The sequence below is a fragment of the Pongo abelii genome, chromosome 13, assembly GCF_028885655.2.
Source record: "Pongo abelii isolate AG06213 chromosome 13, NHGRI_mPonAbe1-v2.0_pri, whole genome shotgun sequence".
NCBI lineage: Eukaryota > Metazoa > Chordata > Mammalia > Primates > Hominidae > Pongo > Pongo abelii.
In genome coordinates, this window is record NC_071998.2 from 93,022,099 (window position 1) to 93,094,187 (window position 72,089).

Here is a 72,089-nt window from a genome sequence, read left to right on the forward strand (position 1 = left end):
TTTTGTGTCATTTGTTACAAACTGTTCTCAATACTTGGCTTTTCAGACAAATAAAAAACACAGCCCAGAGCCAACACATTTCATCATTTAGATTACATTATAAAAAATGACAAAAACTTACTGGCTTGGAAATATCAAAGGCAACAAGATGGGATGTAGGATTCTGTTAATAGTTGTCAAATCTAGAGAAATTTCAAGCAAGATAGGAGGAGAGGTGGCAAATAAGAAATTTCTGAGGCTCTTAAAAATAAAGTCTTTACAAAGCTGTTTCCCAAGTGGTTCTCTCTGGGATGAAACCTATTCTACATTTGGAACATCTTCCCACTTACCTTGTGAGGCTGTGCAATTATTACACTTTAAGCCAGGCTTGCTGTGCTAATAATGGCAGTTAGACAGGGTCCAGTTGCTGAGGAAGACTTAGAGCCCCAAATGACAATGCTTATAAATTTACAATTTGTTTCCAAAAATGATACAATATAGCAACATTATTAAAATAAGGATATGCGTGACAGCCAAAGGCTATCTCCCAGCAAGGGGTCCAGGAAAGCCAGATGCAAACTCCAGTTGCCCTTCCTCTGTAAGTTCTGTATCAGGAACACATTTTCCCTCAGATCAGGAAGCAGACCTGAGCATAGAACACCTTGCAATCAGGGAGCCCAAAATAGTGTCTCAGCCAGGGTTTCTTACAGCCACTTGGTTAAGTACTTAACCAGCTTGTTACTTGTTACTTAACCAGCTCTTACATCAAAGTACCATTCCTGTCCACCCTTGTCGCCAAGGGTTTCTCCAAGATCAGTATTATAGTATAATACTGAGATCAGATCTCACTATTACCAATAAACAATGCTGACAAAATAGTATGAATGACACTGAAACTCCATAAACTCATGGTTAAAAAGCAATACTGTTAATTGGTATGTTTCATGGCCAAAGATCAGTGCCTTGCAGGTGCTTTGTTGAAACAGTCCTGGTGAATTCCAGACTTGCTGGAGTTAATCCTCATTGCACACTTGTAAATAGCTGTAGACTTACTGGCCCACAAAAACTGTTCAGAAGATGCTGATTTTTTTGCCATATAATTAGAATATTGTTTTTTGGGTAGATATATATAGTGATGCTTTAGGATGTCTAATATGCTTATTGTATAAAACAACAAATGTTTGAAGAGTTGTGTTGTGAAAAGAACATTATTTTCATCTTTTACTTTTATCTAATGGTAAATTAAATGTCATGGTTCTTCCAGAAAATGGTCTCATTTAAATGCTGTGAAAGGTATACATTATTATTCTCTAGGAGGTTTATATTCTTTCAGACAGTACATAGTTGAATCTTGACACCGTAAGTGAAGGTGAATGTATTACTAGTTTGTTCATTTGGGTACTGGTGTATGAAATTGTCCCAGTTATAAATTTATTGCCTCTTAGCTCCAAATCTACTCTTCATTGCCCTGTTTGTGATAGTGGAACATTTCTTCCTTGTCAGCTGGCATGGTGCTAACCTTGTCAGTGAAGGGCTCTAGAGGGACATATTAAGAGGAAGCGGCTTCTCTTCCTGTGTCTTGTGTGCTGTGCTGCTTGTTGCTTGTGTGGGTCTAGGGTGGCATGCAGGACATACAGTGGACCTCATCTTTGATGAATTCAGGAGATAGTTTTGGTTTTATTAGTTTTACAAATACTACCCATGGCTTTCTAGAAGCAAGTTAAGTGGCATGCCACCTGCTGGTTGAATTCGTGTGGGCAGCATAGCTGTCTTCTACAGGGCAAATTCCAAGGGCACTCCATCTACCTTCCTGGAGCCTTCCCAGTGATGGCCTTTTGTTGACTTTCCCATGGGCAGCTCTCGGGTAGCTTCCTGGTAAGACTTGCTAGTGCCTAACCTAGCTAGAAGTTCAACAGCAACCCTAGTGTATAGTTCTGTGGTAAATTTTGTGGGTACCCCAGCAGATGAGTTTCTGTTTTTATCCTTAACCTGATAACTTTGAACAAACTCTGGCCTAGGAAAACCCAGAAATCTCTGTCATCCAGTGGGCTGCAATATTACCTTCTCCAGTGAGGTCTGAATCACTACCCTGGGGGGGAAGCCCCTCCCTCCACTTCTAAGTTTGTTCCTTCCTTGGGTATACAGCCTAGAATATTTGGGGGTTTTCTTTTATCCCTTCTTAGTTAATTTATTATATAAAGTTAATAATTCTTTATATTCAGTCTTCCCTGTTCAAATTACTTTGTGACGTTTAGTGCACAAATGTATCCACAACTGACACATGGACACAAAGAGGGAAACAACAGACACTGGAGCCTACCAGAGAGTAAAGGGTGGGAGGAGGGAGAGGGGCAGAAAAAATAACTATTTGGTACTAGGTTTAGTGCCTGGGTGATGAAATAATCTGTACATGAAACCCTGGTGACTCAAGTTTACCTATATAACAAATCTGCAGGAGAATAGATTTGTTAGACTAACCTAAACCTAAAATAAAAATTTAGAAAAAGTTTCCATTTGGTTCTTCTTTAAAAATAACAAACAAAATAAATAAAGAAAAAGACTAATATGACTGCTAGTAGGTTACGAGATTTTATTGTTCTCATGAGGACAAGGAGTCCCATTAAAACTAGCCATGAGATACTTCTGTTAAACTCATCTCAAAGAGACATATGTATGTATATATTCAGAGATTACCTTCTACGTTGTCCTATTTGTGAAGCCTTAAAATTCCTTAAATCTTAAAGTCCCTCATAAGAATTTTACCAGACATTAAACTTCCAGGAATATGAAGCCTTGTTCATCTTTTATTTCCAACATCACTAGATCAGGTATGTATCAAAATTATAGAGAACTTTAATATAATCTAAAGGAAAGGTGAGCAGCCTTATAAGAAAATAAAGGAAACCAGATTATCATTGGGTAATCCAGTTTGAAAAGGAAACAGAGCTGGCTATAACATTACTTAGTACAAACTAATGGAGATTGAAAACTTTTTCCTGAATAGCAATAGTAGATAAAATTTTAATAAGATCAGTTTGACAGTTTTGATCCAATTGATGAGTCCCCCTTCAAAGTTCCATGCACCATAATGAAATGTAATTATGAGAAAGGTAGAAATAGAGACAAATACTTGATCATTGTTCCAAATGGTCAGAAATGAAGCAACAACCTGAAAGTATGAGACTGACTGATACCTAATAGCCTCTCTGGTGAGGAGAGCCGTTATAGTGATGCTTCATCACTATGATTATAGTAACACTTCCTTCTGCAGGTGAAACATGTATTCTTTACCTAGAAGTTCTCTGTGACTTGCACTACAGAACAGTGTAAGTAACACTCAGGTTGCAGCCTCTGACAACCAGAAGGGCAGGATTCTCAGGACAAAACTATGCAGATGTAATTACTGCTAACTACTGGAATGTTAAAGTTTAGTTCTGATGCATCATTAATGTTTTCCCAAGAGCCTAATTTTACTCATTTTTTTTTCTCTCTGGAGAAAGGGCAATCAGGGAGTGAACCATCAGCAAACCATTAAGTACATGTAGTCCCCAAAGAAACTGGACTGGAGCAGAGAAAAATGATTTTGTTCTGTACTCCTCACAAAATGAGACATCTATTTTCAGGATAGGTTGCTTCCCTCCTTTCTTCCTCTTTTATTCCTTCCTTCATTTCACAGACTGAGATGAAATGCCATCTTTCTCTTCTCTGAGGAATCCTGGACCTTGGATTTTACCATTCCCCAGTTCTATGATTATTTGGTGGTTATGCTTTTCTTTATTGCCTTCATTATTTTCACATTGCCCAGTTTTAAAATGTGTATGTTTATCTTTATATGGGCTCCATATTTAAGAAAATAGTTTCTTTGATCTTGCAGTTTCCTCTCTTGTCTTCCATGAGTAGAATTTTCCAATGAGAGGCTATATCCATTGTTTCCATGTTCACACTCCATGTTCTGCCTTCCTCAACCATTATCATAATGAAACTTCCTCTTTCAGGTTTTCCAGTGACACATTTCTTGGTAATTCAGTGGCCACTTTACTTACTTTTTCAGTTTGGTTGTCTTTATTAGCTAAGGAAGCCAAGATTCAGAAAGGCAAAAGTACCCAAGTAATACAGGAAATAAATGACAAAGGTAGGAATTAAATTCAGGAATCTCTCGGCTAGAATACCTTTGCCTACTCTCCTATCATATCTCAGTATGTGATCTTTCTATTTTGCACTTTTCCTGTTGCTTCTTTCTCCTGTCTCTAAATATAAACATTTGATGAATTCTCAATTCTTAGCTCTCTACATTTCATGGTTGTAACCAACATTTATTGAGCGCTGACTATGAACAGGTTTATGTGCTATACCATGTGATATGGTTTGGCTGTGTTTCCACCAAATCTCATCTTGAATTGTAGCTCCCATAATCCCCACATGTCAGGGGAAAGATCCGGTGGGAGGTAATTAAATCATGAAGGCAAGTTTTTCCCTTGCTGTTCTTGTGTTAGTGAATAAGCCTCATGACAACTGATGGTTTTATAAAAGGGCATTTCTCCTGCACACACTCTCTTGCCTGCCACCATGTAAGATGTGCTTTTGCTCTTTCTTCACCTTTGCCATGATTGTGAGGCCTCCCCAGCCATGTGTAACTGTGAGTCCATTAAACCTCTTTTACATTATAAATTACCCAGTTGTGGGTATTTCTTTGTAGCAGTATGAAAATTGACTAATACACCATGTTATTTCATTAAATTTCCTCAACAATCTAATGGAATATTTTTTTTCCCAGTTGTACAGATGAGCAAGTTAAGCCTAAAGAAATTAAGTGACAACTTAAAGTTATCCCAAAGTCCTTTCTTAAATGCTTGTTTATTGGATTTAACTTAATGTTTGTGATTATAAAATAGTTTGTGCTCTTTGTGACAAGTAAAACAGTTCAAGATTCCCAAGTTAATGGCCTGATGTATTTTCTTTCCATATCTTCCTCCATGCAAGCAAACATATACATGCATATACCCACATATTTAGGTTGTTTATATTTAATTTTATAAAAATATGTGTAATAATGTTGAATACAGTACCTGTAACTTGCCTACCCAACTTAAAAATAAATTACACACTTCATTTCTGATTGTCTTAACTCTCTCTGTTTTTTAATAGTTGGGTATTAGTGCACAACGTGACTATGAAAAATTTATCTCCATTAGCATTCAAGTAGTTTCTAGATTTTTCTACTTTAGGCTGCCTCCAATAACCTTATTATACATAAATTTAGCATTTATGTTTAATAAATTTGTATGTATATATAAATTTATTTATGTATTTTTAAAGGTTATACTCCCAAAATACAGATTACTGGGACACTCCTTTGTGCCTAAATGTCTTCTCAAAAAATTAGTGACTACACATAATTTTATTAATAAAGTATGAAAATATCTGTTTCATTGTGTTCCTGCTGATACTGGATGTTATCATTCTTTTGATTTTTGCCTAGACTATGTGAAAATTGGTACATCATGCTTGTTTTAATTTTCTTTTGACTATATTCCTGATATTAATGATTGGTGTGTTCTCTCTTATCTTTGTCAGTAGTGCTAGAAATTCATCAAATGTATTTTTGTAAGAACCGGTTTTTAAAAATAAATTTTCTCTATTCCCTGTTTTTAATTAATTTATGTTCTGATCTTTATTACTTCCTTCCTGCTTCCTGCTTTGAGTTTATCTTCTCTTATTTTTCTAGTTTTTTTTCATGAGAACAGTGTTGTAATATCATTTTTCTAGTTTCTTGAGGCAAAAACTTAGATCATTGATTTGAGAGCTTTCTTCTTTTCTAATGTAAGCATTTAGTGCTATAAATTTCCCTTAGCACTGCTTTGACTGTGTCCCATAGATTTTGACATGTTATCTTTTCATTATTATTCAGTTCTATGTTTTTAAAATTTTTTCTTTGAGGCGTTCTCTTTGATCCACTGATTATTTAGTAGTGTGTTGTTTAATCCTCAAGTGTTTGGAGATGTTTTAGTTGCTCTTTTGTTATTGCTTTTCAGTCATATTCATGATGATCAGGGAACATACTCAGTGTGATTTTAATTCTTTTAAATATACTGAGACTTGTTTTATCACTCAAGATATAGCCTATTTTGGTGAATGTTTCATGGGTGGCTGAAAAAAGCATGTATACTACTCTTGCTGGTGGAATGTTCTATGTATATTTTATTCTACTGGTTGATTTATGTTGGTTAGTTTTATATATTTGTTGATTATATATATTGCTCTATTAATTGCTAGTTCTACTAATTTCTGAGTAGGGGTGTGAAGATTCCATACCATGATTATGAATTTTTGTATTTCTTGTCTCGGCTTTATCCATTTAGCTTCATGTATGTTGTAGCTCTGTTGATTGGTATGTAACCTTCAGAACCGTTATGTACTACTGGAGAATTCTGCCTCTTATTATGTAATGTCTTTCTTTGTCTCTAGTAATATTTTTGTTCTGAAGTCTACTTTATCTGATACTACTATAAATACTCCTTTTATTTTTATTTGTTATTAATGTTTACATGTTCTTGTTTTTATTCCTTTACTTTTATCCAACCTATATCACTGTCTTTGAAGAGTTTCATGTAGGTCATATATTGCTGGATTATATTCTTTGTTTTTTAATCCTATCTGTCAGTCTCAATATTTTAGATGGTATTTTATTCCATTTTTACTTAAAGTATTTATTATGAGAGGACTTATATCTGCTATTTTATTTGTTATATCTTCACTTCTGTTTCGGGTTTCTCCGTTTATGTTTTATTTCATTCCAGTGAGTAATTAAACAATTTTTCGGATTCCATCATAATTTATTTGTAATATTCTTTACAAATAAATATTCTTTAGTACTGAGGTAGGAGGCAGGTGGGACTTGATCCAGACCAGACTGAAGACTGGCCAAAACCAGGAAGAGACACGAAAAGAACCTCTCCATAAGTCATGTCCACCAGTGCCATGATACTTTACCATTGCCATAGCAACCTCCGGAAGTTACTGCCTCTTGGCACAGCTACATCTGGAAGCTAATGCCCATTTCTAGTTATCCTGAATAACCCACCCCTTAGTTAGCATGACATTAAAAGTGGGTATCAATATGACTATGAAGCTGTTCTAGGCTGCTGCTCTCAGCATACTATCTATGGGGTAGCCCTGCTCTGCAGGAGCAGTCACGGAGCTCTAACACTGCCACCGCCTCAATAAAGCTGTTTTCTCTTCCCACCAGCTTGTTGAATTCCTTCCCAGGCAAAGCCAAGAATTTGTCCTGCATCAGTGGCAAGGTAGCCAGGAGGGAAGAGGAAATGGCAAGAGAGATAGCAAGAGACAGAGAGAAAGTGAGACAGCTATCACTGCTACTGCAATTGAAGCTGCAGAGCAGCTAGTGCTGTAGAGCTGTAATCATTTTGGCTCCCGCAAATGAGTGAGTGTCCCCCACTATCCACAATCCCATGATAGTGGGAGAGCCAAAGAATAAGACCTCTGGCCCTAAAGTACATCTTGTCATCTGTTCCCTGAGTCCTTTCTCCTATGATTCCATTGTATTGCTCTGCCAGCCATTTTATTTTTAGGCCTAAAATATACGTTTTGTTTGTAGCTGCTGTTTTTGTTGTTGTTTTTGTTCTTTTGAGATGGAGTCTTGCTCTGTGGCCCAGGCTGGAGTGCAGTGGCGTAGTCTCAGCTCATTGCAACTTCCGCCTTCTGGGTTCAAGCGATTCTTGTGCCTCAGTCTCCCTAGTAGCTGGGACTACAGGAGCACACCACCATGCCTGGCTAATTTTTTGTATTTTTAGTAGAGATAGGGTTTTAACGTGTTGGCCAGTCTGGCCTCAAACTCCTGACCTCAAGTGATCTGCCCGCCTTGGCCTCCCAAACTGCTGGGATTACAGGTGTGAGCCACGGTGCCTGGCCTGTTCGTCACTTTTTTTTCGCTTTGACTTTCTGTTAACTGTATTGGGCCAATTGTTTAAGGCAGGACACTGATTGTGATAGGTCCACTTTTGTATTGACTCTGGGATGCCAGAGTCACATTGTTCTGTGACTCCAACCTGGCCTTGGGTTCACTGTTGGCTGCCCCCCAGATTCCCTGGGGTTTTTGTTACTTGGTGAGGGGATCCTTGTTTGTTGATACATGGATACTCTGGATTTTTCAGCATTGGTACTGTTGGCTACCTCCCAGATGCTCTGGGGTTTTCAGCACTGACATTCCTTCTAAGATTGTGAGTTATAGCCTGCAATCTTGGTCTCATATTTTCTGCCCTGAAGTTAGAAGTTATTATTTTTCAAACAGCCACTTGTGGGCCCCTTCCCATGTGTTGTCTTCCTTTCTGCCTTGCTCAAGCCCATCTTAGCCAAAGGGACTAGGAGTGTCAAACACTGGCCTGACTGACGAACAACTACCTGGTGGTAGAAAAGCAGCTGCCTGAATATTTTTTGTGTGTTTCTTCCGCTGGGTAGGTTCTCTGGTGAGTTAGGGTCTCTGAGGTCTCCCCTTGGGCAGAACTTCTCACCCCTTTCCTTCATCCCTTTCACAATCACCTTCTGTTTACCTCCTCTCTCCCCAAGTTAAGATACTTTCCTCATTCTTTGTGGAATTCAGGCTCATTATTTTACTATCCATTCATTTTCCATAGTCTCCTTTCATAATTCCTTGCTATTTATACTTTTCTTTGCAGAAAGTGAGAATTTAAAAAGGGAAAAGTAACTAGGCATTCACTAGACTCAGGCTAACTCAAACCTTCCTGTAGATATCCTTATTAGACATGGGAACAATAGCGAGCATCCTGAAGGACTCAGCACTAGGGTGTCTTTTAGGCAATTGGAGAAAATTCAAAGTAGACAGTACGAAGAAGAAAACACTTGTTTTCTGTTGCAACACTATTGGGTCCAATACAAATTGGCGAACCAACAGATTTGGCTGGATGTGGTTGTTTACCTTATAATGTTACTTTACAATTAGGCTTGTTCTGTAAAAAGAAAGAAAAATAGGGAGATATTCCTTATGTGTAGGCTTTTATGGCTCTCTACCAGGATACTGACCTCAGGGACAGCTATAGAATGTGTCTGGCTCGTGATACTCCTAGGCATCAAAAAACTGTGCCAGATACCCTAGATGACCCCCTCCTAGCTGCTACCTGTAGAAGGCCTGCACCCTCCTCAGAGCCTCTTAGTCCCCTGGTTCTGAGTAGGGCCCTGCCAGTTTTATAGTGCAAGATTCCACCCCAAGGTCACCAGGTATCCCTCCCCTTTATCCAACAAACTCTAGTCTACGTCCTTCACTGCCCAAAGAAGCAAGCCCAACCAGTGCCACTAGGAGTGGGGCCCCATATCAGCCCCCAAAATCAAACCTGTATCCATTGTGGGAGGTAACTGACAGACATGGAGGAACAATCAGAGTAGATACATGCCTTTTCCCATGTCCAATTTGACTTTATGCAAGAGAAAGTTTGGCTGCTTTATGGAGGCTCCAGGGAAGTTTGTAGAGGAATTTGTTAAGTTGACCATGTCTTTTGATTTAAATTGGCACGACATGCAAATATTATTATACTTGCTGTACCAAACAAGTTATAGCAACTGGGCAATAATATGCAAGGAAAAACAAAGGATTCTAGGAGCTGCTCGTGACCATGCAGATAGAGTGGCTGCTCATAATCAAGGCCACACCATTTATTGTGTAGAAGGAGATACAGTTCCAGATCTAGACACTCAATGAGATTATTAGAGGAATTTCCAAGATCTTGAACACAGAAATCATATGCTAATTTGTTTAATAGAAGGTATGAAAAAATGTGCAGTTAAGCCAGTTAATTATGACAAGGTGAGATAAATAACTCAGAGGAAAGATGAAAATCCCAGTCTATTCCAGGTCTGCTTCCCTTGAGGCCCTTGGGAAATATTGTAATCTAGACCCAGACTCCCCAGAAGGGTGAGCTCTCCTGGGTGTGCATTTTATTAGTCTATCTGTCCCTGATGTTAGAAGGCAGGTATAAAAGTCAGAAATGGGATCTCAAATCTCCATGAGCCACCTCTTAAACATGACCTTTGGGGTTTATAACAGAGAAAGCACAAAAGTAGAGGTGAAAACCAAAAGAAGTGCAATTGTTAGCAGCTGCTTTAAGTCCCCTGCTGCCTCAGGGTTACCCATCCTGAGAAAATGCAGTAAGATCAACATCTGTGATGCCTAGATGAGAACTCATGACTTGCCAGCCCTTAGGACAAAATTAGTGTGTCTTCTATAAACAAGAGGGGCACTGGAAGAACTCCCTCAGGCTTAAAAGGGAGTCTGAGCCATCCAGATCCATGATGGCCAAGAGAATAGAGGACTAATGTGGCCTGAGGTTCTCTACAACTTCCACTGGATACCTTACCATCTCCAGAGGGCCCTTGGGCAACCTTTGATGTGGCAGGGAAAAATACTGAGCTCTTATTCAATATGAGTGCAACCTACTCAGTTCTGACCCATTTCTTAGGGCTACTGTCTTTTTGCTCTTGTACTATAACAGGGATTGATGGCTAGACGAAAGTGAGGAGATTCACTCATCCTCATGGTTATATTGTCAGGTACCATATGTTTTCCCACAGATTTTTGCTTATACCTGAGTACCTTATCCATTTACTGGGAAGAGACTTAACTTTCCCAATTACAGGCTGCAGTTCAATTTGGAGAGCCTCATAAGAAGGCAACAGGCCAGAAGGGAACATTTCTCCTAGCGCTAAGTACAGGCCTTATCACAAATAAGGAAAAGTGGGCAGGCACAGTTGCTCATGGCTATAATCCTAGCACTTTAGGAAATTGAGGTAGGTGAATTGCTTGGGCCTTGGAGTTCAAGACCAGCCTTGGCAACTTGGTGAAACACTGTCTCTACAAAAAGTACACACAAAATATTAGCTGGGCATGGTGGCATGCACCTGTACTACCAGCTACTAAGGAGGCTAAGGTGGGATGATCACCTGAGCCTGGGAAGTTGAGGCTGCAGTGAGTCAAGATCGCGCCACTGTACTCCAGCCTGGGTGACTGGAATGAGACTGTGTCTCAAAGAAAGAAAAAAGGCCAGGCACAGTGGCTCACGCCTGTAATCCCAGCACTTTGGGAGGTTGAGGCAGGCGGATCAAGAGGTCAGAAGATCAAGAGCACCCTGGCCAACATGGTGAAACTCTGTCTCTACTAAAATATAAAAAAAGTAGCCCAGTGTGGCGATGCACTCCTGTAGTCCCAGCTACTCAGGAGGCTGAGGCAGGGGAATTGCTTGAACCTAGGAGGTAGAGGTTGCTGTGAGCTGAGATTGCACCACTGCACTCCAGCCTGAGACAGAGCAAGACTCCATCTCAAAAAAAAAAAAAAAAAAAACCAGATAAGGAAAAGACCTCCCTTCATGACACAGTACTTCTTAAGTAGACCCCTCTGTTTGGGGCATGGATGTTCCTGGTAGAGCTATTAATGTACCCCAGTCCAGGTTGTTTTAAAATCCATTGTTAATTAGCCATGGTAAAAACAGTATCCATTGAGACCTGAGGCTCAGAGGGGCATCCAGCCCCTGATAACAAAGTACTTAAAGTATAGATTACTACAATCCTGTCAGTCCCCATGAAGGATCCTGTGAAAATCAATCATAACCAAAATGGAAGGGTCTGTATCAAGTGTGGTTGCTTACTGCTTCCACGTTGCTGTCAAACTTCAGGGAATAACTATCTAGTTACACATGTCCAGGATAAAACCTGTTTATTTTATTTTATTTTATTTTATTTATTTATTTATTTATTATTATTATACTTTAGGTTTTAGGGTACAGGTGCGCAATGTGCAGGTTAGTTACATATGTATACATGTGCCATGCTGGTGCGCTGCACCCACTAACTCGTCATCTAGCATTAGGTATATCTCCCAATGCTATCCCTCCCCCCTCCCCCCACCCCACAACAGTCCCCAGAGTGTGATGTTCCCCTTCCTGTGTCCATGTGTTCTCATTGTTCAATTCCCACCTATGAGTGAGAATATGCGGTGTTTGGTTTTTTGTTCTTGCGATAGTTTACTGAGAATGATGATTTCCAGTTTCATCCATGTCCCTACAAAGGACATGAACTCATCATTTTTTATGGCTGCATAGTATTCCATGGTGTATATGTGCCACATTTTCTTTTTTTTTTTTTTTTTCTTTTATTATTATTATTATTATTATTATACTTTAGGTTTTATGGTACATGTGCGCAATGTGCAGGTAAGTTACATATGTATACATGTGCCATGCTGGTGCGCTGCACCCACCAACTCGTCATCTCGCATTAGGTATATCTCCCAATGCTATCCCTCCCCCCTCCCCCCACCCCACAACAGTCCCCAGAGTGTGATGTTCCCCTTCCTGTGTCCATGTGTTCTCATTGTTCAATTCCCACCTATGAGTGAGAATATGCGGTGTTTGGTTTTTTGTTCTTGCGATAGTTTACTGAGAATGATGATTTCCAATTTCATCCATGTCCCTACAAAGGACGTGAACTCATCATTTTTTATGGCTGCATAGTATTCCATGGTGTATATGTGCCACATTTTCTTAATCCAGTCTATCATTGTTGGACATTTGGGTTGGTTCCAAGTCTTTGCTACTGTGAATAATGCCGCAATAAACATACGTGTGCATGTGTCTTTATAGCAGCATGATTTATAGTCCTTTGGGTATATACCCAGTAATGGGACGGCTGGGTCAAATGAAATTTCTAGTTTTAGATCCCTGAGGAATCGCCACACTGACTTCCAAAAGGGTTGAACTAGTTTACAGTCCCACCAACAGTGTAAAAGTGTTCCTATTTCTCCACATCCTCTCCAGCACCTGTTGTTTCCTGACTTTTTAATGATTGCCATCCTAACTGGTGTGAGATGGTATCTCATTGTGGTTTTGATTTGCATTTCTCTGATGGCCAGTGATGGTGAGCATTTTTTCATGTGTTTTTTGGCTGCATAAATGTCTTCTTTTGAGAAGTGTCTGTTCATGTCCTTCGCCCACTTTTTGATGGGGTTGTTTGTTTTTTTCTTGTAAATTTGTTGGAGTTCATTGTAGATTCTGGATATTAGCCCTTTGTCAGATGAGTAGGTTGCGAAAATTTTCTCCCATTTTGTAGGTTGCCTGTTCACTCTGATGGTAGTTTCTTTTGCTGTGCAGAAGCTCTTGAGTTTCATTAGATCCCATTTGTCAATTTTGGCTTTTGTTGCCATTGCTTTTGGTGTTTTAGACATGAAGTCCTTGCCCATGCCTATGTCCTGAATGGTAATGCCTAGGTTTTCTTCTAGGGTTTTTATGGTTTTAGGTCTAACATTTAAGTCTTTAATCCATCTTGAATTGATTTTTGTATAAGGTGTAAGGAAGGGATCCAAAACTCCCATTCGCTATTGCTTCAAAGAGAATAAAATACCTAGGAATCCAACTTACAAGGGATGTGAAGGACCTCTTCAAGGAGAACTACAAACCACTGCTCAAGGAAATAAAAGAGGATACAAACAAATGGAAGAACATTTCATGCTCATGGGTAGGAAGAATCAATATTGTGAAAATGGCCATACTGCCCAAGGTAATTTATAGATTCAATGCCATCCCCATCAAGCTACCAATGACTTTCTTCACAGAATTGGAAAAAACTACTTTAAAGTTCATATGGAACCAAAAAAGAGCCTGCATTGCCAAGTCAATCCTAAGCCAAAAGAACAAAGCTGGAGGCATCACACTACCTGACTTCAAACTATACTACAAGACTACAGTAATCAAAACAGCATGGTACTGGTACCAAAACAGAGATATAGACCAATGGAACAGAACAGAGCCCTCAGAAATAACGCTGCATATCTACAACTATCTGATCTTTGACAAACCTGAGAAAAACAAGCAATGGGGAAAGGATTCCCTATTTAATAAATGGTGCTGGGAAAACTGGATAAAACCTGTTTCTTATGAGTTGTAGGCACAAAGGGAGGTCACCACCACTTACATCTGTGAACCTTTGGAAGACCTCTGCTACCTATTTAAAAGAATTAATACTTAGCTAGAAGGGGTAACCAGATGCTGTGGGTGGGAATGCTTTTCTCTTCTTCCTGATTGTAGGGCTTTTTTTTTTTTTTCCAATTGTTTGGATCAACTGTCTCCTCCTAGAAAACACCTCTTTTGTCCTTGTTGGGCATAACGGGAACTCTAAGGCCCAACTGGACACTGTGCTGCCACTGTTAATCCTGTTTGCTCTCCCAATTAACCTAATCCAGTGTGGTGGGTAGGAACAAAATCGTATAGTAAATATTTCAAAAATTGTAGCATCAGGGAATCCTCCTCATAGTTGCTAGATTTGTCACCAACATCCCCAGATAGAGAGTTCCACCTTCTGGCTCTTCCAGAAAATCTCATGGCCGTTTCTCCAGACCTGCTAACTAACTATAGTGTTGTCAAAGTACTCAGACCTGTATTTGTTAGCTGGAACTCTTCCCTGCTTAATGGGTTCCATATTAAGCACATTTCCAGTATTCCACATTGCCACTATTACCTGCACCTAGGAAGGTAAGTATATATATCTCCAGTGTACTAATGGTTCTACCTTTTGCACCCTATGTTGTGTTAATGATGCAAAAGCAGAAGTTTCTCTCCAATGCTCTGATCCAATTCTAGTTGCCAAGTTCTCAAGGCTATAGCAAGGTAAACGGGATTTCACTTGTGAGAAAGGAAATTGTATATGATGCTTTCTCCTGGATCAGAACACACAGGGGAAAAACAACTGTCTAATCTGGGAAGGTGGGAGTATCACCCCCCTCTGGAAACAAGGGTTGTTCGACTACCCCCATTGGAGCATGGGAAGAATATCTCTGTAGACCCAACTTGGCAGCAAAGATAGACATCACACCCCCTAGGGCCTCTATTTGTGCCTCAACTGGGCCTGTTTCTGTTTGTGGCCATGAGTGGCAAGAAGTTACACCCATAACTACTCCTAATTCCTAAGGAAGCCACCTGTTCTTTGGGGAGTAGCTTTCCTTTGTATATAAAAATCTTGGAATGGGGTGAATGTACATTGGCCACTCTTACCTTTCCAGGGGTAACCGTCTATAACCACATAAGAATCAGGAATACCAGAAATAAATGAGCAATAGGATTAATTCTGGTGGGAATCAGGGAGGCAATAGGATTAGCAGCCCCCAGGGTTGGCTTTGCCTACCATGAGTGAACTCTAAAGAACTTGACTCAAAGCCTAGAATCATTAGCTACCAACACAGGTCAGACATTGAAGTGAATTCAAGAATCCCTAGACTCTGGCAAATGTAGTCCTCAAGAACAGACTAGCATTGGATTGTTTACTAGCTGAACAAGGTGGAGTCTCTGCAGTTGTTAATAAAACCTGCTGTACATATATTGACAACTCTGGACAGGTTGAGGTTAATATTCAAAAGATCTATGAGCAAGCTACCTGGTAGATAGATCGAACCAGGAAATGACTCTAACTATATCTGCTTGACTATCAAAAATGCCCTCCCAAGTCTCACCTGGTTTTTCCATCTCCTAGGAGGTTTGATAGGTATCTCATTATTACTAATTTTTGGCCCTTGCTTGTTTTACCTCATAGTGAAACTTGTGTATTCTAGATTACAACAGTTGTATGTAAAAACAATGCTGGCACAAGGCTTCCATCCCATTCCATCTTCTGACCCAAAGAATGAAAGCATCCTGCCTTTGGTCACCTTAGATCTAGTATCCAGAGATTTTTACTCATCTGGTGCTGGGCAGGGCCTACACCCAAAAAATCTCCAGGAAGGAGTTACAGAAGATGGAGCTCTGCCCTTCTCAGCCCCCTTATGATTAAGGAGTATGTAATCTCTGAGGAGGCAATGAAATGGGAGGTAGTGGGGACTTGACTCCGGACCAGATGGAAGACACCTGAACCAGGAAGAGGCACCAAAAGCACCTCTCCGTAAGACATGCCCATCAGTGCCATGACAGTTTACCATTGTTATGGCAATACCCAGAAGTTACCACTCATTGCCATGACAAAACCTGAAAGTTACCACTCATTTTCTAGCTATTTCTGAATGTCCCGCCCCTCAATTAGCATGTCATTAAAAGTGGGTATAAATATGGGCAAAAACTTACCCCTAGGCTGCTACTCCAAGTGTACTACCTATGAGGTAGCCCTGTTTCATAGGAGCAGCCACGGAGCTGTAACACTGCCGCCTCCTCAGTAAAACTCTTCTGCTACTGGCTTGCTCTTGAGTTCCTTCCTGGGTAAAGCCAAGAACTTGTCTTGCATCAGTATCATTTTGTATAATTTTCACAATGGTTGTTATAGAACACATATACACATAGAAGATAAGTTGTAAGTATATAACTTAAGGAAATCTCCTGGTATCAAGAGTTTACCACTTCAAGTGAAATGTAGAATTCTTATTTTGAATATTATACTTTTGAGTATCAGATTGTATTATGACTTTGCTTCAGTCATTAACTATGACTTGTAAACTCATGACATCAGGGAGGGAGGGAAAATAGAATGCAGAAGATTTACAACTCATACTACCTCATTCAACCTTGTGGGTTCAGAGTGAGTCCTTGCTCATGTTTGCCTCTTTGCCAAGCCTTAAGCTGAGTGTGTGGGAAGAGTGAAGCCAGTGGTGACTAACTTCAGATCATAGTGCCTCCTTACATTTGGATGCTTCCAGATAGGTATGTAGGCACACCATGCTGCTGGACTCCACTGCCACTAACCTGGCAGGAAAATCACACTACTGCCTGCTTTGGATGGATGAGGGTTGGAAGATGAGCTTCCAGCTCAGACCATGACTATTTGCCTGGCAGAGGAATAAGAGAATTGCCTGCATCCACCAAGCAGGGAACAGAAGATCAGTTCCCTGTTTAGTCAGTGACTACCATCCATCTAGAGAATGGGAGCACAGCCTGGTTCTTCTAGGCAGGGGATAGAACATTAGTTTCCTGCTTGGACATGGGGCTGGAGAATCAAAGCAGGTTGTTTACACCTGTGGGCAGGAGAATTGCAGGGAAGATCAGTTCTCTGGTCACACCACTGACGCAGTGTGATTTTTCCATTGGTGTTTGGCAGGAGTTGGGCTGGTATTGCCAAAAAGGTTTTCTGTTATCAGATTGTCCTTTCTCAGGTCTTTGGCTAGGGGAACAGGCTTTTCTAATACCATCTATTTATTTATTCAGTGCCTATGGCAGTTTCAGCTTAGCTTGGAGGCTTCTGGAGTGCCCTTTCAGGGATACGTTTGAAGTAACAAGAAAACTCAGGGGCTCACTGTTATTTAATTTCCTCAAATCCTGAGGTTCCTGGGCATTCTGCTGTCTTCTTTCCACCTTTCAGAGTTTCCTATGCTTGTTTGTTCTGTTATGTGCAAGGGTTTTTAGGTGTTAGAGTGAAGACATGAGAGGAATGAGGCTACTCTCTCTTTGCTGGAACCAGATCTCATCACCCACTTTAATTCTAAGAACCTTAGAATTACTATATGTTCCAGTTTGTAAGGGACACTTAGATTTACTTCTTTTTTCCTAGTTTTTGAGTGTCTCACTTTAATCTCAACAGTATCCCAGTATGAAAACAATTTATACAGTCTCCATAACACACTGCTCATCTCTCTCTACATTTTATATAGGGAATCTAAACATATTCTTTACCTCAAATATCACTTCAAATATACATCTTCATAAATGACTTTCAACAAAGCTCAAATGCTAAACTTATATCTCCCATGTAGATGTTTCCATTAAGACATTTCATAGTTCTATTATAGTTTACCTTTCCCATAACATGTCTTCCTTTGACCTCCTTATTTTTATGAATGTTCTACTGTTCTCTCAGTTATGGAAACTTACAATCATTTTTCGCTCCTCTGTCTCCTCCATCCCCTGTTCTAGCAAGTCTGCAAGTACTGTTGGTTCATTATTGGAAATAGTTGATTCATTCTTGGAAATCACTGATGTGACTTCTTCTCCTTCAATCATTTTTATATACCCTTATTAAATTCCACTATTAAAATGATCCTCTCATTTAGGTAAAGAAATAAAAGTATTGTTAAATTCTTTACACAAATATTATAGTATCAAAACCATAATGAAAAATCAATTAAAAATATCAGAAATGTACAAATGCAAATTGGCTGTTGGAAGCTTAAACATTTTCTGCTAAAGTTTCAAGTAAATTTTTATATAACAATAAAGTTGTTTCATTGATAAATTTCTAGTACTTCCCTGGCATAGAGTATATTTTTCTTTTCATTGCTTGTGAAATTCCCTTATATCTGTGACTCTGGTGTATTTATATGATGTCTTTTTTAGGAACACTTATCTTTATGTCAGATGACCTTTCTCTGATTTCCATATCTGTTATTGTATTAGTCTGTTTTCACACTGCTGATAAAAACATACCAGAGACTGGGAAGAAAAAGAGGTTTAAGAGCTTCACAGTTTCACGTGGCTGGGGAGGCCTCACAATCATGGAGGAAGGCAAAAGCCACTTCTTACCTGGTGGTGGCAAGAGAGAATGAGAGAGAAGTGAAAGCAGAAGCCCCTGATAAAACCATCAGATCTCGTGAGACTTATTCACTACCACGAGAACAGTAAGGGGAAAACCACCTCCATGATTCAATTATCTCCCACCAGGTCCCTCCCATAACACCTGGGAATTATGGGAGCTACAATTCAAGATGAGGTTTGGGTGGGGAGACAGCCAAACCATATCAGTTATCTTTTGTATAATTTCTTAAATTGTGTTCTTAACAATTAATACAGTATGTTTTTATAACGGAAATTCTTAAACTGTAGGTTTGAACACACAAGCAAGAGTAGCACAATGTAAAATGAATTAAGATTATGTAGTTTTTTTTCTCTTAAATCTTGGGATTGCTGTCGTGGCATACGAATTTGTCATTATGGACATTTATACTGTAGGTTTAAATATGTATATATGAAAGTGCATACTTACACACACATTGTTGCTGTAGTCTTTAATACCTTAGTGCTTTATGCTGGCCAATCATGGCTAAACTATTTAAACAAGCAATATTTTCTACTGGTAGTTGATGAGAGAGGAAAGAACATAGATAAAAGCAGCCACAGAGAGACCTCTAGGAGTCACTGTGTTCCTCAAAGAGTGCATAGGTTGTTTCACGTACACCTCCCTGAATACTGAACATATGCCTCTTAAATGCAAATGTTCATTGGTTTGTAGGAGAAATATAATGATTTTAGTAAAAAGAGTATTCAAATATACTTTCACAATCATATTTATCTTCAGAAACTTAAACCTTGGTTCTTTAAAGAGTGCTGAATTTGGCTTATGTTTTAGGATGAAGTTCACTTACCTTTTAATTAGCTATGCTTCAATTCATCGCATGTTTTTATGTCCATAGGGAACTGACAAAATCTGGAATGATGTTTTGTTCTTCCACTTCCCTAGTTCTAATTAGAATGTCCTCATTCTTCACTTTTCTGAGGGAATGTAGCATATAAACTTAAAGTTACAGACTATTAATAAACTATGTTTAGCTGTTATTCTAACACCCCATATGCATAAATTGGAGAAAATCAGGAGCTTTGCTGAACTTGGATTTTTTAATTAGTTTTCTTTTCGCTCTATTGGTCTGTTTAAAACTGCAAGTTGACTCAGTCCTCCGCCCCATTGCTCAGGGGCTGCCTTCAGTTATTTAAGTTTATGGAGCATCCTTGACCATGTAACTATGAGCTGAGATAGCTCTATAGAGTTTCCGTCCTGGTTCTGATATATTTACCCCAGAGACCACTTCAAAAGTACTTTCTTAAAGTAAGATCTCAAAGACTAACCCAAAACACCCCTTGAACAATTTTTTAAAGAACCAGCATCTAGAGAATGAATTAGGAAAATATTCAAATTTTTATTATTGTTTTGGTTTAAACTACTGCATTATATATCCACTTATTACAGTTTAACTAAAAATAAATCAGCCAAGGGCTCTATTGTTTAGGCTTTTAAGTCTCAGTAGGGAAGTCTGAATGTGATAACAATGTACAGACTTGCAATCTTGTCAAGCTTACTCATAAGTTTTCTTAAATGGCAAACCAACAGGTTTATTTGGGGATTTTTGATGAAATTTTTTTCTATCATATCTCTCATCCATGGAATTGTGCCTGAGTTTCAATCAGTAGATTGTCATTTCAACTTTTTAATTGATGCATACTAAATAGCAATGCTGGAAAAAGCACATTGCACAAATAGGGAAGGCATTACTAAAAGTATATTATGATGAGAGATATTTTATTTCTTTAGAAAAATTCATACTGATTTTTTATGGGACAGTTTGCATTCCACCAAAAATATTGATTCAATGATTTGTAAATATTAAACATCTATTACAGCAAGGAACAATACTAATGCCAGCAATAAAATTTTCACAAGATAATAGTCTTTAACTATTTATTTTTCCAGCCTCTGTTAATTCTCCAGTTACAACAAACACAGTTTAATAAAAGAAAACTAAAGGGCATGCTGACTGACTAATTCTGAGTCAGTAGTTTGCCACTACCAGTCCAGGGAAATTTACTATATAGTGAATTATTTTATTCGTTCTCAAAAAAAAATTGAGAAAATAAATACGAAGGCATAAGTTTAAAATAAATATGTTAATTTTATTTGAAGGATGATCATTTATTATTATGAGATTAACTTCACGTATCTTTTCTTTATGAAATGATAGTGATAACATAAAATTGTTTTATTTTCATGCCATTATTTAGTAAAATAAAAAGTGGGCAACCTTACCCTATTTTTGTAATTTACTTTTCACAGTTTTATTGAGATAAGTTGATATACAATAAATGCAGACCCATGTAACTTTGAAGTCAAATTTATATGTTTTTAAAATTAATAGTGCCTTTGATGTCATATCTATGAAATTTGTCAAAGGCAAGATAACAAAGATTTTTCTCCTGTCATTTCTTCTAGAAATGTTATAGTTTTACTTTTTAGGTCTGTGTTCTACTTTGTGTTAATTTTATGTTGTATGCTGTGAGGTAAGGATCAAAGTTCATGTATTTGCATGTGGATATCCAATTGTTCAAGCAACATTTGTTTACAAAGATCATTCTCTATTGAATTGCCTTTGTACCCTTGTTAAAAATCAGTTGTTTACACATGTGTGATTATATTTCTGGACTCTATATTTTGCTTCATTGATCAGTTTTTTGTATTTTTTGCTCATACCTCATTGTCTTATTTACTGTACTTTTTTTTTGAGATGGAGTCTGTGAATTTAATAATCAGCTAAGTTTTTTAAAGCATGCTTAGATTTGGATTTGGAATATATTGATTCTATAGATCGATTTGGGAAGAATTGACATCTTAACAATTTTAATCCTATTGATCCATGAGCACAGTATATCTCTTCATTTATTTGTCTTCCTTAATATTTCTGAACTTCTTGTAATTTTTAGTATACACATATTTTGTCAGATTTATCCTTAACAGTTTTATATTTTTGATGCTATTGGAAATGGTATTGTATTGTTAATTATATTTTTTTCATTCTTTATTGCTATAATATATAAGTACAATTAATTTTTACATTTTAACCTGTAACCTGTAACCTTTCTAAACTCGCTTATTAGTTCTAGTCATTTATTTGTAGACATTATCAGATTTTGTAGACAGATGATCATTTTTTCAGTAATTAAAGATGGGTGTAATCTGGATGGGTTTTATTTCATTGTCCTGCTTTATTGAATCTGCTAGTGTATCCATTATAATATTGAATAGAAACAGTTATAATGAACACTCCTACTTGTTCCTAACCTTGGTGGGGAAACAATTAGTCTTGCAAGTTTAGCATCATGTTAGCTGTAAGTTTTTTGCAGATGCCTTTAATCAGCTTGAAAACTGTCACTTCTATTTCTAGTTTCTTGAAGGTTTTTTTTTAATCAGGAACAGATATTAAAAATTAATTGCTTTTTCTGCAACTATTGAGATAATCATATGCTTTATCTTTATTTTTAGGTTTTCATATAACATATGATATTGTCTAATTGTAAAATGTCAAACCAATTTATATACTCCACTTTGTCATGAGATGTCATGTTTTAAAAATATAATTGGATTCAATTTTCTAAAATTATATTTATAATTTTTGCATATATATTTATAAAAAATATTGATCTTATGTTTTCTTTTAATGTCTTTATCAGGTGTTAGAATCAAGTTACTACTGGCTTCATAGGATGAATTAAGAGTGAAGAGATATTTTCTTCTCTTTAGTTTTATAAAGAATTTGTGTAGAACTTGTATTATTTCTTTATTAAATATTAGGCATAACTCGTTAGCAAAGCTATTTGGGCCTGGAAGGGGAGATTTTTTAACAACAAATTAGATTTCTTTAATAGATATAGGGCTATTTAGATTATCAGTTCTTCTTGTATGAGTTTGATAATTTGTGTCTTTTAACAAATGTGCCATTATATCTAAGTTAAAATGGCATAAAGTAGTTCAAAGTATTTATTTATCTTAATTTTTGAAGAGCCTGTAGTGATGCAACATCTGTTTTTCCTGATATTGGTAATTTGTCTTATGCCCATTTTTCTTCATCTGTGTGCCTTCAGGTTATCAATTTTATTGATATTCTCAAACAGCCAGCTTTTTTTTTCTCTATTGTTTTCTTGTTTCTACTTTATTTATATTCAATCTGAAATTTTCAACTACTTTTCTTCTGCTTCTGTGGGTTTAATTTACTCTTTATTTCTTGGTCCTTAAGGCAAAAGCTGAGTTTTCTTTTTATTTGGAACTTTTCATATTTCCTAATTTAGGCATTTATTGCTATAAGTTTTCCTATCTGCTTTACTACTTTAGTGGCATCTCACAAATTTTGATATACAGTTATATTTTATTTAGTTCAAAATACTTTATAATTTTGTCCTTTCTGCTTTGATCCATAAGTTGTTGAGTATATAATTTAATTTTCAAATATTGATAAATCTTCAGAAATCTTTTGATAATTGATTTTTTATTTTTTTAATTTCATTGCAATCAGGGAACATAATTTATGTTACTTGAATAATTTTAATTTTATTGAGCATTGTTTTATGGCTCCAAATGTGATTTATGTTATCTATCATTTATTGGGCAACACTGTTTGCCTGACATTGTGCTAGGTAGTGGGATTGTATTGAAAGGAAAATAAACAAAACCCTACTGTAATTTATAGTCTAATAATAGAAAGAAATGCAGTTTTTCTTCCTTTCTAATAATGAGTATTTTTGTTATATAATGTTAATATCTACCTGTGTATAGATATAGATATGTTTTTGTCAAGTTGTTGGAATTCTGAAAATAAATTAAAATACTTCATTTTAACAGCCACAGTGCTAGCATATTAACTTCTTCTCCTTTCCTTGACCTGAATTAGTAAAGTGTTTAAAAATATATTAATTGATATGCAACTTTATAGTTTCATCAGCTATCTTTTTTGTGTGTGCTTGGTAAGATAAAAAATAATATTTCAGGAGCTTAGGTGGGAAGAGCTTGACACAAAAACAAATATTTTTTTAATTTTTCATCTTAGAATTCAAAGTACATAGCATATATAGATATAATTCAAGACTAATGAATGGGTATTATTAGATATCTACTAAATGTGCTATAAGGGACAGAGAGAGAAAGATCAGAGAAAGTTTTATAATCAAGATAACAATTGCCTTTTGCCCAGCGAGCAAAAGAAACTAATAAATGCTTTTTAAAACAGAGAGTTGCTTAAATCATAGATGTAATAAGCACAGCCTTAGAATAAAATATATTTGTGGTCCTGGTTCCATTAATTAATAACTATGTGATATTGGACAAGTTTTTAACATCTCTGAGCCTCATTTTGCACATTTTAAAAATTGGGAAATAACATCCATCTTTCAGAAGTGTTGTGAAATGTAATAATGCTACATTTAAAGCATTTGAAATAGTGTTTGTCTTATATGCACTCAATAAAAATTAGCATTTGCATGGGTATGATGTCAGAGTTGTATTCTAGTAAGCTTAATCTTCATGCAATATATGAGATTGCTTGGTGGTCGAATAGGTAGGGGAAGTCAGGCTAGGGGAAAATTACAAAGCTTAGGAAAAAAATTATGACATAAAAATGGAGCATAAATAGAAAACAAATGGATAAACAGAACCCCCCAGAGGAAGTGTTAGCCTGTTGCTGAGGTCCTGCTATGTTCCAAGCATGCTACAGGTAGCAGTCTCGGTCCAATCAGAAGACAGAAACCATATAGTAAGTTAGACAGGAAAGTTTAATATAACAATCTTTAACTATGATAAAAGAGTAACTATGAGATATAAGAAAACTCTATGCAATACACCATAAAGCTGCAGGAGAGCACCTAGGGAAGTACAAACTTGGAAGAGGCTCAGACTTTGCTGGAAAAGTTGTGGTTTAGTCTCCAAGTTAGCAGAGAAATTGAATGATTTGGTTGGGTTGGTCTGGAGTTGTTGGGTGGAAAATAGACAATACTCCAGAATCCAGGTGGTGTTGCAGGTGACCAGAAATTGGTGGTATAGGTGTGCAGTGGAAACCTAGGCGTTAGTGGAGGCAAGAGGCCTTGATAGCATGTGGGATATGTGGGAGTATGTAGGTACCAGCTGAGCCAGGAGGCCTTGAGATTATGTCCTCTGCCTGGGAGCTCTGCTTTCTATGTGTTATCAAAAGGCTGAGGCTGCCAGGTTGTGGAGGATTGTGTTTTGGGTGTATGGCTGAGCAGTGCTCCACAGGATGTACTTACATCCACACCACTTAGCCCCTGCCCACATTGGAAAATGCAGAAGAGGCTCTTCCTTCTGTTATGTCCCTCAGGCAGCTTCTGCATAAGCTTAACATCATGTTCACTTTAAAGGGGAGATGCTTAAGGAACTCCAGTGCTTATCACAGTTTATGTATTAAAGAGGGCATATGGAGTGGAGAGGAAATAAGTTGCTAATTGACACCCTACCACATGATGATACAATATTGAATAAGATAGGATTTTGGATTGGACTTTATGGTTGCGGAAAGTCAACCTATACTGAGAAAGCTTTTGAGTGACAGGTCATCCATATGAGTTCCTGCATTTTTTTTTTTTTTTTTACCACTATGAGGAAAAGGAAAAGCAAATGAAAATAATATCACAAAGAAATTTCTTGGTAGGACATTTCTTAATTTTAGAAAGTCAGAATGTTCTTGAAGCCACGATTTTTTAAAAAATGCCTTTTTTTCCTCTTCTCCAGAAAACTTTCTTAATCATGGTTAAAAAAAAAAAAAACAGCAAAAATTTCTCACTCTGGGAGAAAAAATGGTTCTCCTCACACTAAAATTCCATGTTGCTCAAAGGGCATGATCCTGATTAGATTTTAAAAGGGGTAGGACTGTTTTCTCCCTGGGTGAATTTTGTACTTCTCTCAACCTCCGTATCATAAATATGGGACTGCATTTTAATGTTCAGGTCATATCCTATTTTAAAATGTGAAAGTAAAAATGGTACTTTAAAATTGTTAAGAAATATGCTTGTTTAGATTAGATGTATCTTTTGGGGTATGAAAATGAGACTTTAAAACATTTCTGAGAAAGGTGGCAGTTCAAGGCTTATGAAGCCATCCATAGACAGAACTAGCTTACAATCAGACTCGAAGTCTGAGCAATGGCTTTGCTATTTTTAGGATCCTTTACTCCATTTAGTGGCAGGAATGGAAGCTGGGGGGAGCACTATGGGTAGATCATGAGCTGCTCCATACAGAGATTAGCTCTCAGAAGGCTGCATTGACTGGAGCAATTTTGTTATAAATGTAAGGACATGTTTGAGAGCATGCTAGAGAGCAACTGATTCCCATTTGGGCCTCATATTTTAAATCTTGCAAAATGAGTTCCTTTTGCTGGCGTCTGTTATGAATGATTTACAAATGTTAACCATGACATAATGTTGCCAATAAAGTAGGGCATCTTTTTAGGCTGTGGTTCACATTTCTGTGTCCTTAAGATACTGTTTCAACAAAGAGATGCAGGGTGTTATTTCATCCTGCCAAAAATATTGCAGCTGATGGAGACAGCTGTAGGCTTTTGCCCTTGCAAACTCCAGAACCCAAATTAGATTAAGTCTTGATGATGTAATATACATGCAACTAAAATTAATCTAGGAACAACCATGAGACATGGAACAGGCAGATTCTGACCCTTCCATTTATGGAGCAGGCAGATTCTGACCCTTCCAATTCACGAAAAAGTCAACATGGATAGAAGGCTTTTTATGTCTCATTTATGTTTACCTCCCATCATTATGAGACTCCAAGAGTGCAGGACTCCATGATTGCACACTGGTGCAATCAGCTCTCTTACTGCTGGCATTTTCATTCTTGGGTGCAAATTTGCAAATCTTCATTTTCTCATAAAGCTAAACTGTAGTTTTCTGAGACGCTCTTCATAAACCCTTACTCAAATGTTCTTTTAGCCCTGATCTTGTGCCTTTTGACCTACTGATATTCTTTCTTCTTTATTATAATGGCCATAGTGTCATTGCCTGCATTTCTCCCAGCCAGTCACATCCCCAAGCACCTCAGCAGATAACCTAGTATTCTGCATATACCCAAACATCAACAGAAGCTCTATTTTGGTGCTAGGCTCAGGAGGATAAGTGGCAATAAATGGGATTTTTATAACTGGCCCATTATCAAGGCATAAACTCTCCTGGCCCATCATTTTAAACTTCAGGAAATAAAAGTCTCTCCTTTTCAAAAGAAAAAAATAGGTAGATAATAAAAAGTATAGATAAAAGAAAATTCCTAACCTCAAGCTTCTGAGATTTGACATCCTCTTCAACTGTTGCTTCAATAGCTGGTTACATTGTTAGAGCCATCTCTCCTTGAATATGAAATCCACTATTCAAGGACATGTTGTTCTGCCTCAAGCAAAGCACCAAGGACAGAACAGTCACTGAACAAATTCAAAAATACACTTGGTGCTAGTATTCATTTATGTATATATATATATTTTATATATATATGTGTTTGTGTGTATGTACATATATTCGTTATATTTATATATATATAAATGAATACTAGCACCAAGTGCATATATATGTGTGTGTATATATGTTTATATATGATATATATATATATATATATTTCTTAAGTTTTGCCTTAGATTATAAAATAGTGAATTAACTAATAGCTTCCCAGGCAGGGTTGATGGCTCAGTCCTGACTAGCCATGTATTTTCAGTTCATGTACTGCCATGAAGTTCAAGATAGATATCAAATAGGTCTTTACATCAGATTTTTGGAGAAAGACTTAGTTTCTGCCTAATGAGCCTTTCCTGCAGTTCCTAAAGGTGGGAAACTTTGGGGCCTGCTTAGAAGCTGAAAAGTATCCCTGATAATTGACAAATGTTAGTTTCTTTAGTAAATATTTGAACTAAATCCTTTATGGAAAACAATTTATTCTTTTCAACTTACAACTTATGTTCAGAAAACTTCTGCCTGTCCATCAACAGTTGAATACAGATTTGTAAGCAGTGAATGCTTAGCATTTTCCTGTCAGGTAAATCATAAGAGAAAAATGCCTTTTCTTACTGAAGAATCTACAGATTTATTAAATAACAAATTGATAACAGGGATGTATTTACAAATAATATCCAAACAATAAGCAGTTGCAATTTAGCACCTCCAGTTTCAGCGGGAAGTGATGTGTCAGCAGAATCTCCAAGTGCTTTTAGTGTTGACATGAAGTCTTTGGTTCTTTCTTCACACATTTACATTTATGTATATTTCAGTAATGACTTCCCCATATGTCTAGGAATATGCTCATATTTTTTCCTTCCTAAAATGTATGTTAACAATTCATTTCTTCTTTTTTTAAAAAAAAATTATTATTTTTATTTTTTTTATTTTTTAAATTTTATTTTACTTTAAGTTCCGGGATACATGTGCAGAATGTGAACATTTGTTACATAGGTATATGCATACCATAGTGGTTTGCTGCACCTATCAACCAGTCGTCTAGGTTTTCAGCCCCCCATGCATTAGATTTTCAGCCCTCCATGCATTAGCTATTTGTCCTAATGCTTTCCCTCCCCTACCCCCCATCAGGCCCTAGTGTGTGTGGTTCCCCTCCCTGTGTCAATGTGTTCTCATTGTTCAACTCCTACTTATGAGTAAGAACATTTGGTGTTTGGTTTTCTGTTCCTGTGTTTGCTGAGGATGATGGCTTCCAGCTTCATCTATGTCCCTGCAAAGGACATGATCTCATTCCTTTTAATGGCTGCATGGTATTCCATGGTGTATATGTACCACATTTTCTTTATCCAGTCCATTATTGATAGGCATTTGGGTTGGTTGTAGAGACAGGTCTCACTATGGCTGGTCTTGACTCTTGACTTCAAGGGATCCTCCTCCTTCTGCCTCCCCAAAGTGCTCAGTTAACAAGCATGAGTCACTGTGCTTGGCCCATTTCTCTCTAATATTAGTCTATCTTACTTCTTCATGTCATAGGAAAACTTCCCTAAAGGGTGGGCTCTAATGCATTGTCTTCATTTTATCCCAGTTGTTTCATTAAACAAGGTTCCCTATAAATATTTTGATGTTATATTTGATGTATATACAAGAATATATGAGACATAGATGCAAATTATAAATCCATCATCTATGCAAGAAGTAGAACATTACCAATAAGATTGCATTTTGAAGTGTCTCTCCCCTCTGACCCGCCTTTGTTTTTCCCTGGAAGGTGACCATGATCCTGAATTCTGTTTGCCATTCTATGGCTTTTTTGTTATAAATATACATGCCTACATTCATACATATATTATGTATACACACATATACATGTGATGTATTTTATTTTGTTTAATCCTTAGCTTTACACAAAGATTATACAATGTATTACCTTCTGAGACTTGCTTATGTACCTGAGATTCACCCATGATGTTGCATGTGGCTATAGTTACTTGATTTTACTGCTGAATATAACAAGTTATGTATCTATTCTCCTGTCAGTGAACATTTGAGCATTTGAGTTGTTTGTGTGTTTTTCCCTGTGATTAACACCACTACTACGTACATTCTTATAGGTAGAAATTTTGTCTGTGGTAGATACTTAGAAATGGAATTGCTGTGTTGCTGTGTTTTTATTCACTCTTCAGCTTACTGCTATTCCTCTACTGAAACCATTCTCTAAAGTTGCTATTGAGTTTCTAATTACTACATGTAATAAACTTCGTTTTATATCTCATATTATTGATATTATTGACCACTTGCTCCTTCATTATATGCTCTCCTTTTTTGAAATTGATACCATTTATTCTGGATTTTCCTCCTGGCTCTCTTCTGTGTTTCATCCCAGATATCTTAGAAGGACTCTCATAATTTACCTGCTGTTTAGTGGTTGACATCTATGCTGGTTATTTATAATTGTTTAACAAACTACTTCAGAAACTGAACAGACACATACGTATATAGAGAGAGTCACTGTTTTCTGGGCCAAAAATTCAGGCAGTGCTTGGCTGGGCAATTTTTTTACTGGGATCACCTGCTGGTATTCAGCTGGTGTCTGGTTGGGTCTGGAGGATCCACGGATTTTTCACTCAAATATCTGACACCCTGGTGAGAAAGATGAAAGGCTGGCTCGGTTGAGCCTTTCTCCTTCAGGCCCTCTCCATGTGATCTGTTCAGCAGAGGGACGGACATCTTACATGATGTAAGATAAGAGTAATGTATAACCAGCCCATTCTCTTAAAGACTAGGCCAGAAATTAGCTTGGTGTTACTTCTGCTGTACTCTATCTGTCAAAATTATGTAATGGGTAAAAAATTTTTCCATTATTCAAATTTGTATGTCCTTGACTATTATTATTATGGTTGAATTTCTTTTAATATACTTACTTACTGATTGCTTTGCTTCTTCAGAGATTTAGCTGTTTGAATAATTTGTCCAATTTTGATTGGGTATTGTTTAAAAAGTAATTTGTCAGCAATTCTTGCCTGTTGGGGACATTAATTCTTTGTGCACTGTATGTTTTACAAGTATTGTCTTCCTACTTATGAAAACTTTCATTTGTTTTATGAAGCATATTTTGACATAAAGAATATCAAAAATGTTACTATAGTCAAATTTGTTCATTTTCTCTCTTTATAGCTTTTGAGTCCCCTGTCTTGCTTAGAAAGAATTATCTTAAGATTTGTGGCCAATACAGTTTGTTAATAGCAGTACAAAATAAACACACCTTCCATAACATTCCTTAAACTAAATAAAATAATCATAAACATGTCACTATATTGAATTCAGTTTAGAATAGCTCTATTATAATGATATATGGACACTAACTTGGAGGATTGATTAGCACAGCAAGCAGCAGAAGCATTTACACAAACTGAGCTTTGAAAGAGAAGTTGTTGTCCCTTGGGATTTTTAAAGCAGAGAATTACTGGCAGCCATATTTCTTTTCGCCTTGTGTTTAGGTGTGTGTGTGTGTCCAGGAGGAAAAGGGCCTTTCCTCTCTTCTCAGTTTATTTAACATAAGCAGATCATTGTCTTCTGTGCTGTAGGAGTAGCAGTATTTGTGTGGAGAGATCCATTCAAAAGTCTAGAGTCCCCTTCCCTAATTTCACACTAGCTTTGGGTATTTTTGATTTCATCTCTATTAAAGTCTCCTTCACCCTGCCACTCCCTCCCCCTGCTCCCCAACTTGATCCTGGTCAGCAGCTGTAGCCTTCTGTTTGTCCCGCTGCAGAGCTTATACTCTGGGCTAGAGTCAGTATTTTTGCCTCTAAACTGAAGCCCCTATAGGTGGTCACTGCTGGCAGCTTGAGGCTTTTGGCTTCCTTCAAGTTCTTTCTGATCCAGGAAACTTAATCCAAAGGAGCACAAAAAGTGAATGAGAAAGCTATTTTGAAATATCCAGTTAAGTTCTTATTGAGTATAGTCATCCTATTGTACCATTAAATATAGGTATTATTGATTCTTTCTATTTTTTTGTACCCATTAACCATCCCCAGCTCCCCTGCAACCCCCAAAAACTTTGATTTATTTATTTATTTATTATTATTATACTTTAAGTTTTAGGGTACATGTGCACAATGTGCAGGTTAGTTACATATGTATACATGTGCCATGCTGGTGCGCTGCACCCACTAACTCATCATCTAGCATTAGGTATATCTCCCAATGCTATCCCTCCCCCCTCGCCCCACCCCACAACAGTCCCCAGAGTGTGATGTTCCCCTTCCTGTGTCCATGTGTTCTCATTGTTCAATTCCCACCTATGAGTGAGAATATACAGTGTTTGGTTTTTTGTTCTTGCGATAGTTTACTGAGAATGATGATTTCCAATTTCATCCATGTCCCTACAAAGGACATGAACTCATCATTTTTTATGGCTGCATAGTATTCCATGGTATATATGTGCCACATTTTCTTAATCCAGTCTATCATTGTTGGACATTTGGGTTTGTTCCAAGTCTTTGCTATTGTGAATAATGCCGCAATAAACATACGTGTGCATGTGTCTTTATAGCAGCATGATTTATAGTCCTTTGGGTATATACCCAGTAATGGGATGGCTGGGTCAAATGGTATTTCTAGTTCTAGATCCCTGAGGAATCGCCACACTGACTTTAAAGGCTACAGTAACCAAAACAGCATGGTACTGGTACCAAAACAGAGATATAGATCAATGGAACAGAACAGAGCCCTCAGAAATAATGCCGCATATCTACAACTATCTGATCTTTGACAAGCCTGAGAAAAACAAGCAATGGGGAAAGGATTCCCTATTTAATAAATGGTGCTGGGAAAACTGGCTAGCCATATGTAGAAAGCTGAAACTGGATCCCTTCCTTACACCTTATACAAAAATCAATTCAAGATGGATTAAAGACTTAAACGTTAGACCTAAAACCATAAAAACCCTAGAAGAAAACCTAGGCATTACCATTCAGGACATAGGCATGGGCAAGGACTTCATGTCTAAAACACCAAAAGCAATGGCAACAAAAGCCAAAATTGACAAATGGGATCTAATGAAACTCAAGAGCTTCTGCACAGCAAAAGAAACTACCATCAGAGTGAACAGGCAACCTACAAAATGGGAGAAAATTTTCACAACCTACTCATCTGACAAAGGGCTAATATCCAGAATCTATAATGAACTCCAACAAATTTACAAGAAAAAAACAAACAACCCCATCAAAAAGTGGGCGAAGGTCATGAACAGACACTTCTCAAAAGAAGACATTTATGCAGCCAAAAAACACATGAAAAAATGCTCACCATCACTGGCCATCAGAGAAATGCAAATCAAAACCACAATGAGATACTATCTCACACCAGTTAGAATGGCAATCATTAAAAAGTCAGGAAACAACAGGTGCTGGAGAGGATGTGGAGAAATAGGAACCCCAAAAACTTAAAGAATGTAATTGGATTACTTGTAACTCAAAGGATAAATGCTTGAGGGGATGCATATCTGTATTCTCCATGTTGTGCTTATTTTACATTGCATGCCTGTTTCAAATCATCTCACGTATCCCATAAATATATATACCTACTGTGTACCCACAGAAAAATATTTTTTAAAGGTGAATGAGAAAGGCCATCTTAGGGTTATTGACAAGTTACCCAAACACAATTTCCTTTTATGTTAAGAAACTAGGGTGGTTCTCAGGAGTCTGAAATGAAGACTCATTCACTGGGAAGTGACACATGGGTAATTTTCTTTTCCAAAATTCTTCTCCTGACCACATCCTAGTGAAAATCTTCCCTGACCATCTCGTTTCTGAAACTACTCTCCCTGTGTTGGACACAATTCACAATATATTCTTTTTTTTCCCCCACTTCCATGGAGTTCCAATAAGGACAGCAATAGACAGCCATCATGGTATGATAGCTGGAGTCTAGTCAGTATGAGGCCAGCTCTCAGATCTACTATTTATGAAGTCAGGCCACTTAATCTGTTTCCCACTTAACCTGGAAACCTGTTCCCACTTAACACAAGAAATATTATCATAAATCTTAACTTGCAGGATTGTCATCAGGATTACTGATAATGTATAAAAATACATTATCTATAATAGTATAATCTATACTATTATAAATCTATATAATAGTATAGATTTATAATACTATAATATATATAATATATAATATAATAATAGATTTATATAGATAATAGTATAATCTATACTATTATAAATATATAATAGTATTTGACACATTGTCAAATCCTCAAGAAGATGGTAAATTAATGTACTATATTTGTTTAGAATGTCATAATCAATATATAGGGACCAGGCTATAAGAGACCTCCAGGGCATATCATTGCCATCCCAGGACTCCCAGAGAGGAAATATGTAGAGTAAGGTTCAAACTGTGTTTCTGGGATACATTTCTATATTACATGACTTATTCTCACTGGTCTGCATCACCAAAAGTGTACTTGCTCTCAATTAATGAAGAGAAATTAATTTTGACTTATTCTACTATAGGACTTATACATTTACCTGAATCTAGAAATCAGAAAAAGGAGTATGCTAGAGTTTTTGTAAGCTTTCTTGTGACTTTTATGATATCTTTATGGGTGGGATTTTAGGAGGGAAAAATTATCACTTGAACTTCAAATTATAAGTCTAAGACTTCAGTTCTCAATTCTGAAACTTAGTAGAAATTTTCAATCAAATTTCAGTGCAGAGTCCTTTGCCCAAACTAACATCAGGCCAAATGTAAAAAGGGAAAGAAAATAAGGTATCAATAATAATTATTCAGACATATATCATATGACTCATTTCCTAAAAGGATCTATATGTTCCTTTGTCCAAGATCAATTCCCAAATTTTACACCCCTAAAAAAATTCAGAAATCAAATAAACAGTGTTCTTTCAGCACTTCTCTAAGCCCTCAACAGAAGCCTAGATCCTACTCCTGCTCTTCCAAGAAAAGACCTCCTGAATGTTATATTAAAGATGCTTTGCCAGTGTTATCCTTACATTTTGGCCTCTACGAGACTGATCATTTTATTTTAATTGTTTGATCCTTAGCTGTAATTAGTACTACCAGCTGTGCCCTCTCCTGGGCTTTCTTGACATAGCTAAGCCCATATGAACACTAATTAGAGACACTGGGATTGATCACATTATCTCTCCTACATAGTTTCTGCCCTTGAAATGATCAGTTATTGCATATAAATACCCCATTACAGCGATGGGGTAGAGAGAGAGTACAGATGAATATGGCGTGCTTCACTATTTCTTCTTACAGGATGCAAATTTCTAGATTAAATGATCTGACAAGTCTAACATGCTCAATAGAGGACATAACCTAGGACTAGTCTGTCTCACTTTACATTTTCCAGAGTTTATCGGTAGTTGATACTATTATTTAACCTCAGTATTACATATTCTTACTAGTTTTTAAAATGTTTAGGGATAATACCACAATTTTTTTTTTTTACCAGGGGTTTTCCAATCTCCAAGGTAGCTTAATGCTTTCATGTTGAAGGTTTTCAAATAGATTAATATAGATTTATATGTACAAATGTTCTCTTGTAATTCTAAATTATTTGTTTTGTGTTACTGTTTTTGCCATTCTCCAGGTTTATAGTTTATAATTCCTTACTTCCATTTTCAAAGTTTTCTTTGTTCCAATTGTAACTTTTAACTTAGTAATTAACTCATATTCGTCCCTGGCTAGCAAGTAATGTGTTTAAGGCAGGCTTCTTCTCTGAGTGTGTATATCAAAAGATTTTGAGTTATAGCTATTTTCCATTTTAATAGAAGATATAGTCTTTGTTTTTGTTCATTTGGAATTCACTGAGGTTTTCTTTGTGGCTTAACGTATTATAATTTTTATAAATGTCCAATATGTAATTGAAAAAATAAACATATATTCTCCTTCTGCATTTGCATATTTAATATTTTCCTTTATTTATATAAACCTAACTAATTATACTTGCCTATTTAATCTATCAAATACGAACATTCCCATTATAGTTATGCCTCTTTTCTAGTATAGGACATTTTATTTTATAACTTTGAAAACTTAGTTCTGATGGTAATTGCCAGAATGTTCCCACTGTAACTTTGCTATATTTATCTTTGAAGTTAATTAACAATTTGTGGAGAGATTCTTTGAGACTATCATGCTTCTCATCAAACTTCTTACTGTTACTTTTTTCTCAACATTGATAATTTCCTCCCTCCATTATTTCTTTTTATATTTATTACCTGGCATTCTACTATAAGAAAAAATTTTTTCTTGCTTCATTAATTAATATTTCTGTAGGTTCATGGGTTATTATTTTATTCAATAGGTTATAAACTATTGTTATCATTCTTTGTTTTGCTACCCTGTATTTGGCCAGTGAAAGCCTCTGGGAAATACAGGTGGCTCTTGTATGTTTTTGATATCTCTTCATCATTCTACGAGTACCTCCTTGTATCTTGTCAGATATCAAGATGTGAAACCATTTTTTTGGTATGTAAAGGCTCATGAAAATGTCTCTTTATGTGGAGGTAAATTCTCTTTTAATTTCATAACATCTATATACTTTTGGTAAATAGAGTTTTTTTTTTATTGTTGCCAATAGCCATATTTCTTCTTAACATTTTGGCTCCTTTGGTTTTTAGAGTAATATTCAAAAGGCAAGCACTAGTCAGGGTAGCGGAATCTTAGGAAATGTTAATGTCTTGTGACATTACGAAAAATGGTTCTAGTGAGTATAGAAGACAATTCAGTGAAGGAAACTTTCATCAATATTTTAAAATGAAAACTGAAGGCACAAAAAGTTGCTAAAAAAGCAAAATAATCATTAATTGATTCAGCTGGTAATTGAATCAGTTGAATTGATTCAGAGGATTATGTATGTAAAGTAGTAAATAAGTATATAGATGTTCAAATAAAATGGATCTGAATTTGAGTCCTAGCTCCACCACTTACTAGCTGATAACCCTGCAGATTTTATTTAAAATCTCTGAACTTCAGCATTCCCATTTGTGTAATTACCATAGTATGTTATCAAACTCATAGGTCTGTTGTGATGATTAAATAATACAATGTAAATAAAGTGCTTAAACCAATGTCTAGTACATGGTGAGTGTTCCATAAATACTAACTCTTATAATCACTTTTATTATTGTTAATAAATTAAAAAATTAAAGTAATTGGTTGTTTACTTAACTTTGCTTTCTTTCATTCATTTAGTCATCAAATTTATGTTGAGCTCCTTTGTTCCAGCCTATGTGCTCAGTCCTAGAGAGAACATCAGTGAACAAAACAGACATGACTCCCATTTTCACAGAGTTCACAGCGAAGTATTGAGGAAAAATAATTGAATCCTTCTTAAGTTTTTAAAAAGTAAATTAAAACATCTATAAAAATGCACAAAATATGAACATACTATAATTATTATAACAATCCTCATGTAAACACCTTCTACGTCAAGAAATAGCAAGCACAGTATTAGAACCCAGAAGCCCTGTGAGCCCCTTATCTATCTTATTTCTTTCCTCCCTATAACCACTATCCTGAATTTTATGAGAAGAAATGTATTGGCTGTTTGGTTTGTATTATGACTTATATATATGCCCTCTTAAATGATAATGTTAGTTTTGCTTGCTTTTGAATTTTACCTAAGTGCAAGCATACTATACGAACTTTTATCTGCCTTGCTTTATGTGTGTACATCTATAATCGTTTCCTCCCCTAAACATTTTGTCTGTTAAGGTCATCTATATTGTTACTTCTTGTTTTGATTGCTCTAGTTGATGGACATTTGGAACGTTTCTCATTGTTGGCTATTGTGTTAGTCAGAGTTCTCTAGCAGGACAGAACTAATAGGATAGATGTGTATATGAAGGGGAGTTTATTAAAGAGTATTGACTCACACGATCACAAGCTGAAGTCCCACAATAGGCCATCTGCAAGCTGAGGAGCAAGAAAGCCAGTCCGAACCCCCAAACCTCAAAAGTAGGGAAGCCAACAGTGCAGCTTTCAGTCTGTGGCCAAAGGCCAGAGAGCCCCTGGCAAACCACTGGTGTTAAGTCCAAGAGTCCAAAAGCTGAAGAACATGGAAGAACTCTGATGTTCGAGGGCAAGAAGCATTCAGCACAGGAGAAAGATGAAAGCTGGAGGACACAGCAAGCCTGCTCTTTCAACCTTCTGCCTGCTTTTTGTAGCCCCACTGTCAGCTGAGAAAAAAGGCAGACCCACCCTTAATCTGCGAAGAGGCAGACACACTCAGATTAAGGGTGAGTTTGCATCTCCCAGTCCACTGACTCAAATGTTAATCTCTTTTGGCAACACCCTCACAGAAACACCCAAAAATAATACTTTGCATCCTTTAATTCAATCAAGTTGATACTTAATATTAACCATCACAGCTACTATAAACTATGCTGCTCTGAACTTTCAGGTACATATCTCTTGGATATAATTATGCTTACTTCCTTTCGGTATACTCAGAAGTGGAATTGTTGGGGTCATATGGCAGACATATCTTCATACTTAGTAGATAATGGCAAATATATTTTTGAAGTAGTTGTCGCAATATATACTAACATTAGTGGTTTATCATGTTTTATTTAAGAAAATAAAGAATCAGAGAAGAAGCCTACCAAATAAATCACTCAGGGAATGAAGTGGTGCCTTTTATGGTTTATGTTTATACTTGCTCCCTTTTCTTTTTTTTTTAAAATAATGTAACCTAGAGATACAATGTGCTTTTGTCCAGATTTAACTTTGACATAAACATGTCAGTACCCTTTGTATTTCCTGAGGCTTCTTTCTTTGCTAGATTGGCTGTGACATAGGAAGCCATTTACTCAGTGCCTCCGCTCTCTGTTGGGCTACTTGTTCACCTACCTTAATTCTTTGAATAAAGTATAGAGAAGGGAAGATGAAAGGATGTGAAAGAGGGAAGAGAAGAGAAAGAAGAGACACAAGGAGATGTTTCTTTTCAGTGGTAAAGTTTTTCTGCTAATCAAAACTAGGTAATAAAAGTGTTTGCCAAGTGTCCAAAGTTTTGAGAGTCATCATAGCCAGACTATAGGGTCTTACCCTTTCCACTGAGGTATTAACATGGAGTCCCTTTGGACTTTTAATCTCCCTGTTTAGTCCTGAGAGTAATGCTAACTGCTGTAACAAATCAGCCTGCACATTTTAGTCATCTCAATTAGGTGGCTTATGTTTCTGAACATCTGCAACTGGGCGACACTTGTGTCACTAGGTTTTTACTTCACTTAAGGAAGGTTTCCAATTTTAATTTCTCACAACTTTATTCAGTATTTTGAGCTCTCTCTTTACTTATGCCTGCTTTTGGAAATTTTAGGAAATTTTCACAGTTTGAGATCTAGGCTTCTGGACTACAGGGGCTGTTGATTTTATTTACTGTCATGTGCTCTTTGTATGCTGAACAACTTACTCCTGCACTAATCAAAATATGATCGTGTAGCTCCTCGATGTGTGTATCATCAGGTCCCAGTCACTTGGTGTACAGAGGGCAAATTATAATTAGAATCAACATCCTATATTGGCTGGAAGCTCCCACCCCAAACTGCAGAAATAGAGTACGTGTGTGTGTATGTGTGTGTGTGTATGTGTGTTTTCAGAAGAAGAAAGTATACAAAAAAAGGCAATAAAAGGTTACTAAAATATAATTAAATAATTAATTATTATAAATGTAACCATAGTGTCACTGTATTCCTAAAGTGACGGTGAAAACTAAATACACATAAATAAATGTCAAAAAAGATTGATTTTGCCATTATGATATAATTTATTTATTAGAGGCTGATCTTTACTACCCAATAATGTTCAAGTTATTCTTTCCTCCTTAAGTCAGCAGATTTGTAGTTTTGATTTCGGATGCTTAGGATACGTGGAAGCAAAATGCTTCTCTTTCTCTATCTCTCTCTTTCTCTCTCTGTGTGTGTGTGTGTGTGTGTGTGTGTGTGTGTGTGTGTGTTTGTGTATTTAAGTGCTTGGGCACAGCCTACATATGAGTGGTTATACACAGTGAGATATCATTTAAAAATTCTTTTAGATGTTGATTGAGCAATAATAACCAAAATAACCTTGAAAAATGTTTCTTGTACAATGGGACTATGAACATAATTTATTTATGTATCTCAGAACATACTCAGTTTCTATTATAATTAATATTCAGCAATTATGAGATAAGGGAAATGAGTTTCTAGAGTCTGAACAACTGGCACAAAAAATATTGTTTGTTATTTTTCATAAAATGGTAAAAACATAAAATTTTGCTTTTATAGTTAAATGTTATAGCAATGTAGTGTCAACTATAAATTTAAGGCCTTCTGCTTGTAGTTTTCATTTGATTCCAGTAGATGGCATATTTATTTCCTTTATAGGACAACTACATTCTTGTTCTGTTACAGTGAACAGGGAATGAAAAAATCTTAGATTTATCATCTATTGAATGTTTTTTTGACAAATTCTAGCTTTATTTAGTATATAAAAAATTTACTCACAGTAGTGATCATAAACAGATACTTGAGATATGGTGGTTAGGTTCTGCTTGGGAGGTTGAAACAGATCAGGTATGTGCTTACACAATACCTGTAGGGTTATCTTAGGTAAGGGTGTTCTTGGAGGCTAGGTGAAGCTGAAAGGGAATCTTTTTAAACGAGGTAGTAATTTATATAAGTTTCCAGGCATGAAAAGGAATGAAATTGAAGTCGACAGAACAGTGAAAGTCAAAGGCTGAGAAAAATTTGGCAAAGTGTCCAATGAGTGATCAAGTTGTGAACAGTTAACCAGATGGTTGAAAATAAGGACATTATGGACTGAAGCCCAACTGAGGTCACATCTGGGGTCAAGATGGTTTAGGTCCCAAGTGTATGCACACTGTATTAGTTTTCTATTGCTACTGTAACCAATTACCAAACTGTTGTGGCTTAAAACAACACAAATGTATTATCTTGTAGTTCTGGAGGTTAGAAGTTCAAAATGAGTCTCACTAGGATAAAATCAATGTCAGCAGTACTGTGTTTCTTTCTGGTGGCTCTAAGAATTCATTTCCTTGCCTTTTTCTAGTTTCTCATGCCTGGGATTATAGCTCCCTTCTGTCTTCAAAGCCAGCAGTGGTTTGTTGACTTTTTCTCACACTGCACCACTCTTGACTCATGCCTCCTGCTTTCCTTTTTGACTTAAAAGGTCCCTTGTGATGCCCTTGCATCCACCTGGATATCTCAATATAATCTCCCTGTCTCAGGCCATATGATTAGTAACCTTAATTACCTTAACACATTTGCAACTTTAGTTTCCATTTGCTATGTAATGAAACATAACCACAGGTTCTGGAGACTAGGGCATGGCCATCTGTGAGGTTTTTCCTCTGCTCACCATAGACACTGAGCATATTTCACACTTAAACAGCTGGCGGGGATAAATGTTTTTCTCTAAATAGTAAGACTAAACCAGGCTGGACCAAATAAACATACAATTCTGTAACTACAGCTTGTTTATATAATCTGCAGGTTTGTTCTCTGCACAGTGATGACAACTACAGGTGAAAAAGAACAGGTTTGGGCCACTGATTCTCTTTCAGTTTCTTTCAAAGACAAAGCTTCATTTCTGTAAAAGTCAACATCCCTGCATGTTAAAAACCCTCAGCAAACTGGGCATTGAAGGAACATACCTCGAAATAATGAGAGCCATCTATGACAAACCCACAGCCAACATCATACTAAATGGGCAAAAGCTGGAAGCATTTATCTTAAGAACTGGAACAAAATAAGGATGTCCACTTTCACCACTCCTGTTCAACATAGTACTGGGAGTCCTAGCAAAAGCAATCAGGCAGGGGAAAGAAAGAAAGGGCATCCAAACTGGTAATGTGGTAGTCGAACTATCAGGCAGGGGAAAGAAATAAAGGGCATCCAAACTGGTAATGTGGTAGTCGAACTATCTCTGTTTGCAGAAATTATCATTCTATACGTAGAAAACCCCAAGTCTCTGTCCAAAGGCTCCTAGAGCTCATAAACAACTTCAGCAAAGTTTCAGGATACAAAAATCAATGTACAAAAATCACTAGCATTCTATACACCAATAACATCCAAGCTGAGAGTCAAATCAAGAATGCGATAACATTCACAACTGGCACAAGAGGAATGAAATACTTAGAAATACAGGTAACCAGGGAGGTGAAATATCTCTATATTGAGATTCACATTTCATCTGTTTCTCTTATGTTTCTTTATTCTGTGTCATAGTTTCCCTTGGAAAAAGCAGATTAAGAATCACAGACTTGCTTGTAATTTACCTATTATTTACTTATTACTTTACTTATTTTACTTAATTAGCTCATTAATGTCATTATTAACATATACTTAATATTATATAATTTTTTTTTTTAAGATGGAGTCTCACTCTCTTTCCCAGGCTGGAGTGCAGTGGCACAATCTCAGCTCACTGCAACCTCCGCCTCCTGTGTTCAAGCGATTCTCCTGCCTCAGCCTCCCGGGTAGCTGGGACTACAGGCATATGCCACCATGCCCGGCTAATTTTTTTGTAATTTTAGTAGAGATGGGGTTTCACCATGTAGGTCAGCCTGGTCTCGAACTCCTGACCTTAGGTGATCCACCGCCTCAGCCTCCCAAAGAGCTGGGATTACAGGTGTCAGCCACCGTTTTCAAATTAGATAAATAAGAGAAGCACTGTCATTTTTGGTGTTGACACTTAAAGCCTCAATTCTGATTTTGCTTATAGATTCTTTCAGGTTACAGTGACATTCATAAACTTTGGCTAGTTAATAAATGTTAACAAGTAATATTCCTGTAAATTAATAGAAAGTCAAACAAGTGTTAGCTCATCGCTCATGAAAATCTTCCATTTCAGTAGTTCTCAAAACTACTTCTACATTAAAAATTATCTGGTGAGTTTTAAGAAATATGACACACAAAGTCCACCCTAAACCAATTAATTTCACATCCCTGAGGATAAGGCCTAAACATTGGTATTATATGAAATCTCCCTGGGTGTTTTGGATGTGCAGCCACAGTGAAGGACCGTGTAGTTTTCTCCCCTCTATTTTTCATTCTTTTCTTGTCTGCCTTTTTCTCTTCTTAGTCCAGGCTTGGCTGAAAGATTACCTTTCTCGGTAATAGACAGAGTTAATTGGAAGCCTCTGTTTTTATTGAAGCTGCCAGGCTATATTTCCTGTGGAAAAGCAAATTGGCTTGTTCCTGACAGCCACTGCCTTACCTGTTTCTCTGAATCAACAGATAAATTAAGGTACAAACATATTCAAACAGATAGCAATAGAGTTTTCTCTGCAGGCTCAAAGTGGTTTTAAGTTACTCAAGTGTTTCATATTTATTGATGATAATGTTTTAACAAAGAGGTGCTGAGTTACGATTACCATAAAGCACTGGCAAATCTGCCATTTCAAATTCAAAGTATGGTGCAATGCAAATCATTTGCATTTATCTCTTTATCACCAGCAAGACTTAAACTACTTAGAACTGACTTCATAACTGATTACTATTAGGAACAATGTTTGGACGTAAATAATGTTAAAGGCACCATGAGGTGTCACAAGAATTACGTGCCTCTTGTGTCATGGCATCTCTGAATGCCATTTTAGTTGCAGAGCTTTATGCTCCACAAGTATTTGGTAGATACAGTACAGAAGTGATATAATATTTTTATAGACAATTCTGAATGAGTATAACATCATCTTACAGATTGGAGGAGAAAGACGTTTATTTATCTCACATGTCTGCAGCCAACTATGTAATTTTGTCTTTTCATGCTAGTAGACTTTTGTCTGTCCCCTCCTTGTATAATAATGGATTTGGTCAATATTAAAAAAAATTAGACTATATTATTGTATAAAATTAAATGTTATTTGCAAGTCTTCCTCTGTTGAGGCTTACTGAATTTCTTGCTAATTCAGAGCTCCTTTCTATTTTTATAGCAATGTTCCCAGAGTGAGAGCCTAAGCCGCATTCACATGATACATTGGTCGATGTCTAGGCTTGCCTTGAATGTTCACACTGTGTGCTAACTATAAATTGATTTGAATGTTGAACTACTTACAGGCATACTTCATTTTATTTTGCTTCACTTAATTGTGCTTCACAGATATTGCATTTTTAAAATTAATTAAAGGCCATGGCAACCCTGGCATGGCATTCAGCCAGTCTATCAGGACCATTTTTCCAATAGCATGTACCCACTTTGTATCTCTGTGTCACATTTTCATAATTCATGCAATATTTCAAACTTTTTAAAACATTATTCTATCTCATGGTGATCTGTGGTCAGTGATCTTCAGTGTTACTGTTGTAATTGTTTTGGGGCTCCATGAACTGTGCCCATATAAGACAGAGAACTTAATAAATGTTATGTATGTTCTGACTGCTCCACTGGCCAGCTGTTCCCCCATGTCTCTCTATCTCCTCAGTCCTCTCTATGTCCTGAGGCCCAACAATGATGAAATTGGGTCAATGAATAATTAGAGGCCCTACAATGGCCTTTAATTGTTCACAGGAAAGGAATTGTCATACATCTCTCACATACAATCAGAAGCTAGACATGATTAAGCTTAGTGAGAAAAGCATGCCAAAAGTTGAGATAGGCCAAAAGCTGGGCCTCTTGTGCCATACTGTTAGCAAAATTGTGGTGGCAAAGGAAATCTTCTTGAAGAAAATTAAAAGTGCTACACCAGTGAACACACAAATGATAAGAAAGTGATAACAACTTTTGCTATTTCAGTGAAATTGCTAATAGAATATTTTAGTGGTCTGGATAGAAGATCAAACCAGCCGCTACACTCCCTTAAGCCAAAGCCTAATCTGGAGCAAGGCACCAACTCTTCAATTCTATCGAGGCTGCAAGAGGTGAGGAAGCTGCAGAAGAAAACTTTGAAGGTAGCAAATGTTAGTTCATGAGGTTTAAGAAAATAACCTGTCTTCATAACATGAAAGTACAAGATGATGGAGCAAGTGTGAAGTAGAAGCTTCAGCAAGTTATTCAAAAGATCTAGCTAAGATAATTGATGAAGGTAGCTACACTAAACAACAACCACCAGCCTGATCAGTCAGCAGCCATCACATAAATCCTCCACCAACAAAAAGATGATGACTTCTTGAAGCTCAGATGGTAATTAGCATTTTTAGTAAGCAAGTATTTTTAAATTAAGGTGTATGCATTTCTCGTTAAGATATAATGTTATTGCACACTTAATAGACAGACTAGAGTATAGTTAAATGTAACTTTTATATGCAATGGGAAACCAAAAAATTTGTGCGACCTTCTTTATTGTAATATTCACTTCATTGTGGTGGCCTCAAACTGAACTCACAATATTTCCAAGGTATGCTTGTTCTTTCACAGGAAATACATCTGACTGGAGTCCATAATGCCTGTGGACCTCCAGAGCTAAAACATCAAAGCTACAGTGAAAGAGTGGTCTTTTCTTCACTGCTGTACCCTCAAAGAAGGGACTTATCCTGAGGAAAGGGAGAGCTGAGGTGCACCATTGTAGAATGAGACATCCTGTTGCTGAGACAATGGGAGTGTCGTCCAGCCTCCACACTGGTGTTGAAGCCAAAACTGCACCAACAAATTTAAACTTAAGGAAAACTTTCTTTCTTTCTTTTTTCTTTCTTTCTTTCTTTCCTTTCTTTCTTTCTTCCTTTCTTTCTTTATATTTTTTTTTGAGACAGAGCCTCACTCTGTCACGTAGGCTGGAGTGCAGTGGTGCAATCTCAAGGTCACTGCAACCTCCTCCTCCCAGGTTCAATCAATTCTTTTGCCTCAGCATCTTGAGTAGCTGGGACTACAGGGATGCACCAATGTGCCCAGCTAATTTTTGTATTTTTAGTAGAGTTGGAGTTTCACCATGTTGACCAGGCTGGTCTTGATTTCCTGACATCAGGTGATCTGCCCGCCTCAGCCTCCTGAAGTGCCGGGATTACAGGCATGGGCCACTGTGCCCAGCCAAAGAAGACTGTATTCAAGACTATTGAAATAGAAGAAAGAGACTGAACTCTTCTTCACTGAAACAAAAGTTAGAAGGGTTTTCAAGCACTGGGATGAGCTGGTGGAAAAGTACTGGTTGACATTAGGGGACAGATTGATCAATGAGATAGTTTGATCACATTTAGTTATTTCTGAGTTTGCAAATATTTTTCTCTGCAAATAGGCCATCTGTGTTTGCTAATTGTTACCCATCAAAATTAGGTTCCTACCTTCTCAAAGAGACTGAAATATAGTGGTGCCATCTCCTTCGATGTTTACATTTCTAAGAGATGGTTCCCAGGTTCTTGAAAAAGACATTTCCTAGACTGTGAAACTGGCAAATAGCTGGGAAGAGATTGACATACATTTCAAAAGGGAAGAGAAAGAATTTACAGTTGCAGATTTTCTAAAGTAAATGCTCTGAAAAAAGGAAGGTCAGGGGCCCATTGTCTGGTAGAAATATGTCTAAAGCTTAGTCAAGCTGAGGGGAACTGTTTTCATCATTGGAGTAGTGCTAATGTCTCAAGGAGAGATGACCTCAATAAAGAGTGACTCCCAAAAAGTAGTGCCATGAAAGTTTCTTTAATAAAGCAGAGACCCAGGGCAGTGCTGAGAGAAGAAGGGCATTTCTTCATACCAAGTCTGCACAGTAATCATTGAAGCAGATAGGAGCAAAGTCTCTGCCAGAGCCAATGAAGAACAAAGTCAATGAAAGATCAATAGGCAGTAACAGCAGAACTGACAACAAAAAGCATTCCTGTAATAGCACCTTTCTGGGAAGTAGATGGGAAGTTTAATTCTCCATTTGGCTAGTGTGGCAGCTGTGGTGCCAAGCGCAGGAAAGTCAGTGGGTGTAATGGAAGGCGGCAACTACTCATAGGTGAATGTGAGCACCCCGTGAACCACTCTGGAGTGAAAGGGAAATATAGCCGTGCATTGCCTAACAACAGTCACATGTTCTGAGCTATGTGTCATTAGACAATTTTATTGCTGTGCAAACATCATAGGGTATACTTACACAAACCTAGATGATATGGCCTACTATGCACTTAGGTATGGTGTAGCCTACTGCTCCTAGGCTACAAACCTGTACAACATGTCACTGTACTGAATACTATAGGCTATTGAACTGTTAAATCAAGTTTAGCCTTAAACTGCCTCCTTACATAGTTAATTTTGGCCTAAAGTTTTTCCTGTACATCATGAACTATATAACAAGTGGAGGGGTAAATCGACCATAGCCCACACCTGTGCCAATCACTGAGTTTTGGGCAATCAAATGTAGCCAACTGTTCAAACCGTGTTCAAATAAGGCAAACACAAAACAATCAATCCAGTTGTTTCTGTACCACACTTCCAATTTCTATACGTCACTTCCCTTTTTTTTTTGGTCTATAAATCTTTTTCCTCAATGTGGCTGCATGGGAGTCTCTCTGAATCTGCTGTGTTTCTGGGGGATGCCTGGTTAGCGAATTGTTCATTGCTCAATTAAACTTCCTTAAATTTAATTCGGCTTAAGATTTTCTTCTAACAGAACACAATGGTAAATATTTGTATATCTAAACATAAAGAAGGTAAAAGGATGGTAACCATAGGCTGGGAAGCATGGTTAGGGGGTTGGCGGGGAGGTGGGGATGGTTAATGGGTACAAAGAAAATAGAGAAAATTAATGAGACCCACTATTTGATAGCATAACAGGGTGACTACAGTCAATAATAACTTAATTGTACTTTTTTTTGAGCCAAGTTTCATTCTTGTCACCCAGGCTGGAGTGCAATGGCGTGATCTCGGCTCATTGCAGCCTCTGCCTCTGGGGTTCAAGTGATCCTCCTGCCTCAGCCTCCTGAGTAGCTGGGATTGTGGTTGCCCGCCACCATGCCTGGCTAATTTTTATATTTTTAGTAGAGATGGGATTTCACCATGTTGGCCAGGCTGGTCTCGAACTCCTGACCTCAGGTGATCCACCCACCTTGGTTTTAAAGTAACTTAGAATGTAATTAGATTGTTTGTAACTCAAGGGATAAAAGCTTGAGGGAATGAATACGCTATCCTCCATTATGTGCTTATTTCACATTGCATGCCTGTATCAAAACACCTTGTGTATCCCATAAATATACACACCCATTATGTACCCACTAAATTTTTAAAAAATGAAAATAAATTAAAAAAGAAAAGGTACAGTAAAAATGTGGTATTTTAATCTTATTAGATAACCATTGTGTATGTGGTCTCTCCTTAACAGAAATACCCTTATGTGGGATATGACTGTATTTGGAAGTGGTTATGGTTTTAGTGACATTGTAGGGGGAAATGATCCTAGGAATTTGTCTTCTTTTATTTCTGATTCTGTAGTATCTTTCCAACTGATGTAGTTTTGGAAGTAGCATACTTAATTAAAAATAATATAGTTGTCTTCATTATTCAAGCGGAAATTTCAGTTTCAGTTTTGCTACTTACTACCTATGTTATCTTGAGCAAGTTCCTTAAATTCCTTATGCTTGAATTTTTGCTTCTGAAAAAATAAAAATAGAAATCCTGTGCAAGATTGGTATAATGTTTAAATGTAAGACACGTCCCCTACAAAGGTAAATCCCCATCCTCCATTATATTCCTATACATGATAGTCTCCAATATATTAAATTATTTCAATACTCAAGACTAACTGATGTTAAAAACTTGACTAAACCATCTGCTTTCTTTAGATAGTCTCTGTGCAAAGCAAGTTTAGAAAGTCAAGAAATTCTTTAAATTATTAAGATGACTGAAACATCTGGCCTGAATTACTTGGATAATTCAATTGAAAATGATACAATATTTTCTTAGCATAATGACCTCAATTCTCTAATCTGTTTTGCATGTTTAGGCATACCTAGCGAGCCAAGAGAACTGGAACAAAATGATCACAATTTGCAACTAGAATATCACAAAATTAGTTCTAGTAACACTTTTTGACAAGGTGAAATTTTATCATGTAATAAAACACTAATACACTTGTAAGAAATCTCTTTAACTTTTCTCATGCTTTACTAAAAATATAAGAATGCTATGGTTTATAGATTGAACACCACCTTTAAATTTATGACTTCTATCCTATGGAACACATCAAGATATATCATCTAAAAGAATGATTTACAAAGATGTCATGTATTAAATTAACATTAATACAAATTTATATAATGTAATCATATTTGTTTATTTTTGATTTATTGCCTGGGCTTTTGGAATCTTATCCAAAAAATTATTGCCCAGAACAATATAATGGAGCTCTTCTGTTTTTTTTCTTTCTTTCTTTCAAGTAACTTACAGTTTTTGGTCTTATGTTAATAAGTCTTTTATCCATCTTAAGTTGATTTTTGTATGTGGTATGAGATGAGATCCAATTTCATTTTTCTGCATATGGATATCTAGTTGTTTTTTAAAATTTTATTTTAAGCCCAGGAGAACATGTGCAAATTTGTTATATAGGCAAACTTGTGTCATGAGGGGTTTGTTGTACAGATTATTTCTTCACCCAGGTATTAAGTCTAGTACCCATTAGTTTTTTATTTTTTTTTTAACCCCCTCCATCCTCCTACTCTCCACCCTCTGACAGGCCCCAGTGTGTGTTGTTCCCCTCTATATGTCCATGTGTTCTCATCATTTACTTCCCATTTATAACTGAGAACATGGAGTATTTGGTTTTCTGTTATTGTGTTATTTTGCTAAGGAAAATGGCCTCGGTTCCATGTTCCTGCAAAGGACATGATCTCATTCTTTTTATGGCTGCATAGTATTTAATGGTGTATATGTACCATATTTTCATTATCCAATCTATAATTTATGGGCATTTAGGGCGATTTCATGTCTTTGCTATTGTGAATAGAGCTGTAATGAACATATGTGTACATGTGTCTTTCTAATAGAATGATTTATATTTCTTTGGGTATATACCTAGTGGTGGGTGTGCTGGGTCAAATGGTATTTATCTTTTTAGGTATTTAAGAAATTGCCACATTGTCATCCACAATGGTTGAATTAATTCACACTCCCACCAACAGTGTATAAGAGTTCCTTTTTCTCTGCAACCTTGCCAGCATCTGGTAATTTTTGACTTTTAATAAATAGCCATTCTTGACTTTTTAATAAACAGCCATACTTACTTGTGTGAGATGGCATTTCATTTTGGTTTTGATTTGCATTTCTCTAATGATCAGGGATGTTGAGCTGTTTTTGATATGATTGTTGGCTGCATGTATGTCTTCTTTTGAAAGCTGCCTGTGTCCTATGCCTACTTTTTAATGGAGTCTTTTGATTTTTCTTGTAAATTTAAGTATCGTTATAGATTCTAGATATTAGATATTTGTCAGATGCGTAGTTTGCAAAAACTTTCTCCCATTCTGTAGGTTGTCTGTTTACTCTGTTGATAGTTTCCTTTGCTGTGAAGAAGCTCTTTAATTAGATCCCATTTGTCAATTTTTGCTTTTGTTGCCATTGTTTCTTGTCACCTTCCTTATGAAATCTTTGCTCATTCCTATGTCCAGAATGATATTGCCTTGGTTGTCTGCCAGAGTTTTTATAGTAAATAATCTGTAAAACAAACCCCTATGACACAAGTTTACCTATGTAACAAACCTACACTTTTACCCCTGAACTTAAAAGTTGAAATAAAGTTTTAGATTTTATATTTCTCTTAAATCATTCTCGAGTTAATTTTTATATACAGTGTAAGAAAAGAGTCCAGTTTCAATCTTCTGCATATGGCTAGCCAGTTATCTCAGCACTATTTATTGAATAGGAAATCTTTTTCCCATTGCTTAATTTTGTCTGGTTTTCAAAAATTAGATAGTTGTAGGTGTTCAGCCTTATTTCTGGGTTCTCTATTCTGTTCTGTTGGTTTATGTGTCTATTTTTGTGTAAGTACTATGGTGTTTTGATTACTGTACCCCTGAAGTATAGTTTGAGGTTGGGTAGCGTGGTACCTCCAGCTTTGTTCTGTTTGTTTAGGATTGCCTTGGCTATTCAGGCTTGTTTTTGGTTCCATATGAATTTTAAGACAGTTTTTTTCTAGTTCTATGAAGAATGAGGCCAGCATCATCCTGATACTGTGGCAGAGACACAATAAAAGAAAACTTCAGGCCAGTATCATTAATGAGCATCAATGCAAAAATTCTCAACAAAATATTGGACGACTGAATCTAGCAGCACATCAAAAAGTTTATTCATCATGATGAAGTGGGCTTTATCCCTAGGATGCAAGGTTGATTGAACATATGTAAATCAAAAAATGTGATTCATCACATAAACAGAACTAAAGACAAAAACCGCATGATTATCTCAATAGATACAAAAAAGGCTTTTAATAAAATTCAACACCGCTTTATGTTAAAAACTTTCAATTAACTAGGTATTGAAGGAACATACCTCAGAATATAACAATAGGAGCCATCTATGACAAATACGTAGCCAACATCATCCTGAATGGGCAAAAGCTGGAAGCATTCCTTTTGAAGACCAGCTCAAAACAAGGATGCCCTCTCTCATCACTCTTATTCAACACAGTATTGGAAGTCCTGGCAACGACAGTCAGGCAAGAGAAAGAAATAAGTGTATTCAAATAGGAAGAGAGGAAGTCAAACTATCCATTTTTGCAGATAACATGATTCTATATCTATATCTAGATTCTGTATCTAGAAAACCTCATAGTCTCAGGCTCTTAAGCTGATAAACAACTTCAGCAATGTCTTAGGATACAAAATCAATGTGCAAAAGTCACTAACACTTCTATACAACAAGGCTCAAACAAGAACCACATCAGAAATGCAATCCCATTCACAATTGCCACAAAAATAATAAAATATCTAGGAATATAACTAACTTGGGAGGTGAAAGATCTCTGCAAAGAGAACTACAAAACACTGCTCAAAGAAATCAGAGATAACAAAAACAAATGGTAAAACATTCCATGCTCATGGGTAGGAACAATCAAAATTGTTAAAATGGCCATACTGCCAAAGCAATTTTTAGGTCAATGTTGTTCCTATTAAACTACGATGGATGTCTAGTTTACCAGCTTCATTTGTTTAAAAGACTGTCCTTTCCCCATTTTGTGTTTTATCATTCTTGTCAAAGGTCAGCTGACCAATACTTGCATTTATTTCTGGACTTTCTGTCCTGTTCCACTGATCAATATGTCTGCTTTCATGGCAGTTCCATGATGTTTTATAATAGCTTTATAATGTATCAAACTAAAAAGCTTCTGCACAGTAAAGGAAACAATTAACAGAATAAAGAGATAACACACAGATTGGGAGAAAATATTTACAACCCATACTTCTAACAAGGGGCTAATATCCAAAATATATAGGGAACTCAAGCAACTCAATAGCGACAAAATAATAAATCAATTATAAAATAAGCAAAAGACCTAAATAGACATTTCTCAAAAGAAGATATACAAATGGCCGACAGATATATGACAAAATGCTCAACATCTCCAATCATCATGAAAATGCAAATTAAAACTGCAATGAGATACTGCTGTACACCTTTAAAAATGGCTATTATCAAAAAGACAAAAGGTAAAAAGTGTTGGTGAGGATGTGGAGAAAAGAAAATCTTTGTATGCTATTGATGGGAATTTAGATTAGTACAGCCATTTCAGTAAATAGTATGGAGTGTCCTTAAAAACAAAAGATAGAATTATCATATAACCCAGTAATCATACTTCTGGGCTTATATTTAAAGGCATTGAAATCAGCATGATGAAGAGCGGTCTGTTCTCCCATGTTCATTGCAGCATTATTCACAATAGCAAAGGAGTGAAAGCAACCTAAGTGCCCATCAATAGATGAATGGAGAAAGAAAATGTGGTCTGTACAGACACAATGGAATACTATTTAAGCCTAAAAAAGAAGAAAATTCTGTCACTTGTGACAACATAGATGGAACTAGAGAATATTATGCTAAGTGAAATCTGGGCACAGAAAGACAAAAATACTGTAGGATCTCGCTTATATGTGGAATATAAAAAAGTTGATCTTATAGAAACAGAGAATAGAAAGGTGGTTGCCAGAGGCTGGGAGACAAGGGAAGAAATGAGATAAGGTAAGTTGATTAAAGGGTACAAAATCTTAGATAGACTGGAGCAATAAATTTTGTAATCTGTCATACTGCATGGTATCCACAGTTAACAATAATGTGTGTTTCAGAATTGCTATTTTGTTTTTGTTTTTGTTTTTATTTTTGATATGAAGTCTGGCTCTGTCACCCAGGCTGGAGTACAATGGCATGACCTTGGCTCACCACAACCTCCACCTTCCAGGTTCAAGTGATTCTCCTACCTCAGCCTCCCCAGTAGCTGGGATTACAGGCACCTGCCACCATGCCCGGCTAATTTTTGTATTTTTAGTAGAGATCAGGTTTCACCGTGTTGGTCAGGCTGGTCTTGAACTCCTGACCTCAAGCCATTCACATGCTTGAGCCTTCTGAAGTGCTGGGATTACAGACGTGAGCCACCACGCCTGGCCAAAACTGCTAAAAATTTTTAACGTTCTCACCATGAAAAATGATGAATTGGTGAGAGGACAAGTATGTTAATTCACTGGATTGAACCTTTCTACAATGTATTTATAGATCAAAACATCACATTTTACCTATAAGTATACCCAGTTATTTGTCAATTAAAAATAATTTTACAAATAAATATATATCCTAAATATGTTATATGAAAAAAAGAGTGGTAAGTTTTGTGTCTCTCTGCAGGTACGTGTGTATGTATATGTGAGGCTCTGGAATATGAATTGAGTTAATCTTACTTTTTTGAATCTCTGCAAGTAGGTATTTGAAAGTAATTCTCCTTTTCTCTTGCTTTGTGTAGCATCTGTTTCAGTGCAAATATTTTAATGACTTTATATGGGTAATTAGTTTCATGTGATTATACTTTCCTCCAGCATTTCTAGAAACATCTTAAATACCAATATTTCCTATCTTTTATCGCACAGATATAGGAAAGCTGACAATCAGCAATGACTATGTTAAACCCTGCATAGGTGTGCTACTGTGCCTTGAGTATTTTTTCTCACACTTGTCTATGAAAGCCCATTTGCATCATTTATATTGATACTCCATATTCTTGTGTTATAGAAAGAATAACAGCCCCCAACGATGTCCACATTTTTATCACTGGAAACTGTGATCATCTTACCTTACATGGCAAAGGAATTTTACAGATGTAATTAAGATTGAAAACCTTTAGTTATGAAGATTATTCTGGATTATCCAGTTGGAACCAATCTAATCCCATTCATCTTTAAGAGTAGAGAGTCTTTCCAGGCTGTGATCAGAGAGAGAGGACCACTGAAGAAGGGTCAGGGAGATGGAGATTTCTGGCTTTAAAGACAAAGGAAAGGGATGTGAACAATAGGGCCAAAGATTATACAGATCCTCTAGAAGTAGAAAAAGGAGGAAGTGAATTTACCTTTAGAGCCTCCAGAAAGCAATGCATTCTGCTGACATCTTGATTTTAGCTCAGTAAGATCACGTTGGACTTTTTACCTACAGAAAGATAGAGCAATAAATTTGCATTGTTTTAGGCCATGCCATTTGTAGTAATTTTGACAGTAGCAATAGAAAATGAATACACCTTGATTCCAAATATATAAGCCTGGTATAAGCTGAATGATGGGAAGCTGAATGATGGGAATGGGTTGTGGGGAGGCATTCAGCTTTACAATTCATGTATGAGTCCTGCCTCTTTCCTGAAATTCCACTGAAAACACTAACTCGAAAAGGTTTCAAGACCAGTTCTGGCCACATCTTCAATATGGTATGTTGATTACTTATTTCCCAGAACTAGTCTTTGTGCACATTTTGGGGCTGTGTATAAAACCTTTTCAAACAGAATCACTTCAGCCACACTGATGTCTTTACACATTTCTAATAATCCACAGACCATGTGATTATTACCAGCCACTTAACCTGTTCACTCAACCTGTGATTTCTCATTGCTGAACTCTTACTAATTTAGCTGAGGGAGAGGGAAACCTGATTTGTTCTTTTCTCCTTAATCTTAGGGAGTTTAATATTTCTCTTCTTATTGCCTTTTAAAGATATTTCTTCCAAATCAGACTTGTAAAACCTTTCTCTTATATACCTACTCCCACAAGGGTGTATTGTGTGTGTGTGTGTGTGTGTGTGTGTGTATGTGTCTGTTACAAGTTTACTATAGAAGGGCATATTTCTCATTTTCTTTCAGTCTACATTTGTATCTGTAATATGTTTTTTTTTCTTCCCCATCCATACCCAGTTTACCTTTCTGGTTCCTATCCTATGAATCTTTGACTTTATATGTTCACAATACAAAACTAAAGAGTGAATTTAAGTTCATGCATATGTGTGCATGTATATGTGTGCCAACATGTGCTTAATATCAATTTACTTATAAATTGCTACTCAACTACATATACACACGTATGTTGACATGAAATAAATCAAATTAAAAATGAAATAATTAATATTAGGTAGCCTTTGCTTTTGATTGATTTTTCTCTCCAGGCCTATAAGTTTTGATGGGAAAACGAGTATGTAAACCATTAACATTCTGAAGGTTTTTTGTTAGTTAAGGTTGTATGTAGTTGTCGCTCCTTACTGAGATTATACCATACACTCTGATTGCCAGTGCTTGTTTTGGCTCATATTAAAAGTGATGATGAAAGCTTTTATTTTAACAAAGCATGCTTTATCTTATGCCCACTAAATAATTCACTAGATAAATATGTATAAATTTATATGTATAATATCTATAAATTATATGCTACACATCATTTAAAGAGAATGTAGACATACAATTATTATCCTACTCAAAATTACGTTAAAAATAGCAGGGTATGAAATTGAGTCAAGGATATGATAAAGCCAGTCATTGATTTATCAAATATTTTAGTGATTTAAAAAAAGTACTGGAGCTTCCCTAGTCTTCACCATCTCTCACTGTTGTTCCCAGTGGCCCAATATTCCTACTTTATTATTTTTCTTACACATATCCTAGAACAAATAAAATGTTTATTATAAACTCAAAGATTAGAACAAAAGCTAAATATGATGGTAGTCATAACACTGCATGTAACCTAGAGAAAATGTTTTTCCACCACTTAGGGAACTGAAAGATTACTTGCAGCAGGCTGGATGCCGATACATTCTTATAGAAGTTACTTTGGGGACAAAAAATAGACTACCACAAGAAATTTGGAGCAAGTAAAAGGAAATTAGAAATAATTGTTGCAAAGTGCAGATGGCAGTCCAGGGGATTTTGTGACTTTCTAACATAAATAGTTCTGTGAGGCAAGCATCCAACATACCAGCTCAATTTTATTTGAATTGTACTCCAGGAACAGAAAAATATAGGAGTGATAATAACGCATATTAACTAGATGCAATTCAGAAATAGCAATTGTCTTCCATTTTCAGTTGGTTAGAAGATGAATGTATGATGGGAGAAAACAAAACATGGTCATTTAAATCTCTTCTTGTGGTATTCATGTTTGTGTTTTTGTATATTATAATCCCATGGTACCAGCTGCATATAACTGCTTATTATCTATTCCAGTTAAGTAAATTGTGCTTTCTTGAGTGTTAACTACTCATGAACCTGTTATGATGACTCTGGGGTGAATTTACCCACTTCAGTGAACACAGTAATAAGGCAGACTCTCTATATCATGTTCTAACGGAATTAAGACACCAAGAGCATGGCATTCCAAATCTTTGGAAGCAGAAAAATGCAGTCAACCAAATGCTATCCTCTAATTGGAAGATAACTCAAAAATGTGAGGGTTTACTTTAGAATCATTACACACACACACACACACAAAATCATTACATATACACACATATATATAGATCATTATATACATCATATATACACCATTCTATGGGTGTATGTATGGATATACCCATTTATATGTTTTTAAAATGATATATTTACATATATATGTATATATTATCCATATAGCTATGTGGTCCTGTTCTGTTTCTCTTTCTCTCTATCTGCACACTCTTTGTCCTATAAATATTTTATATTATTTTAGCTTTGCATTCAAATTTATTTTCTCAGAGAATAATTAAAATTTCAGAAAGCACAGGAAAATTAGATATAAAAGTCTTGGTCTCGGGAACCTGGATGTACTCAGGGCATAAACTTTACATTTGAGAGAGTATTTGATAAGTAAGGGAAACGTTTCCAGATTATCCCCCCACTGTACTTGAGACTAAACTGCATTTCTAAAGGATGGGGAAATAAATGAGGAAAAGGTGTAAGGATTTGGATAAGAGGACTCTGCTTTTCTAACTCTGGGATGAGTCTGGGGGAAGAGGGACAACAGAAACTCAGGTGGGTTTAGAGGTTCCTAAATGCTGAGAGAACCTGTGCCCCTTTCCTAAGAAAAGTACAGGAAGATAGCAAGACCTAGATTAGTAATGGCTGTATGGAATATCTACGCAAATGGTCTGAGTCAGCCACATAGAGCTCTCCTGGGTCTCAGCGTGGAAGTAGCCTAATAAATTCCATGTTCTTGAGAGTGGGACAAAATAGCTAGTCTTTCTGAGTTTTCTATGAATCAACCTTGGCATAGGAGTAGAAAAATGATGTCCTATGCACAAGAAGGACAAAGAATTGACTGGAGAGTTAGACACAAAGTAATCTGCCTACGAATGGTGATCAGTGTGACTCATGAGTATAGTCTAGACACGGAATAGGGAGCTCTCAACAGATGTAGGTATGAGTCAACGATGACCTAGCTTAGATGACCTCCTTACCATGTCTTTGCATTATATCAAACCCCAGAACTTTAATGCAACTGAGGGAAGTGGAGAAAATTGACTTAAATTAATTATTCTGCCTACACTGAGTAAGAAAATATCATTGCAGAAATTCAGATTTATTACAAAGAAATATTCTTCATAGATGTTGAGTTTGTATACTTAGATTTATTTCCCTAATTTATAGATACCACATTAGAGATGCATAAATTAGCTATCATGACAATGAAAGGTTTCACTTGGGTTAGAGTTGTCAGATAAAACTAGGATGCCCAGTTAAATTTGAATTTCAAATGAACAGTGGATTTTGTAATGTATATGACAAATACCACATGTGACATAATTGTACTAAAAATACTGTTAGTTGAAATTTAAAATTAACTGGTAGTTCTGTTCTTTATTTGCTGAACTGACAACCCTAACTTGGGTAAGTTGTTCAGGCATTGGAAAACTAATCTTTAATAGGCCAAAAGCTCTTTAGAAATGAATTACAACTTCCTGATGCAAATCTTTCTAAAATGTTTTATATACTTTCATTACTTTAAAAATATACTATAGATAAACTGAAGTTGAATTTTAAGACTATATGAAATTATGGGCTATATATTTATTTTAAAAATATTGATTGATTATAATAGCACATTAAGGAAATAGAGTCTTAGAAAATGGAGAGTATTTAGAAATGGAAAAGAAGTCTGTTCTCCCTCCCCATTTCTAATATACCCTCTCTAGTTCAGACAAAAATAGTATTAGTTATTAAAAAGTACTGAAGCAATGTTGGCAATATTTAGTTTCTAATTAAATTTAGGGAGTGACAAATGAAGTGTAAAAGATGGCTCACGTTTATTGTGTCATATGGGATGATAGTGCCACCAAATAAGCTTAATTTCAGGAGGGAGAATAGTTTGTTGGTAAGATAATGAATTTATTTTTAGACATTTGAAGTTGATATGCCTTTGGGGCATTAGAGATTCCTAGACTACAATTTGTGAGGAAGTTTGTGACTTCTGGAGAAAGGTGGGTAGATTAGAGAGAGAGAGAGAGAGACAGAGAGGTGATTGATAGATAGATATATAGATAGATATATAGATAGATAGGGAAATATATAAATATTCTTTATTCTTCAACATTTATGTAGCAGTTGGAAACATGGTTTCATAAGATCATCAAGGGATACTATTTAGAGTGAGCTTAGAAGAAAGCTGAGCAAGTTTAGGCTGTAAAGGAGATATAAGAAAATAAGGGAAAAATAAAAGGAGACGTAGAGTGTATTTTCACTGTGACTAAGGGAGTTTCAAGAAAGAAGGTATGATCAGCAAGGTCAAATGACAGTATTCAAATATTTTAAACTGTAAAATGACAATTTTATGTGGTTCGCTCTGGTAAGCCTAATAAGTTAGGACCACATTGGTTTTGACAGTTAGATCATTGGGGACAGTTTTCTTGAGCATGGGGGATAAGACCAGATTGCTCTAGGCTGAAAAATAGTGAAAGTGATAAGGTGGTAAAAACAAAAATTTTCAGAAGATGATAATATACAAGAATGGATTGTAATATATGCTATATCCTTTAGCATGAATGTGGATCCTGGGGTTCTGAGTCTTAGGTTCCAGACAATAGAGTTGCAACTGGGAAGCAAAAGCACTAATTTATTTGTGCAGAATATGTAGATTATAAAACCCAAAGCTCAATTTATCAGTTTGGGATATGTGAAATGTTAAGTTTAAGAAAACAGGCAAAGTTTAAGAGCCAGAACCTAAGAAAATATTTGCAGAAGTCAATCAGAAGTACAAAGTAGGTAGGAAATCTCAACCTTCTTATGGTGCTGAGGACTTAGTGGCAAGAAACCTTTATCCTGGGTAAAGGGTGAGTGGTTCAGGAGGCTTATCCAGTCAAGAAAGTTTGACATAAATAGAAGCAAGATCAAATGAGGGATTATGATTTTACTTTTTAATGTAAAACCATTGAACATTCGTATAGGGTAAAATGAATTAATTATTTAAAAGAGAAGAGAATATCAATAGATATCAATCCTAGGGGAAGCAGGTGAAAATGAGGTCAGGGGCAATGATTAAGTGATTACTTTAATAAATGGGAATAGATACCTCTTCTTCCAAGAAAGGAAACTATGTAATGATTGGGTATCAAAATACATTTGAGGTTTTGGAGATAGAATATTGCTATAGATTATACTTGTCAACTATGTCTTTTCATAAAGTCAGAAACCATATTACTGTTGAGAAAAGGTCTCCTTTTGTTGAGTAAGGGGCTTGAACAGAATTGTAAAGTCTTGGAATAGAATTGCAGTCTGTAGGATACACTGATGAACAAGTGAAAAATAAATGATTACTGGGCATTTCTGAGTGCTCAGCTAGAGGCTGGTCACCATGAATTTATAATGACACAAGCCTTCATAGATGTGTATTTTTTCATCTTTACTAAGTATTACAATTGGAGGAGGTAGGCTTCAGAATTATTTCAGTGTTGGGGTTTTGCTAGGCTGATGCAAAAGAGTATGAGAGTATCCAAGTTTATAATTTTTTTCCCAGAAGATCAAGCACCAAATCTAGATTAATTATGAAAGATGTCCCATGATGGACATAATATAACGGTGAAAGATAGTAGGAACAATGAAGTAGAAATTTCAATGAAGTCAGCGTTTAAGAGTGAAAGTGACAGGATGGACAAAGCACCAAAAGATTCAATGAAATTCAAATAATTATTAAAGGTCAATATTACAAAGATAGAACCATTTTAGTTGATGCCAGGAATAGATGACCAAACTGAAGAGGGGCTTGAATGAAGACCATTAGAGTTGAGGTCAAACAATTATCAAGTCAGTGTATGTTCTTATGGGCTTTGAAATCACTCATGTTGATGGCAGAATTAAGATGGATACATGGAATGAATCATGGTATATAAGTGTTTAAAGAATATGGAGGAGTGATCACAAGTTTGTAAATATCAGAAATAAGGAGGGACCAGTATTGCTCAATGGAACTATAAAAATCTTAGATTTTTTTTTTTTTTTGCTATATAGACCCAAAAGTTTTATTCAAAGTCATCAATCATGAGTGCTGACCACACTGACTCTCAAGCTATACATACATAACAGGTTTCAGTTTTATAATTAGCTATTATAAAATGATTCTATTGTTTCCTTTTATAAAAATCTTAGATTTAAGGGAGGGTAGAAGAGGAATCATAGAAACAGGTCTAGAGAATGAGGGGAACTCTATTTCATTTTCTGATTTGGAGGTCCATGGACAGTGAGAGAATGGTTTTATTGGAGATACCTCCTAGGGGAGCTGAGTTTTCAAGAGAAAGCCTGGTTTTAATTAAGGGCAACAAAGGAATACATAATTTAGAGAGGAGCTAGGATTCCACGGTGCACAGAATAAAGGATGAATAGCATTGAGCAGAGTGGGGATAAGAATAGAGGAGATTATTATAGTTTGGGAAGTTATTATAGTTGATAGAGATGTAAAGAATTGGGCTCTTAATTGCCTTGCTGTTTTAAACATATCTCTAAATAAGAGTTTCAGTGTTGATGAAAACTGAGGCTTCAGAAGCTTGTTGAAAAAATTGCCAGCAGCTAAGTCTGAATTGTAGGTGGAGTAGGGCAGAGCTGGAATAGATCTCAGTGGCTAAAGACTGTCCGTAGGTGCTGAAGCTGCCATAGGACCAAGTCAAGTGGCCAGAGAGGCAATAAGGAACAACCCCAGGAATAACCCCAGGTGGTGAGAGGCCTTATATGCTTCACTGTATACATACACTTCGCAAATACACACAGAAATATATTTTTATGTATAAATTAAATTTTAATTATTACTTCATTAAATGCACATTTACATATGTTCAGTTATTTTTCAAGTTATAAAAATGTTTTTATGTCTCAGAGACTGTGCATAACTAAAACAAAAATGGGAAAAATAAAAATATATGCCGGTGGCTTAATCCACATCACATAAAGAACCTGATTTGCTTGAATTTTTTTATATTGAATGGGCTATCCTGTTTTTTTTTTTTAATTATCTTGGCTTTTGTATACAACCAGAACACCTAAGTGGAATTGATACACAGAGCATGAGGAATTTTATTTCCTCATTCAAGTGGGAAACTGACCTGCCCTGACTTTTTAAATAGGGCATGGTGATAATTGGTAAAGTGGTGTGATGGCAGGTTTACCCAGCTGGTCACCTGCATGGAGAACATCTTTCCTATTAAAGTTTATCCATCCATGAAGGACCTTTGAATGTGTTGTTTCTGCAGGGTGGGTGCTCTGCTGATGCATTCTGCTGAAACCCCAAATAAAGAAACACTTGAGTTATTTTTGATTCAAAGCAAGCAAAGGGGTGATAAGCAACTGCCTGTACAATTGGAGCATATGCTTGTTGAGTTCTAATTCTCTTTTTGCTTTGAGACCAGATGCTATATCCTAGTAATTCCCAAACCTGGCTGATCTTCAGAATCATCTAGGGAGCTTTTAAAAATACCAGTATCTGGGCCTCTCACTCAGAGATTTTGATTGATTATATTTTGGCTGGAGTATAGAAATTGGATTTTGGAATATGCTCCAGATAAATATTTCATGTCTGGGTAACACTGCTCAATATCAGGGTCTTACAACCTTGATATGAGGATTGTGGTGTGGAGGGGAACTCTTCCTATAATTCAGACACATCACCCATTGCGAAGCCCCTAGTTCCCAAATGACAATTATTGCCCTAGACCACTTATTAGACATAGATATTTATCCACATGATAGGCATGCTTTAGGATTGGATTGCCTACAAAAGTGTAAAAGGATAAATGAGAAATGCTTGACTTTTTGATAAGTTACAGAACTGGGACCTCTGCCTACCCATACCAGACTTAAACTTCAGTCCTCTTGGCCAATAAATTACTCTAGATACTTTAACACAAGTGCCTAATATTTCCCCATCAGTAGAATGGTGTATAAAAATGAATGGGCCACTTACCAGTAGGGATGATTGTAAGATTAATATTCATCTATGAGAGGCTGGTGCCATGACTAGATATTAGTTCTTAAATAAATGATTAGCTCAAGAGCATGCTGTATCACGAGAGAGCATACACGTTGGAATATGGGGAGAAAACACAGGTTCAATAACTGGAGCAAAATAGAAGAATGAAGTCACTGGGTTTTGCCCTAGTAATTGGTAGCAAATGTGCCAACGGTGAAAGAAAGCCAGTAACAGGATGATCAGAAATGAACCAGGATACCAGAGAGTGAGAACGGCGTTTCAAGAACTAATTCTGCTTACCTGTATAATAGCACTATTATTAAACACTGCTCAGCAGATTTCTTTGACTAGGCTGATTATTCATGAATGAATCATTATAGATGGTGAAGAGTACTGCCATGCAGCCTAATTATATATTTTACCATTCATTTCCTTCCCCCATGAAACAGTCACATGGAGATACCAAGTATATTCTACAGTGAATATATGTTGTTTTTGTCACCTAGCATTGATCTCTCTCTTTTGGTAACAACATTCTGATATTCTCTGAAGAATTACCCCTTCCTAGGTAGACAAATGAATCAGTCTCTGCCCATTAGGTTATTATACTTTTATGGTTACAGTGATGGTCCTGTTATCAGTTAGAGTGATGAGACTCAATTCTTAGCCAATTGTTAGAATATTAACGAAGGAAACACATGCTTTCCATAGGAGCTTCCAGGAGGATTGGATAAAAGCCTGGAACATCTGGCAGTCATCTTGCTGTAAGAAAAAAAAAAAAAAAACCTACCCATAAATGAAGCCACCATGAAGAAAACAGAGTGAGGAATTTTAGCTCCTGAATCCAGCCATTTCATTCACTGATATAACCTTGACTTTCCAGAGATGTGAGGCAATAATCTCAGTCTCTCTCTCTTACTCCCTCTCCATCATTAACTCAATTTGAATTGGGTTTTCCTTTTTCCTCTCCCCTCCCCTCCCCTCCCCTCCCTTCTCCTCTCCTCTCCTCTCCTCTCCTCTCCTCTGCTCTCCTCTCCTGTCCTCTCCTCTCCTCTCCTCTCCTCTCCTTTTCTTTTCTTTTCTTTTTTTGGAGACAGAGTCTGGCTCTGTTGCCCAGGCTGGAGTGCGGTGGCACGATCTTGGCTCACTGCACCTCCGCCTCCCAGGTTCAAGTGATTCTCCTGCCTCAGCCACCTGATAGCTGAGACTACAGGCACCTACCGCCATGCCTGCCTAATTTGTATATTTTTAGTAGAGGTGAGGTTTCACCATGTTGGTCGGGCTGGTCTCGAACTCCTGACTTCAAATGATCCACCCACCTTGGCATCCCAAAGTGCTGGGATTACAGGCATGAGCCACTGCACCTGGCCGGAATTGGGTTTTCTAATACCTTAAAACAAAAGAGTAATGATTAATGTTTCCTGATGGAGAAAGCTATTTACTTATTCAAAACTCAGTTTGCTTATGATTTAAATTTAGTGTATAAGAAGAGTAAGCCTTTAGAAGATTGCTGATAATAATCATTTGTTGAAAAAACTGGATCCAAGTAAAAGTATTTGAAATAGTTGGGAGAGATATCTGCCAAAATATACTTAAAATTTATAAGCAGCAAAGGAACAGAGGGGAAGAGTGGGATTAGAAATAGAGAAGAGGATAAGAGGGAGAGTCTTACAGAGACTTGGAATTTCCTGATAGGAAAACGCTAATGACACATACGGCAACTTGAAACCATGTAACCAAGGGATAACTTATTTTTCTAAATTTAATAGCTATTTGTCCCAGTTCTTGCCTTTCAGATTTAAAGATAGAAAGGAGTCAGGAAAATATATAATATGACTTCTAATTTGTAACTGTCTATTAACTAAAATGAACAGGTAGATGAGAAAAAGTCAAAATGTCTTGGAGGTATTGGTAGGTAGCAAATTTTCTAGAGTTATTAAAATAGCATGAAAAAAATTATTTTATTCATTTGGTTATTTGTTCAAACTGGTAATAGTTGTTTTAATTCTTCTCCAGAGGCTGAAGCAAGCTCTCTACAATCACTAAGTGTGAAAATGTCAGATCTAGTCTGAACTTGGAGAGGGATTTGCACAGGGCCAAGACAACATGGTAGAAAGGAGAGCTTGAGTGGTGGGTGATGAGAAAGGTGGCTCAGCTAAATTCAGTTAATCCATTCCTTACCCTACTCTAGCTGTTGCTAAATTATTAATAACTTGGAGCAGAAGTCTCAGCTTGAGGATATGCCATGTTCATTTCTGCGGATCAGGCGTATCTGTACATGTCTGAATAATTGGTAAGAAGCCAAAAGATGCTTATTTATATGGAACATTGATAACCTACTTGGGAGATAATTCATTTTATAGTGTGCTTCAATGAATTTGGTGACTTGGAGAAGAGAGATTCTGAGTCAGCTCTGGTGGGGTCACTGCATCTACTCTTCACTTTCCAACAGTGGCTGTACATTAGAAGAATAAAGGCATACAGGTACAAGCTAGAAAGTCTGTTATATAAAAAACTCAATAAAAGAGTAAGCTATGAGCAGAATGGTGTCAGTAACCTTCTTAAGAAGTGTGATACAAATAGAAAGAGACGTTCTTACCCATTTCACCACAATTTACAGAGCACCAGGCAATTTCAGTGTTGCAAGAAGTACACGTATGGCAACAATGCCTTATAGAAGACAACCATGGTATCAAGCAGAGACATCTTGACATGGCAGAGAGTGGTACTCAGCAGCAGCAGTAGTAGTGTGTTTAGCAAAATTAGAGTTACTGATCAGAAGAGATATCTGTGGCCAGAATAGTGGTACCGTCTAGTGTGCATGGCTGAACTTGGCAGGAGACAAAGCAACATCTACCAAACACACTCATGCTGAAGAGGAAGAGCAGGACATGGTAAAGGTGGAGATATTGTCCTGTGGATGGATTAGAATCCAACTGCAGCAATAATAATACAATTGTCAGAGCCATTCTGCCTGAAGTTTATGGGCAGAAACAGACACACATACACTACCCTCCCCCAACACACACTGGTATTTAAAGGGTTAATTTCTAGTGTGCTTCTAACTTGTAGTCCTATTACAAAGTAAAATTTAGTTTCTAAGAGTATTGAAAGGCAAAGTTGCCCCTGACCCATAAAAATTAAGTGTTGATTTTAAAACCATTTAGACAAACAGTTTCCAGCAATATGGGTATTAGGCAAACAATGAAAAAAGCTGTTTCTCTCATTCCCTATTTTCCTGGAGCAATGCGTTCACATAATGCCATTTTGACATTGTAGAGACAAGTCTGTTAAAATATGAATTATGGTTACTTTGTCTCTTATGTTGGTCCATTTAGCATAATACTTGCAATTGACCTAAATAGCAGATAGTACATTTTATTCTAAGTGTTTGAAATGAAAATAGATTGAATGATTTTCTTGTATATATCATTGTTGAAGTTTTTGTTACACTCTGAATTAATACAAATAGCAGTAATAACACAACTGAATGCACCCAACATGTATTATTGGATTTATCCCACGCTGCTTTTTCCTAAATGGGCATTTCTATCCATGTAACTGAAACTCAGTAATGTTTTTAATGTTTTAAAATTAGAATGTTTTAAGAATCAAACTTGCAGAAATATAATCAAGATAGCAGGTGAGGTGAGAGGATATGGTAGCCTGTAAAATAAGAGTTTACCATTTGTCTGAAGGATATTTTGGCTACGTATATCAAAAGCCATAAACTCTACACACCATCTGATCTAGCAATTACCTTTCTAGGATTTATTCTAAAGACAATGTTAAGGTTGTACACAAAGATTTAACTAAATTTTGTTTATTACAACATTATATAGCAAAAAGTAGAAATAATGTAAATGTATAATAGGGATTTGGAGTGATAACACATATGATCATATAGTAAAAGATTAGGTCAATTTTAAGTTAGTTTGATTATATTTTTTAATTTTATACTAAACTGAAAATATGGAAATATCACACAGAACACGTATAATGGAATCGGTTATTTTAAGTTGAAGACGCTTATAAAGGGGCACCCCAGGAAGCCTCCTTGTGCTCCATCCCAATCATACCACTCAATTTTCATAAATAGCAACTATTTTGGATTTTGTAGCAATCACTTCTTTGTATCTTTATTGATTTTATAACCCAAGTCTTCATTCCCAGACATTAGTTCAGTCTTGTTCATTAATATAAATAAAAATACAAAGCCATTTCCATATCTTTTAAGTCTCTTGCAATCTGCAAGTTTCTTTGGTGTCTTGCATTTGTTTTTTTTTAAAAAAAAACATGTTGAAGACCCCAAAACATTTTGACCTGCAGAGTTTTCCATGGTTTGGATTTTGTAGACTGAATATTCTTGGTGCACTTCTACTTGTTATTCTGCCCTCTGTATTTCCTGCAAACTAACAGGCCCAGAAGCATATCAAGTTCATGTCTGATCCCTTTGGCAAGACTAAAGGAAGTAGTGTGTTCTTTCATTAATAGGTCAGGGAGTTTCACATTTTATGATTCTAAAACTATTGGTGATTACTCTTAGAACTGTTAATTATTTGGAGTTGTAAATTAGTCACATTCTAATTATATAAATTCTTTCTAAATTTAGTAATTGAAAAACTATTATAAATACATGATTTACCTTATCTACTATTCGGTTACCAAGTAATACTATTCCTATAAGAAGAGCAGGATTATTTATCTTATTTGCCAGTTTTTAAGATTATCATCCACTGTATATTTTGCCTATATTTAGTCTTAGCTCAGAAAGAAATTATGTATTTGATCATCAACATCAGTGCTTATTTCAATGTCTGTCTAATCATTTTAGTTATCTGAAGTTCTTTCTCAAATAGATTCCTCAGGAAGTTCTTGTGAGAAAAATAATTATTCTTTGCTTGTTAAGTTAGTTTTGCTGGATATAAATCTTGCTTACATTTTCTTTTCTTCAGCCTTTTCTTCAGTCAGCATTTCCATTTTATTTTGTCATAAATCATAGTGCTGAAAAATGAGATGATAATGTGAGGCTCTAATATGTTGTACACTCTCTTTTTTCCTAGATAATCAAAGATTTTTGTTCATTTGTTTTTTAAGTTTAGAAATTGTACTGGAATATGTCTTGCTGATATTCTCAAGTACATGGTATGCTTATAAAATCATTTTTGATTTTAGAAAACTTCTGGAATGATAGTTTTTATCTTTTGCCATTTCTTTGCGTTGAATTGGCTTTCATCTTTAGAGACTCTTAAATATTTACCGTTCTTTCTCAAGCCATTTCTGTTTTTCTTTGCAACTTAAAAAAAGTCCTCTTTTTCACCTTAGATTTTTTTCCTTAAGTAAAAGTGTATTTATTCGATTTTGTGTTCTTCGTTTTGAAGTCATTTTATGAATTATTTTTCTTTTTATTTCTAATTCCTAAATTCTGAACATTTCTGAGATTTAATTTTATTTACTGCTTATTTTTTAAACGACAGATAAAATTGTATGTATTTACTGCATATCACATGATGTTTTGAGGTATATGTATACGCTGTAGAATGACTAAATCTAGCTAATTAACATATGCATTACCTCACATAATTATCATTTTTGTGGTGAGAACACTTTAAAACCACTCAGCATTTTCTAAGAACAATATATCATTAACTATAGTCAGCCTGTTTTACATTTCTTGAACTTATTTCTCTTATTTAACTGAAATTTTATATTCTTTGACAAACATCCCTCTAACCTACTCAATCTCCAGCCATTCCTGGTAATCACTATTCTGCTCTTCTATGAGATCAACTTTTTTAGATTCCACATATAAACGAGATTTTTGTGGTATTTGTCTTTCTGTGCCTGGTTTGGTGTATTTTACTTAACATCCTCCAGATTCTTCTATGTAGTCACAAAGTAGAGCATATCCTTTTCCTTAATAACTTAATAGTATTTCATTGTGTATACATTCCATATTTTCTTTATCCATTCATCTGTTGATGGATACTTAGGTTGATTCCAGGTCTTGGCTATTGTGAACAGTGCTGCAATAAATATGGGAACGCAGATATCTCTGCAACTTACTGATTTCATTTTCTTTAGGTATATACCCAATAGTGGAATTGCTGGATCCTGTGATAATTCTACTTTTATGTTTTTGAGGAACTTCTGCATTGTTTCTATAATGGGTGTACCAGTTTATGTTCCCACCAACAGTGTGCAAAGATACCCTTTTCTTCACATGATCAACACTTGTGATCTTTTGGTGTTTTGAAATGGCCATTCTAACAGATATGAGGTGATAACTCATTGTGGTTTTAATTTTCATTTCCCTGTGATGGTCAATGATGTTGAGCTTTTCCTCTTGGTCACTTGTATGTCTTTCTTTTGAGAGCTGTGTATACAGGTCTTTTGCCCATCTTTTAACCAGGTTATGTTTATTTGCTATTGAGTTGGAGTTTCTTATATATTTTAGATATTAACCCCTTATCAGATGCAGAGTTTGTATATATTTTTGACACAGGATTATTCTCAGTCGCTTTGCCAACTGAGAACCTCTAGCTGAAAACACCCCCACCTGGGCCTTGCTTGGGCATGTTTCCTGCCACAAGAGGTGGCCTGCTCACATGGCCCATCCAGGCCACACCTGGCTTGTGCAGCAGCCCAGCTTTAGTCATATATAGCATTCTTGAGATCACAGAGTATAAGTATTTGAGGTAATAGATATATTAACTAGTTTGATTTAACTGTTCCACATTGTACTCATAAATTATAACATTACTTCATACCCTATACATTTATACAATTATAAATTGTCAGTTTATAATAAAAAATTATTTGCAATTTTTTATGTAAAGAGTTAAGATCTTTCTGCAACTCCTATATATCTAAAACCTTTGCTTCTTGTGATATCTGCATACTAAATGTTGTAAGCCTCTGCCATAAAGCACTTTTTTTTCTGATTCAGTTTGAAATCAAAGAATATATTATACTGATGTACTTAAAATGTTTCTTTCCCATGCCAAAATTAAGCTCATAGAATGTATTTTTTCTGTTTTTCTTACCATGGGCAATTAATTTTTGAGAATGAATAAGAGAACATTTGCCTCATTTGCCTTATTACACACATTGTATTCTTTCTTTCTTTCTTTTTTTTTTTTTCAGGACCAATTGAAGTGCCTGAAACATATTAATCTTCTGCTAACTACAGCATATCATGTTTCCATTTTCTTAGCTGTTTTCTAGTCATCCTACATTAGGACCATCAATATTAAGAACTTATCTACCTATTGGTTGCAATAACACTAGACAGACATATGAGACATATGAAATTCAAAATAAGATAAAATGAAATATCCACACAAAATTCAACAGTAGGAAAACATATAACCCAATTTTTAAAAATATGCAAAAGACTTAAACAGATATCTCTGTAAAGGATGATATATGGAAGACAATTAAGCCCATGAAAATATTTCACCATCATCAGCCATTAGCGAGATGCAAAATAAAATTATGCTATGATGAGATAATGCTACGTATCTATTAAAATGGCTAAGGTAAGAAAATACTGACTCTTCCAAGTGCAAGCAAATTTGTAGAGCAAGTGGAACTCCCATGCATTATTAGTAGGAATACAAAATGTTAGGACAAAGGTGGCAGACTAGAAGCAGCTTATATATACCACTGTCATGAAGAGGAAATGAGAGGGCTGGTGAACACTGACCCTACAGGCCAATTATCTGAGAAACCACGTGAGGATCCATCAAGAAAGCAGGGGGACACAAAGAACAGAGAGGAGTGAAGCTGGACAACATCCTTTCTGGGCTCAGCATGAAGCCAGGAGAACCTCTCCAACATAGGAAAGGTTGAGTGAGTGAGAGACTTCTGGGTATTCACACTCTCCACAAAGACCTGTGCAAGACTGGGAACAGGAGAATTCACCTGGCCCCAGGACACCCCCACACCACCCTTCTAGACTGGAGCAGAGAGCCATCTGGATGTTTTTCAGGGGCAACTCTTGAGTTCAAGGGGCCCTCTACAAGCCTTGGGTCCCAGAGAACACCAGCACCAGTGACATAGCCATAGTAAAGGACACAGTCATGGTATCTGGGAGAAGTAAATTTGCTCCATCCTCCTCACCTAATGGGACTTGGTGCTAGCTTCCAGCCTAGTGGTCCTGCTTCAGCCTCAACTCATCTGACAGCTGTATCCTCCTGTTGTTTTGGGAAGCATCGGGATGGCAAGGCAGGTGACCTAACCTACCCCCACCGTTGGTGGCCAAGCAGGCAACACATGCTTGAGCTTCCAGCTCAGCAGTCCCACTTATGTATGAACTCAGCCAGAGGACACAGCCTCCTGTTTTGCCTGGAAACACCTGAGCTGTAGTAAGTCTAGCTTGCCTGGCTACTACTGGTGACCCAGCCATTTCCACCACTAGTAGCCAGGCAAGCTAGGATTACTGCTAGAGCTTCCAGCCCTGTGGTCCTAATTCTGTGTGAACTCAAACAGTTAATGCAGCTTTCTGTTGTCCTAGGAAATGCCTGGACAACAGGGCAGGTGACCCTATGTACCCCAACCATTGGTAGCCAGGCAGGCAATATTTGCTAGAGCCTGTAGCTCAGCATTCCCACTTTAGCCTGAAGTTTATGGGCAGATGTAATCCCGTGTTTCCCTGGTAAGCACTCAAACAGAGAATTAGGGCCAACCTGGCAAGAATATTGCCTGTCTGCCAATTGCAGCTTCTACCTGAGGGAGCCCTGTGGACCAAAACACTCAACAAAAGAAATGTGGGCATGGAGACAGCCAAGACCCAGGAGCAAACCAGAATCAAAGCCAGCGACTCAACCTATGTTATACCAGAATCAAAACCCCAAGGGAATCAAAGAAGATAAAAGCAAAAAACAAACATACAAACAAACAAAAACACACATTAAAAAAAATCCAAAATATAAGAACATCCAAACAACAGCAACTTCAAATATAGAAGAAAAATCAGTCAGTACAGGTGAGAAAGAACCAGTGTAAGAACTCTGGCAACTCAAAAGCCAGAATATCTTCTTACCTCCACATAACCACACCAGTTCCTTAGCAATGGTTCCTAACGAGGCTGAAATGGCTAAAATGTCAGAAATAGAATTCATAATATGGATAGGAATGAAGATCACTGACACTCAGGAGAAAGTCAAAATGCAATCCAAGAAATTAAAAAATACCATCAAAGAATATAGGAGATGAAAGGCGAAATGGACATTTTAAAAAAGAACCAAACTGACCTGATAGAGCTGAGACACTCACTTTAAGCATTCCATAATACAACTGCAAGTATTAACAGCAGAGTAGGCCAAATTAAGAAAAGAATCTCAGAGCTTGAAGGCTGGTTCTCCAAAATAACCCAGCCAGACAAAAATAAAGAAAAAACAATAAAGAATAATCAACAAAACCTCCAAGAATATGGGATTATGTGAAGACACCAAATGTATCATACACTCCCTTCCCTGAAAGACAGGGAGAGAAAGTAAATAACTTGGAAAACATATTTGAGAATATCACCAATGAAAATTTCCCCAATCTTGCTAGAGGGGCCAAAATTCAAATCCTGGAAATGCAGAGAGCCCCTGTGAGATACTATACAAGATAACCATTCCCAAGACACATAGCAGTTTCTCCAAGGCTGAAATGAAAGAGAAAATGTTAAAGGCAGCTAGAGAGAAGGGGCATATCCCTTACAAAGAGGACCCTATCAGGCTAAAACAAGGCCTTTCAACAGAAATTCTACAAGCCAGAAGAGATTGGAGCCCTTATTAAGCATTCTTAAAGTAAAGAAATTCCAACCAAGAATTTCATATCCAGCTAAACTAAGCTTCATAAGTGAAGGAGAAATAAGATACTTTTCAGATAAGCACATGCTAAAGGAATTCATTACCACTAGACCTGTCTTATAAGAGGTCAATGAGGGAGTGCTAAATTTGAAAAAGACTATTACCAGCCACCACCAAACACACTTAATTACATAGATGAGTAATACTATAAAGCACCCACACCATCAAGTCTGCATAGTAACTAGCTAACAACATGATGACTGCATCAAACCTGCACATATGAATATTAAGTTTGAATGTAAATGGGCTAAATGTCCCAATTAAAAGTCACAGAGTGGCAAGTTTTATAGAGAAGTAAGACCTAACTCTATGCTCTCTGCAAGGGACCCATCTCAGTTGCAGTGACACCCATAGGCTCAAAGTACAGGGATGGAGAAAAATCTACCAAGTAAATGAAAAACAGAAAAAAGTAGGGGTTGTTGTTCTAATTTAAGACAAAACAGACTTGAAACCAACAATGATTGCAAAAGACA